Source organism: Leopardus geoffroyi, chromosome D2 (genome assembly GCF_018350155.1).
Source record: "Leopardus geoffroyi isolate Oge1 chromosome D2, O.geoffroyi_Oge1_pat1.0, whole genome shotgun sequence".
NCBI lineage: Eukaryota > Metazoa > Chordata > Mammalia > Carnivora > Felidae > Leopardus > Leopardus geoffroyi.
The window spans coordinates 18,906,007-18,978,095 of NC_059334.1; the positions used below are offsets into that span (position 1 = coordinate 18,906,007).

The following is a 72,089-nucleotide window of genomic DNA, read 5'->3' on the forward strand; positions in this document are numbered from 1 at the left end:
TGTGGGGGGGCAGACTGCGTTGAGCTGCCAGAAAAAGGTGAAAACTGCAAAGAAGATCACGCTTGGGTAAAATATATGAAGGCAAACCTGATCATCGAAAAGAGAAGTAGACAAATTTCTAGTTCTAGTTGGAGAGTTCGATGCTATCGGTAAGAGAACTAGACAGAAAATAAGCGAAGATGTTAGAAGAGCTAAACGACATCATTAATCAAATAACTGGCATTTGTAGAATGCTCTACCCAGCAACAGAAAAACATTTTTCAAGAGCACATGGAACATTCATCAAGACAGGCCATATCCGAGTTCATAAAATAAACATTGCCAAATGCAAAATAGTTGAAACCACGTAAAGTGTATTTCTGACTCTAATGGAATCAAACTGGAAATCAGTGAGAGGACGGTAACAGGAAAATCTCAGATCGGTTGGAAGTTAAACCATATACTCATAAAAATCCATCAAAGAGGTCTCAAAAGCAATTTAAAAATACTTCAAATGAGGTTGCCCCCGGGTGGCTCAGTTGGTTGGGCGACCGACATCCGCTCAGGTCATGATCTCACCGTCGGTGGGGTCGAGCCCCGAGTCGGGCTCCGTGCTGACAGCTCGGAGCCTGGAGCCTGCTTCGGATTCTGTGTCTTTCTCTCTCTCTCTGCCCCTCCACTGCTCATGCTCTCTCTCTCTCTCTCTCTCTCTCTCTCCCCCCCACAAAAATAAACATTAAAAAATTATAAAAAAACACTGACATGAAAGAAAAATGAAATTACAACATATTAGAATTTGTGGGCACAGCTAACAGCACAGTGCCTAGAAGGGAATTTAGAGCCTTGAGTACTAATATTAGGAAAGAAGATCTCAGATCAGTAACCTACGCTTCCAGTTGTTAAGCAACTGGAAAAGGATGAGCCAAATGAACCCACGTGAGTACAATGAAAGACAAAGAGTGGAAATCGATGAAATTGAAAACAAAAACAGAGAAAATAAATGGCAGGTTTTGCAAAAAGAATGAGAAAGTTGATGAACATCTAGCCAGACTGACAGAAAAGAACAAGTCATGTATTACCAGTATCAGGGATAAAATGAGGTTAATTTGCAGTTTACTTGATAAGAGTGAGGTTAGCATCTTTTCATGTTTATTAATCATCCATTTCTTTGATGAATATCCTGTTTATGCACTCTGCCCAGTGAAGAGCCCTTACTGATATAAAATGTCACATCGTATTTTTTCATAAATTGCCATGGATGCGTGAGGTTTCTAGATGCTTCCTCTTCTGTGGATCAATCTGTCTACATATGAGCGCCTGCCACTGGTTTAATTTAATTTTGCAGTATACTTTAGTATCTGGTGTTGCAAGCCTCTCTACGCCCATCTTGTTCTTTGCTTTTCTTGGCAATCTTCTTTTTTTTTTATACGAACATTGGGATGAACTTACCAATTCTAAAATTCCATATGGGAGGTTTAAAAAGACTTTTTTTTTTTTTTAACGTTTATTCATTTTTGAGACAGAGACAGAGTGAAAGCAGGGGAGGGGCAGAGAGAGGGAGAGACACACACACAGAATCCGAAGCAGGCTCCAGGCTCCGAGCTGTCAGCACAGAGCCGGCCGCGACGCTTGAACCCACGAACTGTGAGCTCATGACCTGAGCCGAAGTCAGATGCCCAATCACACCTGAGCCACCCAGGTGCCTCCATGTGGGAGTTTTATTAAGGCTGCGTTAAATTTGCTAATTTTGAAGGATTCATATCTTAATAATACTGGGTCTTTCTATCCCCAAATATAGTATGTCTCCATTTAAGTTAGTCTTCTTATATTTATTTCAAGAGTCTTCAGCAAAAATGTCTTGCACGTTTCTTGCTGGATCTCCCCCACCCCCTTCCAGCAAATTTTCTAAATGGTTCTTTCCTATATATAGGAAAGGGGTTAAAGTGAAAGGAACACTATTACTTTTTGGATAAATGAGGGAAGGAGAACGTAGGCGAGGACTGAGAAATTAACAATGCTGTCGAATTGGGTATTTTGGAATTACCTCCAAAGAACCAGGGAATTGGAAATGACCCAATTGCGTATCAGTTAGGAACTGGTTAAAGAAACATGGTCTATGCACACAAGGGAAGCTTTAGTGAGAAGAAAGCTCTCGGTGTTTAGGAGAAAGAGCTCCAGGATACAGTATAGATGGAGAGTAGGTCATACGTTACCTTTTATTTAAGAAAAAAAAAAAAAAAAGAATAAAAAAATATCTGTCTCTACATCAAGAAACTGGAAAGAGGCACGAACTAACAAGTGGTTACCTATAGAGGTGAGGGAAGGAATGGAGTGGTGGATGGGGAGAGAGGCCAATGTTTACGTTTCATACCGTTTTGATTTTTGAACGATAAGAACGTATTCGGTATTTAAAGAAGTCCTAGAGAGAACACAAACTAAATACCCCTCTCCAAAGACAGGTCCTCCCACTGAAGATTCGTCTTTGTTACATTTTAGTTTTTCCATAAATACTGTAGCAGTCACGAAGAAAGTATCCTTCCACTCCGCAAATAGCAGTCTATCCAGCAGCACTGTTACGAAGTATACACTGAGATTTAAAAAAAAAATTTTTTTTTTTTTTACATTTATTCATTTTTGAGACACAGAGAGCGACAGAGCATGAGCAGGGGAGAGGCAGAGAGAGAGGGAGACACAAAATCTGAAGCAGGCTCCAGGCTGTCAGCACAGAGCCCGACGCGGGGCTCGAACTCACAAACCACGAGATCATGACCTGAGCCGAAGTCGGACGCGTAACACACTGAGCCACCCAGGCGCCCCTACACTGGGATTTTTGAACAGTGAGATATAAATCCTGAATTTTCACTAAAAGGACTAACCTTTCCTAGGTTAATAATGACAAAATATAAACCTTGTTGTTGTTTTCTAAAGTGTGGATTTAAGATTGGGCCTCTGGCTCTAGGAGTGGGAGTGTAAATTGGTGTTAAGTTCACTGGAGGGCAATTTGGCCTTATCGGAACACATCTTTGACGTGGCAGGTCCACTCTTAAGCACTTCCTGGTATATCCCTGAGTGCAGGTGTGCTGGCCGAAGGAATTCACCAGGGTAGCACAGCGGGCAGACTGCCTGCCTCTCGCCATGAACTAGACCAAGGGGGAGGGGGGTGGTGCGGGGATGAAGAAAGGAAAGTGCCCAGCAGTCCTGAAGCATACAGGCTCCCTGCACCATTGCTAACTGCTCACAGATGTACGGGGTAGCCTGGGGCAGGAATCTTGCTATGTGTATATGGTTTCAGTTTGTGTTGAACTATGACAGTCTGACCCGGGCCAGAGTAACTACTTCTAACCATTGGCCTTGCCATTAAGTTATCTTTTAGTTTTTATGGCGTAGGTGTTGACTAATATCTGTGATGACGGCATCGGTTTCTCTCTCACATTCTTATGGCTTGAGGATTTCACAACTGGGGCGTTACCTTGTCTTTGTGCTGCCCTGCTATTGAGAGGAACCCTGGGAAGTTGGGATCAAACGCTTGCTTCCTGCCAAGAGCCTCCTCGAGTGGCTCACCACGCTCGGATGGCCACCTGCTTCTTGGGCGGGCCCCGCACGCCGGCTCAGCACCCGGGGCTTTTGCACCCTCTCAATGGTGCCTGATTCCTGCCGCCCTTCCTGCTTTCTACAACACCCGCTGGACTGGACTTTTACTTTACCCGCAGCCGAGGACTCTGCTGTGTCACCCAGTGACAGAACAGACCCGGCATGGGGGTAAAATCTCGCGCCAACGGGAGAGCCCTGTGAACAAATCCCAGACTTGGGCTACAGTTGAGGCCACTAGACGGGTCCCAAGATATGACTACCTTTGGTAAAAGTTTGAAGCAACAGGCTCGCACCTCCCGCCAAAATTACTTCCGGAAAGAAAAAGGGGAAAAGTAGAATAATCCGATAGGTATAGATTAAGTGAAATCCTAAGTAAGGCGGTTTCTCTTTTACTCTTGCTCGAAGACTAAGTGACATAAGTAGAGATGAGAAGCAGCAGAGGCTATGACTAGCCTGGGTCCAGAGTTTATTGCGCGTGCGCGCGCACACACACACACACACACACACACACACGGCGCAGGAATGTGGCCACAGGAAATACACGAAATGTTGCGGTGAGGGATGTTAAGCCCCAGGTATAAGGTAGAGGACACTCTCATGAGGGGGGCGACCGCCGTTAGCACAGGCCTCACAGGCACATTCTTACCTTTGCCAAAGAAATATTTAACTCGCAAACAACCTCAGGACTGGACAGCTTTAAGAGCCAACGAGAAGATTGTGACAAGCATTCTGAAAAGAGTTAGCATGCGCTTTTGGTCACGCACTTTTCACCTGCTAATATTTTCAACTCACTGGAGGCAGGGCCAAAAGGCAAGTTATCAAACTTGTAAGTTTTTTTGTTTTTTGTTTTTTTTGTAAATCCAAACATGGTGTCACAAGGATGACATCAATATCTTCCCCACCTCTAACGATTTGGCACTAAAGTTTTTTTTTTTTTTTTAATTTTTTAAATGTTTATTTTTTGAGAGAGAGAGAGGGAGAGGGCGCCTGAGGAGGAGGGCAGAGAGAGGGGGAGACACAGAATCCGAAACAGGCTCCAGGCTCTGAACTGTCAGCACAGAGCCTGACGCGGGGCTCGAACCCACGAACCGGGAGATCAGGACCTGACCCGAAGTTGGTCGCTTAACTGAGCCACCCAGGCGCCTCAAGTACTCAAGGTTATTATTCTTTTAATGTGTATTTATTTTTGAGAGGCAGAGTGCAAGTGGGGGAGGGATAGAGAGAGAGAGAGGGAGACAAAATCTAAAGCAGGCTCCAGGCTCCAAGCTGCCAGCACAGAGCCTGACACGGAGCTTGAACTCACGCACTGCGAGATCATGACCTGAGCCAAAGTCGGACACTTAACTAAGCCACCCAGGTGCCCCACTAAAGATTTTTTTTTTTTTTAATTTTTTTTTCAACGTTTATTTATTTTTGGGACAGAGAGAGACAGAGCATGAACGGGGGAGGGGCAGAGAGAGAGGGAGACACAGAATCGGAAACAGGCTCCAGGCTCCCAGCCATCAGCCCAGAGCCCGACGCGGGGCTCGAACTCACGGACCGCGAGATCGTGACCTGGCTGAAGTCGGACCCCCAACCGACTGCGCCACCCAGGCGCCCCTCAAGATTATTTTTAAAATAAAAAATTTTACTGTGTAAAATAAAAACTCTTTATAAGTTCTTAAAAACTCCAGTAAATGTGTGTTTGAAATGTTGAGGGAAGAAAGGATTCCAATCAACACAAATCTCAGTGCCTTTTCCGACTGCTGTGCGGTGGGGTCCACAGCCTGCACCCAGGGCCTCCCGTCACTTCCTCGGGGTGGCCGGCTGCTACCCTCTGCCCTTTGGGCCCTAACTGCAAAGGGCTGTGTTGAAGGCTAAATCAGGCGTTAATGTGAAAATACTTTTCCGCTGCAAAAAACCGCAGAGCTCTCTCCAGGGCTTAATGTTATGGGCATTTTAATTGACAGTATTAAAAATGAGCTTGCTGGGGCGCCTGGGTGGCGCAGTCGGTTAAGCATCCGACTTCAGCCAGGTCACGATCTCGCGGTCCGTGAGTTCGAGCCCCGTGTCGGGCTCTGGGCTGATGGCTCAGAGCCTGGAGCCTGTTTCCGATTCTGTGTCTCCCTCTCTCTCTGCCCCTCCCCCGTTCATGCTCTGTCTCTCTCTGTCTCAAAAATAAGTAAACGTTAAAAAAATAAAAATTAAAAAAATTAAAAAAAATGAGCTTGCTAAACTAAGTTTTCTGGTAATTTCACGCTTAAGTGTTTTTATTTTACCATTTTTTTTTTTTTTTTACAGATTTTAATCTCTACACCGAACGCGGGGCTTGAACTCACAACCCTCAGATCAAGAGTCACGCGCTCTACTAAGCCAGCCAGGTGCCCCAATAAACTCTTTTTTAAAGAATCAGTGGTCGCCACCACCACCACCTGTCCTGCCAGCCATCTGCGGTTTCAGTTACCTCTGGTCACTCTGGTCCAAAAATACCAAACGTAAAACTTCAGATATAAATAATTCATTAGTTTTAAATTAAGCTGCATGATGAAATCTTGTGCCAATCTGCTCTGTCCTACGCAAGAGGTGAATCATCCGTTTTCCCAGCATATCCGGGCTGTGCACGCTACGTGCCCATGAGTCACTTGGCTGACTTGATGATCAGATTGGCTGTTGTACCGTGGTTCTTGCGTCCAAGTACTATTTTATTTAATAATGGCCCCAAAGCACAAGGGTGGTGACGCTGGCAATTTGGACATTCTCTAACTGTGCCTAATTTATAAATTAAACCTCATCATAGCACAGGAGAAAACGCAGTATGTAGGGCTCAGCCCTATAGCTGCAGGTTCAGGCACCTACTTGGGGGGTCTTAGAAGGTACACCCGTGGATGATGGGGGGACGGCTGCACTTTGATCAGAGAGACCGTGAACGACCCAACGAGCGCTCGGCAACGGGAACTGGGTTTCTCCAAGTGCAAAAGTACAGTTCTCATCGCTCAGGGTGAAGGTGCGGAGAACCAGGCAAAAACCTGTATGAACAATTTAAGGAGAATGCAAAGTTTGAACGTTGCCATTCCTCTACCCCTTTGGCAAGGCTGCAGGTGCTGAGTTTTCAAGATCTGACTCTAGCCCTGGCTCCTCCAACACGGGGACTTGTCTGTTGTTAACAGGGTTATGTGATTAACAAAGTGGAGAGATTTGACACATTGCAGCCCCAAGCATTTAGGACCCAGCATACAATCCTTAGACAGCTGAGCATGCCTAGGCCTGAAAGCAGGGGCTTATGGGTGATCATAACGCTCGATGGCTTCCCACAGCCCTCAAGACTAAAGCTCGGTGACTGCAGCAGCAGGTTGGTGACAATCGTGCGCGGACCTTGGCCACCTGCTTGCCCAGGGGCTGTGCCGTGAGGTGCCAAGAGGCCAGCCAAGGGTACACAGAATGCTAGTCCAAACAACAAAACCTGCTGCCCCAGAGTCAAAGCTCTTGCCCCTAGAATTCAAAATAACTGGGTACCTATGTTCATTACCCAACTTTTGGAAAGGGTGTAGGCTGCACCAGGAGATACGATTCTAGACACTTTTATGTGCCTTAGAGAAGAAATTTTGGTGTGACTCATCAGCTTCACGAACTTGGATGTGCAAATGTCTCTCCAGGTTTGGGAAGTTCTCAGCCACTACTTTAAATAAGCGATTTCCCCCTCCCTCCTCCCTCCGTCTGGGACTCCAGTGACGCGTAGATTGTTTCTTAACGGTGTCCTGTAAGTCCCGTAGACTTTCTTCATCCCTTTTCATTCTCCCTTTGCTTCTCTGACTGGGTAATTTCACACCACTTGCCTCCAAGCTCATGGATTCTGTCTTCTGTTCAGCCCCGTCTGCTATTGAAGCTCTCTACTGAATTCTTTGGTGTAATAATTGTATTCTCTAGCTCCAAATTTTTTTTTTTTTTTTTTTTTTTGGTTTTGAGGTTTTCTCTTTGTTGGACTCATTTTGTTCCTATATTTTCCTGATTTTGTTACCGTTTGCGTCCTCTTGAGCATCTTTAGAACAACTGTTTTGAATTCTTTATCAGGCGACTCATAGATCTCCATTCCTTTGGGGTCAGTTGCTGGAAGTTTATGGTATTCCTCTGGTGGTGTTATGATCCCCCTATTCTTTGTGATCCCCGTTACCTTGTGTAGGCGTTTGAGGAAGCAGTCACCTCTTCCAGACTTTATGGACCGGCTTCAGTAAGGAAAGACCTTCACCTGCGAGTGGGGGCCGCTGGAGCAGGCTGTGTCTCCAAGGCTAGCAGCGCAGGGTGCAAGGCCCAAGTGCAAGGGCGTGTGGCAGCTCCAGGTCTGATGCTGCATTGGTTCGGGTTGCATTGCTACGAGGTCCGTAGCATCAAGCGCATGAGCCTCGGCGGACGCCGTGGGGGTTCCGCAGTGGCTTCCAGGGCTGTTTGGATCCTCAGTGCCGCCTCCAGGTTGAGAAGCTAGGGACCAGGGCAGGCAGTAGTGGTAGCCAGGCTAGTGGTGTGCACGCACTTGGCTGTGGAAGCCAGCTGCAGCTGCCCGTGTGGTGGCAGGGGCTGGGGCCGCAGCCAGCAGCAAGGGCTCGGGCCAACTGCGGGTCCATAAGCAAGCAGCTGGGGGTCCCTGGCTGTCGGTGTGCACTTCCACGGTGGTAGGATCGGCCAGTGATGAGAGGCTGGCAGTCTGCAAACGCACCGCTGGTGGGGCTAGCCACGATGGTGCGCAAGGCAGTGGGAGTCAGCTATGGCCGGGGGGCGGGGGGGGGGGGGGCGGAGGGGATCCGGGCTGGCATCTTGCACTCTTAGCCGCAGAGGCCTGGGCAGGCTGCCAGTGCAGATCCGGGGCTCTGGTGGGGGCACTGGGAAGGAGCAGAGCAGGACTCAGGCATCTGGCCCCGGGGCAAAAAAAGGACGAAATGTGTAGGGGCTCCATGCAGGTGGGAGGGCTGTTTACTTCTTCAGTGGCGAAAGCCGCTGGGGTTCTCCGGAAGAGCAGGTCACTGGCAACCGTGGTTACTCTTGCAGAGTGCTGCTACTATAGCCCTTGTCCCCCTTCCTCGTTCTTAGCCATGCCCGTAGGTCTCAGTGTTGCTAGTGTCTGGGGGCGGAGGGACCCGAAGTGGGTCCTTTGTGTGGTGCCCCAAAAGGCTGGGGAGTTCTCTCGGTGCTGAGCCAGTGCTGGAGGCACTCCTCCTTGGAGGATGAGAGGACAGAGGCAAAATGAAGTTCTTCCCTTTTTTTGTAGTTATTCTCAGGTTGTTTGTCCCACTATGCTGGCGTTTTTCCGTGGACTCCTGAGATCGCTTGGAATGGATTTTGTGGACAGTTGTCTAATGTTGTCTAAGTCGGTCTTTGTTGGGGGACAGAGGCTGGGGACTTCTACTGCACCGTCTCGGTGCTCTCATCTGGAAAGGCGAGCTAGGAGTTATGAAACTCCCTCCCAGACAGAAAGGAATTTAAGCAGGATCGTATGACCACCTTTTGGAGACTCTGAAAAAGGGTTTCTTGCAGTGGACAGACTGGACATCCAAGTACTTTAGAAAGCCTTGGGGGCAGACCTGACTCATCATGTGTCCTTCCCACAAGCACTCCTACGTGCCAGGCAGCGGGCGCACAAATGCAGCGCTGTCCCAGGGAGGTCTTAGCCCAGGAGAGAAGACAAATAAGGATAACATAGAGATAAATGAAAGGTTAGGACAGAAGAAAGGTTACGACAGAGAATGACAGGAGCAGAGCGTGTTTGCAGGTGTCCGGGGGTGGGAGGGGCTTAGAGAAAGCTCCCAGTGGAGAAGTTCTACGCTGCCCCCTATCGGGCAACAGGGCCACTACCTGACTTGGAGAGCCAGTGGGGTGCGTTCCAAGGGAGGGAGAACAGTCCATGCAAAGGCACCGCGGCAATGAGAAAGCAGGGGGCATTCAGAAAAACACGAGTGTCATATAAAAGCACCATTCTCCCCAGGAAATGGGCGTAACATGTACTATGGGGTATGTGATGCAGATTTATGGCCATGGAAACTACTACAATGACTTTTCTGGAAAAGAGAATAATGTGGGAGACTTACTCTGACTTACCAAAACAATTCAATGTAAAATGATTTGAGGGCCCTCCACCCAACATAAAGAAATCAGCATGTCACCTTCATACATTGTTAGCTGGTCCTTAAATATGAAGTGAACACAATTATTTCCATGTTTTGGATATTTTCCATATTCGGGGCTGCAAAATACTCAGAAACTTAGCAATCTGTGTGCTTCACACCAGCTTTCTTTAAAATGAAACTTACACATCACCCAGAAGTTACAGAAACGAATAGAGCAGAGGCTTATCTACACAGAAGTTTAGGGACGATGTCCTCTAACACAAAGAAGTTGACATTATTGCAAGTTTATGGTGTGGCTCAACCCACCTCATAGTTGGCTGGCATAAGTCGAAGTCAAATGCATTCTTCATAATGGGATATAAGCACATTAGGATGATTTCAATGAAGTATTTCTCATGCTACTGCACCGGCAGAGGGGATACTGGAAATACTTAACCAATACGGCAAGGTCACCAACCACTCCGATGCTATGCTGGCCGTGGGGAGCAGGCCCGCTGCCCTGCTGTCCCTGCTGAGGGACAGAGCTTCTGGTACAATCAGCCACATGCTCTGATAATACTGTATGAAAGACGTGCATTTTGCTTTTTCCACACATGGCAGAAAACTTTATGTAAGTGCAAGGTAACAATAAACATAACCACTCTTGGCTTTGTTATCGATATCTTTCAAGAAGTCCCCAATGTTCTGGTGTTATATAAAATCACAAACTCTTTTCAGAGATGCACACTCAACTATTTTTGGGTGAAATGACGGATGCCTTGGGTGTTTCCAAATGCTACAGCATTAAAATGTGGGGCAAAGGTCGATAAAACAAAGGTGATCCCCTGATCACACTGTTCTTTTCCAACAAGCAGTATTTTCTAACCTGAGAGGGCGATGGCCGTCACTTCCTCAGCCACGGGTCTTCCTGAGCCTGGTGAGTGTTCTCGGCTAAAAGTCTAAAAACAACTCCTTGAAGAATTTCATACAACTGGGAATTAACCAAGCAACGGCTAGCTGGGACAAATCGTGACTGTCCATGAACAGGCAGAATGATTAGTCTTTAAAGAGATTCACTCTACAAGTGGCACAGAAAAAAAATTATGAAAAAATTTACAGGTGTTTTAAAGTCCTTCTAATCCTCTCCTCAAAAAAACAAACAAAAAAAAAACAAACAAAAAAACCCCCAAAAAAACCAAAAACAGATAAATTTCACAGAAAATTAAGAACCCCCTACTGGCTTGCAGTGTGAACTGCTAATCATTTAAGTTTTTTTTTTTTTTTTTTTATTTTAACATCAGATTCTTCACTCTGAGTAATATCACTGTTCCTTAAGACTTCAAAGACTCTTTTATAAGTCCCAAAAAAATGTTTAAAAAAAAAAAAAACATTACAGATTCCCACCCTGGGATGCTCTCATTTTCACTAAATGCTGGGCTTGTAAAATAAACCATTTCAAGTCTAAATGGAGTTTAGAGTATTTTTCGAGGACGACTGAAAAAAACGCTCCTCTAGAAATGTGAATTGAGAGCATCCTGAAAACGCAGTGAGTTGTGGAAAGCGTACACATAACATTTACCGGCGTATGATATAACAACATGTATTTGGTTTTCATCCTTGATTCCCAGCACAGAGCTCCTAAAACCCTTGGAATTTCCACGATGGGGGTGTCTGCTGTTAATCACCAAGTGTCACTTTGGAGCACATTGGAGTTTATGCTAATGAGGTGACTTAGGGTGGGGTCCCCTGCGCCTCAGGATGGGACTGGTCACCAGAAAGACCAAACGATTAGAGGGGCTGGAACTTCCAGGCCCACCGCCTCAACTTGGGAAGGGTGGGGCGCAGGCTGGAGATTGAACTCTTGAACAACAAGATGTGATGAGGTTCCAGGTTGGGGAACAAGAACACATCCTTGTGCTAGTGGTATCTGAAGTGTGTGTGTGTGTGTGTGTGTTGGGGTGGGGCAGATGAAGCCCGTAACCTGCGGGATCTGATGCAATCTCTAGGTATAGATTATTGGAACTGAATTGTAGGCCGCCCCCCTCATACCTCTGGAGAATCAGAGAACTGGTTGAGGGCGCTGGAAAACACTCCACTGACCAATATACTAAATTATCTCCCTTCTTCATTTTTCCTGAAAGGCCTTTATTAAGAACCACCATGGTTTGGTTCTCCAGCAACTTTTATTGGTCAAACGATGTGGAATTCTATGCAGTACCTGTGGTTTAATTAATAGGCTCATTTGTAAACCAAGTTAACATCTTATTTTAAAAATTCTTGCTTTTGAATCAAGCGATGTGGCAGAACAGACATGCTCCTATCCCATGCAAAGAGCTGTTCAAAAGCGAGCAGCTTGCAGAACTATCATAAATGAGATGCCGAGTCGAACATTCTTCCAGCGAGGTCCATGTAGTAGTTCAGTCTGAAAACTTACTTCATTTGCTGACTTTTCAAAACAAAAATATTCCAGGCATTAAAAAAAAAAAAAAAAAGCAAAATTAAGACGCCTAACACAGATACATACTGATCTTTTTACCCAAGTCACCTCCCAGAGTTTCTAGTGCCACTGTGCTCTGTTGATTAAATCGAACAACAAAAGCAGCAGGCAGCTTCCAACTGAAAGGCAGTGAAATCCACCAATCAGTCTGCAGCGAAAAGTCACAGTGAAAGAACATATATAAGGTGAAGGATGCTTTTTAACCTTCTGGCCTTAAATAATACTGTATTTCAACTTTAAAGAAAAGTTCTATTATATGTTTTTTGCATCGACATTTTAAAATATTAGAACAAGTCTTTGTAATACAATATATATTACACTTCGATATACCTTATGTGAATTAAAAACATGTCAACTTGATAACCGTAGTAAGGCATTTAAGTATTCCGCAAAAGCTATACAGAAATTTCTTGATGAGTGGTATTCCTTTAATATCAACTTGATTTAGTGGGTTTCCTTAAAATGAACACAAAACAATAAAAGACTTAAAAAAGAGGCAGTGACGTCATACACCGAATCCTAGGAAAAGCACAGTAACGAACAGTGTTTTCCAGCAGGGAGACCAGACAGAGCAGCAAACGGGGAACAGGTGAGCGGCCCCAGTTGTACCGTCCGTCGCATTTACCAACAGCTGGAAGTAGAATCGATTTCCTGGTAAGTTTGGGTAAAGGTAACAGAATCCTTAGTGCTGATCACAGTGCCTAAAACACAGCAGGTACTCTGGCTACACTTCCTGAATCGATCTGGACGAAGGTGCTGTAAAATCAACAGAGTGCTGGAAAGCGTCAAGTTCATGGAAAAACTCCATTTTCCATTTTATTTCCGTGTCTGAGTAACTACTGGTCTAGTATTTCAAGTGTGGGTTACGTAAACACTTTGTGGACCGTGGCAAATGGGAAGTAAATAAGCCTCTCACTGGCCGTCAATGCCAGAGTCTTCGAATACCGGGTCATCAATATAACCAACTGTGCAATGTAGCTGACAGGATGATCAAAGTACACTCGCCATCGACAGGTTTTAGTTCAGACGATTAAGAAAAATAAAATTTTAGACTGCACTGGGAGCAACGTTCTATCAGATCCTACATCAGATACCATGCCGTGGAGACGTATTGAGTAAGAGTCTATATACAGCACACAGTGAGGATTTAAACCAAAGATGAAAGGGAAAATATGGAACAGAAAATTTTTACATACATGTATACCTCTAACGGTACTGTCCATTTAATGAGATTTATTATATGATTTGCTGTGCCACATCTACTAGCTTGCATATCACCCCAAATTATTCTTCTTCGCAGGAGTATCTACTTCTGTATAAAGTAGAAAAAGACGGTGGTAAAAAACTTCTTCAAGCTCCGACAACTGTGCCCCAAATAACACCTGAACACCTACAAAATATGAAGAACACTTTAGAAATCCGCATAACTATAAATGTGCAGACAAATACAGCTTAAAGTCCCCTAGGGACTTGGTGAACAGATCTTCCTACTCCACTTAAACGTCATGTACACCTGTTAGATGAGGTTGCAGGTACATAAAAAAGTCCACTGTGGCAAATGGGAAAAGGGAAGCTTTACAAAGCTACGATCTCTACTTGCCAATTTTATAAAAAAAAAGCCTATTTTAGCAACAGACACATTTAGACTTCAGTTAACCCAAAAAAGTCTCCGTATTGATACAAAGGCAGAAGAATCTCTATCTCAATTACTCCCCTCAACGACCACTCTTCCTTTCTTTCTAAGAGCCTAAAGTTTACATTCTTTTAAGGAGAACATCTTTTTTTTTTTAATTTGTAGAGTTTAATCTACCATTTCCTATTTGTTTTCTATTTGTCTGGTCTGTTCCTTACTCTCCCTTTCCTCTTTCTGCCTTCTTTTTGGTTATTTAGATGAATTATGTGTTTATTTCCTTCTCATTCCTATGTTGGTTAATGAGCCAAAACTCTTCGTCATGTTATTGTAGTGGTTGCTTTAGGACTTTCTTCTTACTAAGATTTTACTTTTTGGGAGCAGTTTGAGGTTCACGACAAAAGTGAGGGGGAAGTTCATAGATTTCCCAGTTTCCCAAATACCCGCTGCCCCTCATACATGCAGAGCCTCACCCGTGATCAGCATCCCAGACCAGAGTGGAACATTTGTTACCAGGGATGAAGCTGCACTGACACATCGTCAGCCCCCCGAGTCCATTATTTACACTATGGTTAACTCTTGATGCTGTACATTGTATGGGTTTGGACAAATATATAATGAAATGTATCCATCGTTACAGTATCATAGAGAGTATTTTCACTGCCCCAGATATCCTCTAGGCCCTGCCTATTCATCCCCCCCAACCACAACCCCTGATCTTTTAATTATCTTCTTAGTTTTGCCTTTTCCAGAATGTCATCTTGTTGGAAGCATACAGTATATGTAGCCTTTTCATGGTTTGAGAGTTTTTTTTGTTTTTTTGGGTTTTTTTTAAGCGCTGAATTGTCCATTGCCTGGATGTACCATACTTCAGTGATCCATTTGCTGAAGGACATCTTACTTGTTTCCAAGTTTTGGTAATTATGAATAAAGCTGCTTTAAACATTCACGTGCAGATTTTTGTGTTTTCAACTCCTCTGGGTAAATACCAAGAAGTGAGACTGCCGGATCACATTGTAGGACAATGTTTAGTCTTGTAAGAGCTGCCGTGCTGTCTTCCAAAGCGGCCGGACCATTCTGCATTCCCAGCAGGGACGTATGACAGTTCTCCTGCTCCACGTCCTTGCTAGCATCTGGTGTTGTGCGCGTCTTTTATTTTGGCCATTCTAGTAAGTATGCTGTGGTGGTACCTCATCGTTGTTTTAATTTGCATTTCCCTGATGACCTATGATGTGCAGGATCTTTTCGTATACTCACTGCCATCTATGGTATGTCTTCTTTGGTGAGGTGTCTGCTAAGGTCTTTGGCCCATTTATAAACTGGGTTGTTTTCTGTTAAGTTTTAAGGAGTTCTTTGTATTATTTGGATAACAATCCTTAACTAGATGTCTTTCAGAAATATTTTCTCCCGTCTGTGGCTTGTCTTCTCACTCTCTTGGTGTCTTTCCTAGAGCACAAGTTTTATAACGGAACCCAGCTTATTGACTGGTTCTTTCGTGGATGGTGCCTTTGGTGCTGTATCTAAAAAGTCATCATTACATTGAAGATCACCTAGGTTTTTTCCTACGTTATCCTGTAGGAGTTTTATAGTTTTATGTTTTACATTTAGGTTTGTAATCCATTTTGATTTAATCTTTGTGAAAAGGGGGGTAAGGGGTGTGGGGGTGTGTGTGTGTGTGTGTGTGTGTGTGTGTGTGGTGTCTAGAGTCTTATTTATTTATTTATTTATTTATTTTTTGCACGTGGCTAGCCACTTGTTCTCGCACCGTCTGTTGAAAGGACCATCTTTGCTCCTTCATCAAAGATCAGCTGGCTGTATTGACGTGGGTGTATTTCTGAGCTCTCTGCTCTGGTCCACTGATCTCTTTGTTCATGCTTTCATCAATACCAAACTGTCCGGGCGACCATAGCTGAATAGTGTCTTGAAGTCCAGGATATATGGTCGTCCAGCTTTGTTCTTCTCCTTCAATACAGTGCTGCTTGTTCTGGGTCTTCTGTCACTCCGCGTCAACTTTAGAATCACTTTGGTTTTTCCTAATATAGATCTTATAGGTATTTTGTTAGAATTAGACCCGAATATTTCCTTTTTTCGAATGCTGATATACACAGTATTGTGTTTTTAATTTCAAACTGTACTTGTTCATTGCTGGTAGATAGAGAAGTGATTGAGTTTTGTCTATTAACCTTGTATCTTACCATATAACCTTGCCGCATAACCGCTTGCACAGGAGTTTGTGGATTCTTTTGGATTTTCCACATAGATACCCATGTTATCTGTGGACAGAGACATTAATTTCTTCCTTCCCTATCTGTGTACTTTTTATTTCCTTTTTTGTCTTACTGCATGAGCTAGAACTTCCAGGATGATGCTGAAAAGGAGTGGTGAGCAGAGACATCCTTCCTTGTTTCTTGTTACGAATTGGAAAGCTTCAAGTTTAATGATGTTAGCAGTTTTCTATAGATACTCTTCCCCACGTTGAGGAAATTCCCCTCTATTCCTAGTTTACTGAGAATTTTCATCATGAATGGGTGTCGGGTTTTGTCAAATGATTTTTCTCTTGATGTGATCGGGTGATTTTTCTTCTTTAGCCCATGGATGTGATGGATTACATTAACTGATTTTGGAATGTCGAACCAGCCTGGCATACCTGGGATAAATCCCACTCGGAAGTGGCATAGAACTCTTTTTTGTACAGTGTTGGCTTTGATTTGCTAAAATTTTATTGAGGATTTTTGCATCTATATTCATGAGAGATACTGGTCTGTAGCTTTCTTGTCATGTCTTTGTCTGGTTTTGGAATTAGGGTAACGCTGGTCTCGTAGAACAAGTAGCAAGTATCCCATCTGCTTCTGTCCTGTGGAAGAGATTGTAGAGAAATGGTGTAATTTCTTCCTTAAAGGGTAGAACTCACCAGTGAACCCATCTGGGCCTGGTGCTTTCTATTTTCGAAGATTACTAATCATTGGTTCAGTTCCTTTAATAGATGTAGACTTAGTCAAATTGTCTATTTTTTTCTTGGGTTTTGGCAAATAGGTCTTTCAAGGAATTGGTCTGTTTCATCTGTATTATCAAACTTGTGGGCATAGTGTTCTTTTACTATCCTTTTCATGTTCATAGGATCTGTAGTGATTCCCCTCTTTCATCTCTGATATTAGTAATTTATGTCCCTCTTTTTTCTTAATTAGCCTGGCTACAAGGTTATTGATTGTATTGATCTTTTTCAATAAATCAGCTTTGATTTTGTTCATTTTCTCTATTGATTTCTTGGTTTTCATCTCATTGATTTCTGCTCTAGTTCTTATTATTTCTTCTGCCTACTTTGAATTTAATTTGCTCTTCTTTTTCCAGTTTCTGATGGTGGACACTTAGATGACTGATTTTTAGGTCTTTCTTCTTTTCTAATTATGCATTCAATGCTATAAATTTCCCTCTAACAATGCTTACACCACATTCCACATTTTGATAAGCTGTGTTTTGATTTTCATTTAATTCCAAATGTGTTTAAGGTCCTCTTGAGATTTCTTCCTTGACCCACGAGTTATTTAAAACTGTGTTGTTTAACCTCCACAGATTTTGGATTTTCCAGTTATCTCTCTGTTATTGATTTCTAGTTCAATTCCATTGTGGTCTAAGAGAAGACACTGTGTAATTTCTATTCTTTTAAATTTGTTAAGGTGTGTTTTATAGCTCCGAATGTTGTCTATCTTGGTGAATGTTCCATGTGAGCTTGAGAAGAATGTTTCAACGCTGTTGTTGAAAATGCCTGATTTTAATTATACAATCACCTCTCCATTTCAACGTAGCTGCCAAAAGCGACAGCAACCTTTACAGCTAAGCATGTATAGAACGCCCAAGTAACGAAGAGTACAAGGTTGTGTCAGCAAAGATGCTGCGATGTGAGCACCTACCTGTGCACTCCCGTGCTGCTTTTAACAACCACACTCCTGAGCACTTGGGGCCTGTGCGCGACGTGGTGACCTCAGCTGTCTCAAGGCAGCATCTCCGTACTGAATACCAGAGCCCATTCTTTCTGGGTCCAGCTCACCTGAGGACCAAGCAAGTCTTCTTTAAAAGAAGTTTTTATGTTTCTGTGGTGCCCCAAATATATTCAGTGAGAAAAGCAAAGTGCAGAACACTGTGTGTAAACAGTGTTTTGAGGCGGGTCTGGGTGGCTCAGTCAGTTGACCATCTGACTCTTGATTTTGGCTCCAGTCATGATCTCACGGTTTATGAGTCTGAGCCCTGCACCGGGCTCTGCACTGACAGTGTGGAGCCTGCTTGGGATTCTCACTCCCTCTCTCCCTGTCCCTCCACCATTCACACTCTCTCAAAATAAATAAATAAACATTAAAAAAAAAAAAACCCCAATGTTTTGAATAAAGGAGTAAAACCATATACACATTTCCTTGCATGGGCATAAAAATACCTTTGGAAGGATATATAAAGAAGTGATAATAACGGCTGGCTTTAAGAAGGAGTTTTAGGGGCGCCTGGGTGGCGCAGTCAGTTAAGTGTCCGACTTCAGCCAGGTCACGATCTCGCGGTCCGTGAGTTCAAGCCCCGCGTCGGGCTCTGGGCTGATGGCTCAGAGCCTGGAGCCTGTTTCCGATTCTGTGTCTCCCTCTCTCTCTGCCCCTCCTCCGTTCATGCTCTGTCTCTCTCTGTCCCCAAAAAAATAAACGTTGAAAAAAAAAATTTAAAAAAGAAGGAGTTTTAGGGGCGCTTGGGTGGCTCAGTCGGTTAAGCGGCCGACTTTGGTTCAGGTCATGATCTTGCGGTCCGTGAGTTCGAGCTCCACGTCGGGCTCTGTGCTGATGGCTCAGAGCCTGGAGCCTGTTTCCGATTCTGTGTCTCCCTCTCTCTGACCCTCCCCATCCATGCTTTGTCTCTCTCTGTCTCAAAAATAAATAAACGTTAAAAAAAAAAAAAAAAAAAAGAAGGAGTTTTAGATGGCTAGGGGCCGCGAGAGGGGTGTGGAGGGAGACTTTCACTGTATCCTCTTTTGTATTTTTTGAATTTGGAATTATGTGAACGTGGTATGTACACAAAACTAAATTAATTTCAAATTAAACTACAAGGAGACCACTGCCTACCTACCAGAATGGTACGAACCCAAGCGTGGTAATATCCCCCGTGGGCGTGGCTTTAGTGCAATAAGCACTTCTATTCATTCTAGTGGGGCTCCATTCCTCAAATATAGCAGGAATGTGACAGCCTCGACCTAATATCCACATGCTTATGTTCTTTGACCTGGCAATTCCACTCCTGGGAACTTATCCTACACACACACTCCACACATGCGAAACGAGAATGTAAAAGGTTATTTACTGCAGTATTATCTGTGACAACAAGATGTGGGCAATAATCCAAATGTCCAAAGTAGACTGGTTAAATACATTATGGCAACACAGACAACTGAATATTACATGTGCACACAAAATACGTACATGTGTACCTTAGCATATGTATGTATAGGGAAGTCTCTGTACGTTGATTTGTAATCATCCGTAGATCTAGTAAGTACAAAAAGCAAGATGCGGCAGAATTTATAGTATGCTAACTTTTGTGTAAAAAAAGAAAAAAAAAAAGAGGAGGAAATGATGGCTTTTGAACAGTATTTAAAAAATACTGCTGAAAAATTTTAACTAATATCTTTATATTCTTTCACCTAGACATAATTATGATTTTGAGGATCTCAGAAGAAATAGACCTTGGAAGTTTTATATGAGTCAACTTATGTGTACTATATTCATGGATGCAGTATTAAGGCGGCAAGGTAATTAAATAAAACCTCAGGCTGAGCTTGACAATACTCAACACCAAGTCAATTTTAATAACAACGTATGTTATAGAGTCTTTAAAAGTAACAGTGTTTGTGCCAAATTTCGTAAAGAAAAAACATTCTGTTTTCAGATCAAGAAAATCCAGAAGGATGAAGTGTCCCTCTCTTGTATCTGGGCCTTCGACCCTCTCTCCCACTACCTCACCCAGTGCTCTGCTTTCTCTGTCATGCCCTCTCCCTACCTCCTCTCCTTTACTTTCTACCTCGTTCTCTCTCTCAGCACTTAGAAATGCTAAAATGTCTTCCATCACCGAAACCTCTTTACTCCTTTGTACGCTGCCATACCAGTACCTTCTTCCTCAAGACAGGAACCAAAACTCACTCTGCTTTCTCACTTCCTCTTTGTTCCTCATTTGCTGTCTTCTGTTTTCATAATTCTGCTGGAGCTGTTCCTGATGAAGACGATCAGTGACTTCCTATTACCCACCCCCGTGGCTATTTCTTAGCTTAGTTCTTAGCTTATCAGACTGGTCTCCATCTCACTCGATCGCAAACAAGTCTTTGACTCGCTTAGTGTTTGGGCTGAAATGATACCCGCTTTCCCCTGGTTCTTTCCAGACATCTCTGACCATTTCCTTCTCTTTTGTAGGTTCCTCCTCTTCTCTCTCGGTCTCCAAGGCTCTGCTTTTGATCACTGCTTTTCTCACTCTCAACTGCTCTCGGATGATCACATTCCTTCCGTAGTTTCGACTACTCCAACGTACTGATGACTCCCAAATGGACACTGCCAGCCCAGACCTCTCCCCAGAGCGTGTAACTGCACGTGCTTGTTGTGCCAGCGGCACTGCAAAGGGAACCCGTCAGAAACGGACTCCCCTTCGTTCCCTTGAGCCCACTTATCCTCTGGCTTAATGACATCTCTTTACCGAGTTACCCAAGTGTGACATCTAGTTATCCTTGGCTCCTCATGCTTTCCTGACCCCACCGCCTCACCGCCCCCCTCACCCCAAAACCAACTGCCCTACTATTTAGCGCTGGAGTCACATGACGCTGCTACCAAAATATTTCTTAGATTCATCTCTATCTCCTTATCTTTACTTCCACATCCTCCTTAAAGCTTTAATCAGTCATATTTTACTTGGATTACTCAAAAATGCCTTAATTGCTCTCCTGGTCTCTAGTCCTGTTTTTTCACTCTGTCCTTGACGTGGCCGCCTACATGCATGATGTATGTCAGGTCCCGACCTGACCTTACCACTCGCTGCTCCCATCCCTGAATAGCTTCTCATCCCGTACAGCCGTGGTTCTCAATCCTGGAGGAGTGCTAGAGTCAATCACATACGAGGGCTTTTAGAAATGCTGATGCCCAGACTATGCTTCAGCCCAATTAATCAGCATCTCAAGAGGTGGGGCCTGGGATGTGAATTTTCGTGTCCCAGGTGACTCTAGTGGACAGCCAGAGGTGAGACTCAGTAACCCACAGGACAAAGTTCCAGATCCTTGATGAGAATCACTGGCCTGGTGGGTGCCTGTCTCCAACCTTCTCCTCTGCACCCCCCCCCCCCCAAGCTGTAGTCTCTCTGTTCTAGTGATTTCAACTTTGCGGTCATTTTCTGCCAGTCTCAACTCCTGCTGTCCCTTCTGCTGGACTACCCTCCTCTCCACTCCCTAGGCTGGCTCATTCCTACATTTTGAAAGACTGGGCTCGGTTATCACCTCCTCTTGGAGGGACACCACCTCCGTGACCTGGCTGGGCAGGTTCCCCTTCTCCGTGCGACCCCAGGATTCTATGCGCCTCCCAATTATTGTATCCTCCACACCATATTGTAATGATCTTTGGATGTGTCTCATGAAAGACAGTTTCTTGAGGGCAAGGGTTGTGATTAATTCGTTTTTGTATCCTAGCACCTGACAAAGAACCAACCTTCGGATATTTGAGTGAATCAATTAAAAAGTGAACGTCTGCATATAATTTCGGTATCTCAATAAAACTCAACTTTAATAATGACAACTACATACTATTTTGTCGGCTGCCTAAACTAGGGTTATTTTATTTTTTTATGTTTTTTTTTTAAACTGTTTATTTTTGAGAGAGAGAAAGAGAGAGAGTGTGTGCAAGTGGGCGAGGAGAGGGAGACAGAGGATCTGAAGCAGGCTCTTCACCGAGAGCAGAGAACGCAAGCAGGGCTCGAATTCACGAACCGTGAGACCATGACTTGAGCCAAAGTCGGACACTCAACTGGCAGAGCCACCCCGGAGCCCCAGGTTATTTTAAACTCATTTTTACTGAAGCGACAAATACAACAAAATAACGAGACGCGTTACTACCGAAGCATGCTCAGTTAGCTTCAGAAATAAATTATCCACGAGGTACAAGCTGCAAGTACCAACATCGTGCATGTACCCATAACTTCCTTAACCTCACGCAGGCGGTCCACCATCACGCCACATGACCGTGGCCCAGCAGGGCTAGTAAGCTGTTGTCAGAGAGCGAACAGAGCTCCAATCTTCCTCCTCGAAGCGACGGATCCCAAAAAGGCCGGGGTTCTGAAAGCCAACACCCACTGAGGCCCCGACTGCCCATCCTCTGTCACCAGTGGGCCATGGAAGCCACTATGAACAAGGGTGGGGTTTCACCTCAGCCATGTGCACAATGCCTTCAAAACCATAAGTGGCAATTTTAGGTTGGCGGATGTAGAGAGAATACTCCTGGACTAAATCACTCCTGGAAAACTAAAAGGCGATCCTACTGGGCTAGACAGTAAAATATGCTGAAGAAAAGTTTATTGATGGAAAACTTTTTACCTGATTCAATTTTGTTAAGTATTTTTCTTGCACATTGTACAAAGGCCTCCTCCACGTTCTCCCCCGTTAGTGCACTTGTTTCCAAGAACATCAGCTCTAAAAGTGACATCAAACAAAACACGAAGCCATGTTTAGAGGCCGATCACAATTCAATAACGGACAGCCTGTTCAGAATTCTCTTCGAACGGCAGGCAAAAAAAGCAATTTATTACTTACGAACCACATATCTCTGCAAATAAAATCAATAAATGTAAATACGGCTTTTTAAATGTCAGAAGACATCTACGCTTTCCTGAAAAGCGGGAGACACCTTGTGCTAGCACTTAAGTCTACTGGAGAGACCGTGCGAGCTCCAGCGTTTGGTAAGGAAGCAGGCTGCTAGAAAGGGCCCAGCTGTCGACGCGAGACGGAGATCCTCCAAATATTCTTCATGTCACCATGGATACAACCGAAAGGTGTTTCATTTCGGAGGGGACTACGCGGCAGCTTGTCATTCTGACGGCGAAGAGGCCTTCTATGAATTAATACTCTTCGTATCCACCAGGGCACTTACCACCCCAGTGGGGAGGCGGGCTCGCCTTGCTTCTGTATTTCTAAATGGTTTCTTTCCAAACTCACGATGGCTTAGGTTCTTCTCCCATGCTTATTTTCTTAGCACAACACCAATCTGTAAGAGTATAATTTGGTAGTCCTAGACTCCAAGGGACAATTGGCGCTAGGGTATTTTAGTTCTTGACTGGTTCTAAAAATTATTTAAAATGTCTAAATTCTGATCGTTTTGTGATCTATAAGCAACCATTAATTTTATGTGTCACTCTCTGGTGTTCTGTATGGAAAGTCATAGAGGTTTCAAAGGCATCTAGAACCAAATGACTTTAATTTAATGTAACTAAAATAAAGCCAATAAGCCTAGTATCTCTTCCACTGCTTCCTCTTCTATTTAGATCTAACATTTTACCAACTTAGCTCCAAATTACATTAGAGGTGGAAAAAGAAAAAAAAAAGGACAGGACATCACCTGATTAGGGCCTTTAAAAATTAATAGTATAAATTTCACTTTAGACCAAAGCCTGGGCTGTTCAAAGACCTTGGACTGAAAGGTCATTACACAGTATTAGCACATTTGCTTTTATCCTCATCGTAACCTGGCGGGCAGAATACAGTGAAAATAGGTTAAGTGAGTCTAAGTGTCCTAAAAAAACAACAGGAAATCTCACATTTCTTAAGTACGGCTTAATCCTAAAATTTCAGTAGATACGGTAAACCCAAAGCAATGTTGTTACCCCCAGATCCACCCATTTGAAAAGCGGTAGTATTAAGTGAGAGGTCACTTACCATTTTCTTGAGCAAATCTGGAGGCTTCTAAGAAAGTAACTTCACGATCTGCATCCAGGTCCTTCTTGTTCCCACAGAGGATGATCACAATGTTCTGACTCGCTAGCATTCTGGCATCTGTTAACCAATTAGTAAGCGCATTGTAGGTTTCTCGGCTGCATAATATAAGATTGTGAAAATAATACATGTTTTTTATAAAACTAGCAACTCTTTCCAATCATTCACACTACTCACACTGCTTTTAAACATGTCAGGGTAATGTCAACAACCTTTAAGGTTACTCAGGTAACCTGAATGCTCAATTACACACCACGCCATAGGGTTTGTTTGTTTTTCTTCCAGAAAAATGGAGAGAGCAAGTCAGATGTTTTGCTATTTGTTTTTGCCCAGTCGGTGCAAAAGGAAACAGAAGTTCCTTTATTCATTTTGCTAATATTTATTGAGCTCTTAGCTCTAGGCTCAGTTGTGTGCAACGTGGGGAAGCAAGTTCTAACAGGTAGCTGCTATCATGTAGCAGGTCTGTGCGGCATGCTCGTACTTTGTAGGAATTTATCACATTCTTTATAAAGACTCTGTGCATAAACTCCACCTCCCTTTTCCATGAGAAGCCTGAGGCCCGGAGAGATTAATTAAGTTGCCCAAAGTCACACGAGCAGCCAGTGGCGGAGCCAGGACTTGACTGGGTCCGTCGGACTCCAGGACCAGCTCCGCCATCTGCCGTCTTCTGTCCTGATACATTCAGGGACACGTCTGCCCTGCGGGCAGATTACTTGGCCTGATGACTTCACAGCTGGCAAGCTGAGCCTTCCGCTGCCTGAGCAAGTGTGGCAGGGCCGGGCCAGGAGCTGCCACCTCGTTGCCAGTGTGCCTCCCTCCGAACACACAGACTGGGTGTCACAGCAGCAAGGTGACACTCTTTGGGCAAGTTCCTACCGGAAAGAGCTGCCAGATGATAGCGTATAGATGACATTTTTAAGGTGGTGCCGGCACACACTGAGATCAGTGCTGTCTGATGGGACTTCTGCAAGGACAAGAATGTTCTATAATCCGTACCGTCCAGTTCAGCAGCCACCAGTCCCGTGAGGCTACTGAGCCCTCGAGATGGGGCAAGTGAGACCAAGGAACCAGATTTCTAATTTAATTCGTGATATGTGGGTGACAGTGCCCTCAGATCCTTATGATGTGCCAAGAGCCTTAACACCAACCGATTTAACCAGCTGCAAACCTCCCAAGTCTTACGCAATTATCAGCGCTCCCTGTAACGGACCAGGACATTGAAGTCCAGACGCCACGGCACCCTCCCCGAGGACCACCCAGCTAGCCGCCCAGAGCTGCATGTGAACCCGGGCGGTCAGAGCCCAGAGCCTGGGCCCTCACCTTTCGTCGATATCGATGACTTCTAATAATTTACCACACCGAAACGTTCACTTTGGGAACCTTGAGGAATGTGTCAAAGCATCAAGCTACAAAACATAATGAACCGCTGGGGATGCTTTATCTAAAACCTCACTGCTGCATTTCCTTACGTGGCAAAGGGGCGGCAGCGGCTGGCTCAGACACCTCTAAAGCCCCGGATGAAGGGGCCGAGGGGATTCCAGAATCCCAGGCACAAAGCACACACTGCACGCAGGTGCGCTTTGGCAAGACCAGGCTCCGGGGAGCAGGGCTGCCTCTTCCACCAGGGGTGGGGTTTGGGGGGGGGGGGGGTCACGTTACCTGGTGATGTCGTAGACGAGGAGTGCTCCCGCGGCACCTCTGTAATAACTTCTCGTCACAGACCTGAAAGAGTTACACTACTCTTACTTCCGGCCAATCAAGATCCTCTCCCACTGAACACTGTCACCTATTTTTGCTTTGCAGACCACCACGCAGGGACAGGTGTTGCATTCAAACAGAAATGATGCAGACATCTAAGCGAGCGCACGGGGGGGCTCGTCTGTCTGAAATCATGTCACGGAAACGCTGGGGAGGTGGGGGGACGTGCGGCTGAGACATCGATGACATTTCCTAACAGGTAGATGAAGCTCTCCCCCAGCACCCAAGATCAGCTCTGAACTTACAAGGAGGGGCAAAGTGTCTTAGGGAGCCATCAGAACCCCTAGGCGGGCGCTCAGCACCCAGCACTCCTGCCCTGCTTCCTCTGGGGAGTTTCAGGCCTTCTCCATGGCCCTGCGTAGCTGCCCCCCTCTTTTCCTGGGAAAAGGGAAGTCCTCGGGTGGGAAGCCACTGCCCCCACCGCCCCCGTACTCACCTTCTTTTCCCCTCCCCACTCCTAACAAGGAAAGGCCGCTTTGCCTATGCCAACTGAGTGCCTCTGACACATCTTATCCGTTCTCACGGTCCTCAGGATTATTTTCTCTCAGTAACACGCTTTCTCCCCAGCAGTATCAGTCTCTCCTTCTCTGTTAGATTCCACCCCCCATCAGCAACATAAAATGTGCTCCGCTACGTCCCATCTCGAACAGCAAGACGTGCGGCACAGTCCTTTCGGCTACCGTCCCGCTGTTTGTTCCTCTCTGCGCCCCAATTCCTCCAAAGCAGTTGTCCCCAGCAGCTGTTTCCTTCTCTTCACCACTGCTCTGGCGTCCGTGTCCGCTCCTCCGCGTCTCCGAGTCCGGCGGCATTTCTGGGTCCTCATCCCTCCACCCCGCCTCACCCCTCCCTGAACCAGCCGCCCCCCTCTCCTCCCTCACTGGCCGCTTCTCCTCCTCCAGCTCGGGGTCACACTCTCGCGAGCCAGCCTGCCCTGTTTGTCCCAGAGTTCCTCGGAGCTGGGGCTCAGTCCCGGGTTCTCTCTTCTAGTCACACCTTGACCCGAGAGTAATCTGCGGCTCGGGCTACTTCTGGAAGATCCGGCCGCTGCCCCAACGCCCCCTCGTGACTGCCTAATGAACATGTCACACTTAACATTTACAAGACAGGACGTCTTGGCTCCTACCCGCCACGTCCATTCTGGTTTGGGGGGTGGGGAACGCCACCGCCCCTCTGTTTATCAGCCAGAAAACTCTGCTTTTATCCTCAACCTTCTCCACACCGGACCCACCAGTCAGGTCTTGGCTCACTAGCTGACGTCTCCTGTGTCGTCCATGTTCTTCCAGCTTCACCAGGGCCATCCTAACCCAAACCACCGGTCTCCGCCTGGATCCCTGCAGTCACCCACTACCACGCGTGTCCCCACTGCCACTTGTGTCCCCTGGTCCATTTCCCCGAGCAACCAAATTCCTCGTCAGCACCTACAAGGCTTCCTGTGCTCAGACGCTGGAAATGGACCTCAACTGCCAACGGTCGATGATTGAATCAACTGTGTTCACCTACAGACACCTCCTTAAGAACCCCTAAATGATAGGGTTCAGACAGCTTCTGAGTTCATGATCACTTGCAGGGGCAGAGAGGGCAGAGCACCCGGAGAGGGCCTGGGAGCTCAGCACCCAATTCCCACATACACGGCCCAATGCATCTCTTGGCTGTTCCTGGGTTGTACCCTTTATAATAAACTGGTGACAGTGAATGCAGTCCTTTCCTAAGTTCTGTGAGCTGTTCTAGCAAATTACTGAACATGGGGGATGTGTTGTGGGAACCTGTGAATTTGTATTTTGCTGGGCAGAAGGGAGGATGGCCTGGGCACCTAATTTAGGACTAGTGTATGAAGTGGGAGCAGGTCTGTGGACCCCTTAGCCTGTGGGGTCGGATGCTAACTCCAGAGAGAGTCAGAATTGGAGTTGAATTGTTGCACATCGAGTTGGTATCGGAAAACTGGAGAAGAGGTGTGGAAAACCCCCCGTTTGGTGTCAGAAGATACACATCACAGAACAGTGCCTATCTTTAGGGCAAAAAGAAAACTGGGGAACTTATCAAAAACAAACAAGATGACTCATGATTAGTTTGATAGTTTGAAAAGGGCAGCTATTTTTAAATGTATTTTTCGGCTCTTAAACTCCAAAGGCACACAGATAGCTTGAGGCTTCTCCTTTCTACCTGTAGACCGTGCTCTGCAGGGCATATGCTTGGAGACCTGGCGGACAGGTGCAGCGTGGGAAGGGCCGCATTGTGAGTGCTTCCTGGGGCCGCCTCTCGGACTGGAGGGAGGCCTCTTCTCCACATACGCGGAGGCAACTCTTTTCTATTTTAGTTTCCAGAAACTAGCAGACATCTAGTTTCCAGAGAAAGGGGTAAGAGATTTCCTCAAGATAAACTAAATTATATCGGCTGCATCATTCACTTTAAACACGGTATTTTGACATGTGGTGTCTAACAAATTATTCAAGTATACAAATTTAAGCATTTAAGAGTACTTTTTTGAGGCAGTTAATGTTTCTCAAAAGTAATTTAAAACAGAGTAATATAGGTACATAGTTTGAAAAGGAAATACCGCTGACAGTCTCAACATGAAACTCCGCTGTCTCCCGCCTCACTCTTCCTGGGAGCCCCACTCCCAAGGCGAGTTCCTTCCCTTGACTTGACTTTTTTCCTAAATGAAGTCACTAACAGAATACATGTTGAACACCTACGTGCTATCTTCTCCCCAGGGCTTTGGAGAAGCAACAAAGAAACGCACAAACGTCCCTACTCTCATGGATCTTTGTTTCCTTTCTCCGGCATTTGCTTTCATCTTTCTGTAAAATGCTTATGAAACTATTCGACTTGTGAGTTTCAGGGCTTACTGCTTTCCTGCTTTGATAAGAATCTCGCACACTCATAACCTCCCACCCCCTTCCCTCCGTCTCCTCTTCCTGCCGGGGAGCACCCTTGCCTGCCACCGACCGGCCTGCGGTGTCTTCTCCCCAGCTGGGTGGATGGACTTCACCATCCTCTTTCAGGGTTTACTTCTTTGTATTGATGAAGCATACCCTCCCGAAGTCTCTAAGAAAGAGTGTGTGAAAGATAACCTTTGTTTCCCCTACTCTTGAATATCTGAAGGTCTTCTGACTTTATTATCTATCACACTTGATTGATAGTTTGGCTAAGTTTCGAAGGTCGGAAAGGGATTTTTCATGCTGAGTTGGCAAGGTGAGGCTTCAGTATCTTCTGGCTTCCGCATGCTGCTGTTGAATGGTGAAGTGCAATCCCCATTTCTGCTCCTTTAATGTGACTGTGTTTTTCTTCTGGGGATCTTTTTGTATCTCCACTGACTCTCTGTCCTCTGAAATTTCACACGACATGCACGCTAGTTGGGATTTTTTGCCCCATTCATTTGCATTTGGTCTAAGGCGGGCCCGATACATCTGGAATCTCATTTCTTCAGTAGAAAAATCACAGAGATTGGGCTATTTCATTGGGGACGCCAACATGTTAATATATTTAGGCCTTTCCTTTGGGGCTACTCATTCTTCTGCAGAGAAAAATTGTTTCTCCTGAATACGCGCCTGGCGGCCAGCAGCCAGGGAAGAGGTGGGAGAAGAGGGCGAGGCTTCGCAGACTTTCACCGATTTCCTTCTTTTCAGTCCTTCCCTCGTCCCTGTCCTCTGCTGCACCTTATGACTTCGCGTCTAGACCCTGCTTTAACTCAGAGACTGAACTTCTCATCGTGTGTGTGTGTGTGCGCACACATACAGAAACACTTTAAACCTCCCTCCTGTAGAACCTGAAGCTTCCAAATCCTGACCTTTCTTGGGACTCAGCAGGAGGACGTGGCCTCCAGCTCCCTGGCCTCCCCCATTATGGGCACTTAGATGTGGCTTTTAGTCAGTCACCATCCACTAATCACGTACCCTCCCTTTCTGGGTGTTTGCGAGTTAATGCCATTTCTGTTATTTTATAGTCATTCCGGTGAGGGTTTGGGGCTGAGAAAACACAAGTCTGCGTGTTTGATCAGTGGTTCCAGAAGAATGATCGTGATTAAAAATGGTTTCGATATTTCTGAAGCAAACAATTACTGAACATTTAAAATATAATATACTCCTGACTTTAATGAAATGAAATGCTTATAGTGAGAGTGAGTTTTACTTAACTGAATTTTAAGACCGTGAATATCTGTTCTGTTTTGACTTTGTGTATCTGTTCAAAAAACACACCTAAAATATCAATCTACTTTCTTGCTTTAGTAGTTACAGACTATTAAACACGTAACCTCCTATGCAGTGATCTGGGGTCGTAATTTCAAACATCAGTTATGACTATAGTGTAATAAAAATGTTCAGGAGAGAATATTTGGTGGAACGTATACCAGCCGTCAGATCGTGCTCTAGTTAATGTAAAACAAAGGAAAACCGCAAAAGAGGTTTTTAAAAATTCTCCTTTAAAAGTGGAAGAGAAGAAATTGTTGTGCTATTACTTTGCCTTAATTTTAATCTCAAAGTATACTGCAGAGTACACAATGTCACATCCTCCAAATGTACTCGCTAGCCCCAAAGAATAACTCAGCCTCTACATTAGGATGCGTTCGCTCAAAAGAGATTCTAACACGTTCTTTAGCAAGTCAATGCCACCTGGAGAAAACAGTCCTTTAAGACAAGAAGCTGCTCTTTAAGCTTCCAGAGGTGAAGGTTCTGAAATCTGTGTAGGGGAGAAGACAACTACACATATTAAAAAACTATAATTGGTTATTTCAAATCCAATTTTCAAATATTTTTATTAAGTTAGAGAGAAAGCTACCTGAATCGTTCTTGGCCTGCTGTATCCCATATCTGTAACTTTACATATTTACCACCAACATTTATTATCTTTGAACCAAACTCCACTCCTATTGTATGATTTGAGTCATCTTTGACTGAAAAAGAAAAAGAACAAGATATTTAATTTTAGAACATTAAGGAAACAGGCTTACAGATTTAAACAAGTGAAATCAAGGGTTAAAGTCAACGGAAATATAATTTACTGTAGCCTTTCATTTTTCCAACAGTCAGTTGATACGAAGCACTCACTGTTTTAAACAGAACACACACACACTTCCTCTTCTGAAGGAGGCGATAAGGCTCTTTTGCAAGACCCCCAAAATAAACCATACATTTTAAAGTCTAGGCTTGGAAATGGCCACACCACATGAGAACCACATCTACCCGTCCACGGGGAGGGTACTCACAAATGGTGACTGCATAAAATACCCGGGTGCCCCCCGAAAGGGCTTACGGCCCACTGCACCTCAGTCAGTAATGAAGAGGTGAGAATTCCCACTATTTGAATGGATAAATATTCCAAAGAAATCAAAGGGGAGGAAAAACACTGTAGCCCCCCAAAGAAACTTGATGGACACCAGAGATGAAGGGAAAAAGAGGAAAAGATAAAACAAAAACAAAAACAAACCAACCCCAAACCCAAAGCCTCTATGCGTATTATCGTGGATTTTAGTACTGTGTGGCAATAACTTGGAGTGAACTTGTTGGAGAAGTCAATACTCTGTGCCAGGAGGCGGGCAAAATAAGCAGCTTGCTAAGCCCACCCTGAGTAAGCGGTCTGTGAAGGAACACTGCTGTGGTGACGAACACCGAGGATGGCTCCACGGCCCATGACCGGCTTCCACTTTGTGGCTCCACGGCCTGTGACTGGCTTCCACTTTATAGCCATAGGGCCAAAGTCAGCGATGCCACGTGATGGGGTGCTGAGTTTCCTGGTGTGTGTGTGTGTGTGTGTGTGCACAAAACAGGTTCATACTGACCACACAAGCCTGTCCCAGACAGTGTGGAGCTAGTGTGGACGTTCTAGAATTCAAGCTACCGAGAAACCTCGGAGTAAAAGGCTCAAAGGGTGATGGCGAAGGTCGGAGGGCATCCTGATTACAACATGGCCATAAGAGGAACAAAGAGAAACCTTTCCCGTGATGCTCTAGACCACGTGGACTAACACCACACATGTACCGGTCTCTGTGGCGACGCCTTAGGGGAGGACGATCAAGGGAGAGCTCGCCACAGAGAGAGGACACGAGGATTAATAAGCAGGTGGCCACTGGGCCCAATGTCCTGGGGGCCTTCTCTTCTGAGATGCTACAATGCAGTCTTGGCAACCTGTGAGGGGACCTGGGCCCCCAGGGGGGGAATATGTGTTCCACTCGGTAAGGACTGGCTCTGTGACTAATCCATGCTGGGGCCGTGTCACTGGACAGAGGTTCCAACAAGTCCTTGGAGGTTGAAAATGGAAATAGCGGAATACACTTCTACAGTTCTACTCCTCAAAGCTCTTTGCCCGGATACCCTCTGCCGTCTCTTTGCCCATTTTACCCACCCCCACTTCAGCAAGGGCAGTTAATTCTGCTTCCGTGCCTTTACCCACCTGCCGCGAAACAGGTCTTTCCCCACCATTCTTTCCATGGCTCTAAGAGCACTGTTTATTTTCGGGGTCTCTAGGTCTAACCAAGTCTCTTACAATACCTCGGAGTAAAAAATCCAACCTCCCTTACCAAAAGAGCGCCAAGTCAATGGCAAAAAGATGGGTCTGTGGTCAAAAGGTCCGGGCTTGAGTCTAATCAACTACCCTCCCAAGGTGGTGGGATGACCGTCCCAAGAGCACACACCCACTTCTCTAAACCTGCGCCTTTTACCTGCGAAACGGAACTGAGGACAACAGCTGCCTTCACTGTAGTACAAGGCTGCCGAGGACCCCACATGACTGGCTTATCTACAATGTGCCGCTAGGGCTTTTTGGGCGGCTGGCTCCCTGTCAGGGAATGACATTCCTCCTTTGCCTTCCGCTTCACCATGTTGTATCTCAGTATCTGGAATGTATCTGAGTATGTGGGAAAATGGATGGTATGATAATATGCTGAATGATGAGCCATCATCAAACTGAAATAACTTGACGAAAACCACAGGCATGTTGCTGAAAGCTTAATAGGACATAAACTTTTAACGTTATTTTAACACATTTTAAACTATAACTTTTTGCTGAAATAATATTCACAAGTTTTACTACAAACAAATCCGAGCAAGGGAGCACTCTCAGAAAAAGACATGCACGAAACACTGACCATTTGATGTCACTTACATTTTTTTTCTATAAACTGATGAAGCAAGCAAGACTTGCCAGTTCCTGCATTTCCAATAACCAAGAACTTAAACAAAAAATCTGAAAAACAAAAAGAGACTATGAAAAAAACCTTTAAAACGTGCTATGTTTATTCTTAGACTATGATTTAAAAAAAAAAAGTAAGACCTGACTTGTTAACAGAAAAGAGAGGTAACTACCCTGTGAAAACAACAATACATGTGTCAACTTACCTTTTCACCTCTTGGATATTTGGCTTACATGCCAATTCAGTGGTTTCCCAAACTGTGCTCCTGGGACAACTTCCTTTCATGTTGGAAGTCTGGCGACTGTTCTTGTAATGTATAAAATTTGTCCCTTTGCGAGTCACTATTCTAAGAAATACACATAAGCAGTGACAAGAAAAAAACAGCCTAGAAATTTCAAGTGTTTCTGTACAAAAGGAAAACCCTGGGAAACTTCTAGGCTTTGAGAAGTTCACTCCTTTCCTTTTAAAAATAGGTATGCTTTCCAGGGGTGCCTGGGTGGCTCAGTCGGTGGGGCGTCCGACTTCGGCTCAGGTCGTGATCTCGCACTCTGTGGATTCGAGCCCCGTGTCGGGCTTTGCGCTGACAGCTCGGAGAGTGGAGCCTGCTTCGGATTCTGTCTCCTCCTCTCTCTGTCCCTCCCCGACTCGCACTCTGTCCCTCTCTCAAAAATAAAATAAAAACATTAAAAAAATTTTTTAAAAAGATAAAAAAAAAATAGGTACGCTTCCCCCCGCCCTTGCGGATTTTTGTGGTCTTGCTTCTATCCCCTTATCTGTAACTTGTGGGAAGGACAGCTTGAGCCAAGTTTGGGTCAGCATTCCAAGTGTGAAATTTGTCTCATTCAGCGTAGAAAGAATTTCTCATTTCTTCTTTACACAGAGTAATATGTTTAATTTGGGATAGTATTTTACATGAAATGGAAATGAAGACTGTCCAGTGCAATTTGTTATTTAATCAGCATGATGTAGCATCAGTAGCCCCACGATGTCTTAATAATCCATTTTGCTTCTGCTGTTAGCAAAGAACTTGAGTTATGCGGAGCCCAGGTGCTGCAGAGGACCCCTCCCACCCCGACCCCTCCCACTTTGATCAGAACCCATCGACCGCTAACCCCCATGCTGCTGGACTCATTGCGTGGCCCTGATGAGTCTGTACTGCAGGTTCCCTGGTTTGCACCTCTGAAAGTGTGCATCTTTTCCGAACCCAGATGTACATCTGAAAGTACATCTTTTCCGAACCCAGACCAAGCGCTCCAAGCCCTGGCTCCCTCTTTCCCCAAGCAAGCTCAAACAGCCCATTTCTTTGCTGAAGCTTAGCCTAGCCCTGTTTCTTAAGACCTATATTCATCATCACTCCCAGATTAAGCCGATTCAACCTCTCACGATTTCCACAAGGTTACAGGCAATGAGCTTAGTGGATAGTGCTATCAGGATTGTCGGCGCTTAAAAATAACAAGTTTTATGCTTCTCGTTGTGTGTTTTGAAAGCATGCACATTCAGGTTCACGGCAGCATTATTCAGAGTAGTCAAAAAGAAGCATCATTTATAAATAAATGGATAAACAAAATACGGTGCATACAAACAGCGGAATATTACTCAGGCTTGAAAGTGAGGAAATTCTGACACATGTCACAACACGGATGGACCTCAAAGACATTATGCTAAGGGAAACAATCCAGTCACGACAGGAGAAATACTGTATGATTCCATTTCTGTAATGTACCTAGAGTAATCAGACTCCGAGACAGAGAGCAGAACCGTGGCTGCCAGTGGCTGGGGAAGAGGGGAAATGAGGAGGTGTTGTTTAATGGAAACGAGCATCAGTTTGGAAAGATGAAAAAGTTCTGGAGACAGACTGTGGTAACGGTTGTACTCCAATGTGAATGTGCTAAATGCAAATGAACTGACTTAAAAATGGGGGGAATGGCAAATCTTACGTAATTCTACCACACACACACACACACACACACACACACACACACACACACACTAAAACATGCCAAATCTAATCATTTTCATCAAACAGCTTCTATAACCTAAGACGTCGAAGGGAAGATGGTTAAGATTGCCAGGTTAAAATGAAAACACTGGAATCTTTCAATCTTGTTCAATATCTTCTTCTACTTAAGATATAAAGCCCGATCATTGTGCAGTTGACCTTTGAACAACTGAGCGTGTCCACTTACGTGTGGATCTTTTTAACAGTACGGTACTGTAAACGTATTTTCTCTTCCTTGTGATATTCTCAGTAGCATTTTCTTTTCTCTAGCTTGCCTAATCATAAGAACGTGATATATAACACGTACAGTATAGAAAATACGTGTCAACTGGTATTTTATGTTATTAGTAAGGCTCCCCGTCAATAGGAGGTCATTAGTAGTTAAGTTTTTGAGTGGTCAAATTTATATGAAGGTTTTCAACTGTCCAGAGGGTTGGCACCCTTTGCCCCTGTGTTGTTCGAGAGTCAACCCTATAAGTTAGAAACAGAAAAGGGTGAGGGCTAAATAAAGATGCTGCCAATATGCAGGCAACAGTAAGTACTGAAAAAGAAAAGAATTTGTATACGCAAATTGAAATGTTTATGTGTTATGTCTACACAGAAAAATGAGGATCACAAATCTACGTGCTCCTGGAACAAAAACTCGGACAGCTAAACATAGACTTTGGCTTGACTCTTGTTCCACTGTTTTCTTCTCCTTTGGAAATTTTGCTAAATGTACTTTACTATGGTAACTGCTACCCGGATTGTCCCATAGCTCCAAAAGGCAAAAGGGTAACATATCCACTGAGCTGCACCTTGCTGGACAAAAGATACGTAGTTTCCAGATGTAAAAGCTCCTCCAAAAACTCTTTATACTCTGTCTTGTAGCTGAAACAGGTTAAGTATTCATGCTTTAGTGGAAAACCCTTTTGCTGGAAAACCCTTTTGTGTCACCATCTAGAAATGCTGGATAAAATAGATCACATTCCCACTCCCCCCCCAAAAAAAATGCACAGCGGAGTTTTCAGGAAAGAAAGGAAAATTCTAGACGCTTGGAACAGAGAAGAAACAGAAAAAAAGCAGTAGGGGCCCGATACGGGACTGTCAGGGAGAGCAAATCCACACTTAAACACCTCATTACCGTAGTGAAACTACAGACAAACACTATAAAGGCGATCAGAAAGAATGGAAAAACTCCCTATAAAGAAACTAAGTTCCTTACACCAAACATGAGAAGGCAATGAGATAATACCTTCCCAGTATTGAAGGAAGGAGCACAAAACCAAAAACTGTCTAATGTAGAATTCAATGCACGCAATATTATACTCAATGCCACGGTAGACTTTTGCTTCCAAGAGATAGAATAGGAGACTTTTCCCTATGCCTCCTGCTCAGTATAACTTAAAAGCCTGGAGCCTGCTTCACATTCTGTGTCTCCCTCTCTCTCTGCTCCTCCCCTGTTCACGCTCTGCCTCTCTCTCTCTCTCAAAAATAAACATGAAATAAAAAACATAAACAAAAGTCAGCTCTCTCTGGCCATAGGACTAGGCAAGGGCAACCTAGCAAGAGAGAAAACTTTTACACATTAACTGCTCTTTAAACAAATGAAAAACAAATCTTCAGCAAAAAGAAGGTCTTATCAAAGAAATAAAACATATAAGGAAGAACCATCAGATAGAAATTTTAGAATTGAAAAATACAGTAACTGAAATACATAGTTCAGCAGATGGGCCTAACAGCAAAATGGAAAGGGGCAGGGAAACAATTGGTGAACTGGACAACAAAATGATAGAAAATATCCAATTCTGAACAACAAAGAGAAAATAGACTGAAATTATATAAGTAGAGCCTCACAGACCTTTGAGACTATAAAAAAAAAAGCTCTAATATTTGTGTCACTGGAGTCAGAAAAGGAGAGGAAAAAGACAACAAGGTTGCAGAGATACTCAACGAATCAATGGCTGAAAACTTTCTCAATCTGGCAAGGGACATAAACCCAGATTTGAAAAGGTGAGTAAATCACAGAGAAGATGAATCCAAATAAATCCATGCCAATGTACATCATAACTAAACTTCTGAAAGCTAAAGACAAAGAAAAAAAATCTTGAAAGCAGCCAGAGAAAAATGACAGGCCAGAGAAAATCACAGCTTACCTAACAGGGAAAAAAGTAATCCAAATGATAGCAGAGTTTTCATCAAAAACCAGAGAGGCCAGAAAGAAGTGGCACAATATTTTTCAAGGGCTGGAACAGAAGAACTCTCTACCCAGAATCTTATATATAGTGAAAGTGACCTTCTGGAATGAAGGGGGGAATCGAGATGTTCTTGGGGAGGGGGGCAGGAACACTACAGAATTTGTCAGCAACAGACCTATCCTCAAAGGAAGGACCATGGGACACAAAACCATGGATAACTACAATAGGCTTTTTCTTCTTGTCCTGTTGAGTTTTCTAAATTATGTCTGGCTATTTAAGCAACAATGATTAACACTGTCCAACGTGATTCTAAATATGAGTGCAGAAAACATTTCAGACAATTTTGTTACAGGTGGGTTGCTGTAAAGGGATGTCAAAGAAGGTAAGGTTTTTATATTTCCCTCAAATGCATACAGTGGTGACCAGTAGACTGAGATGTATATACAATGTAATACTTAGAGTGACCGCTAAACAAGCTATACAAAGAGAGATGCTCAAAAATAGTATACATAAATAAAAAAGAATTCTTAAAAATGTTCACATAAACCACAGGAACACTGGAAAGAGAAATGAAAAACAGAATAAAAAATGGCAAAAATAAGTCCTAATATATCAGTAATTACAATAATTGGGTAATGTATACATGTAGCAATTAAGAGACAAAAATTGGCAGATTAGATTAAAAATATGCCATAACTATTGGCTGTCTACAAGAAACTCACTTTGATTATAATGACCTAGGCAGGCTGAAGGTGAAAGGATAGAAAAAGCCGTATCATGCAAACATTAATCAAAGGAAAGCAATATTATTATCAGGTAAAACAGACTTCATAGCAAAGAAACTGCCTACGACCAAAAGGGTTATTATATAATGATAAAAGGATAAATCGACCAGTAAGACACAGGAATCCACACCTTCAACTAATGCAATGCTATGTCATTTATATCTCAAAAAAAAAAAAAAAAAAAAAAAAAAAAGACTAGGAATCCTAAATGTGTATATAACAGAGCTAAAAAGCTTATCAAGCAAAAACTGAGAGAACTTAAAGGAAAAACAGAGAAACCCACAATTATGGTTGGAGACTTCAACACCACTGAGAGTTCTTCACAACCAAGAGAACGAGACAGAAAATCAGCAAGCATAACAACAAAAACACAGTAAACCAACCGGACCCAGCTGACATTTATAGAATATGCCACCCAACAGGAGCACACACATTCTTTTCAGGGACCCATCAAGTTAGACTATATCCTGGGCCGTAAAACAAACCTCAACACATTTAAACGAACTGAAATCATATACAATGTGTTCTACAACCACAATGTAATCAAACTAGAAATCAATAAAATGAAGACGGTAGGAATATTTCCAAATACTTGGATACTTATAAATAATCCACTTCTTTTAAAATTTTTTTTAACATTTATTTAATTTTTATTTGAGAGAAGGAGAGAATTCGAGTGGGGAAGAGGGACAGAGAAAGAAAAAAGAAAGAGAGAGAGGCAGAGAGACAGAGAGAGAATCTTAAGCAGGCTCCATGCTGAGCACAGAGCCTGACGTGGAGCTCAATCCCCACAACTCCGGGATCATGACCAGAGCCAAAATCAAGAGTTGGACGCTCAACCCACTGAGCTACCCAGGTGCTCCTAAATAATTCACTTCTAAATAATCTATGATTTATTTTTTATTTTTTATTTTTTTAAATTTTTTTTTTTCAACGTTTATTTATTTTTGGGACAGAGAGAGACAGAGCATGAACGGGGGAGGGGCAGAGAGAGAGGCAGACACAGAATCGGAAACAGGCTCCAGGCTCTGAGCCATCATCAGCCCAGAGCCCGACGCGGGGCTCGAACTCACGGACCGCGAGATCGTGACCTGGCTGAAGTCGGACGCTTAACCGACTGCGCCACCCAGGCGCCCCTAAATAATCTATGATTTAAAGCAGCCTCGCGGGAAATCAAAAAAGTATATTGGGCCGAATGGAAAAAAAACACATCCTATCAAACTTTGTGGGATACAGCAAAAGCAGTGCCGAGAGGTGAACTTGGAGCGCTAAATGCATACATTAGGAGAAAAAGAAAAGTCACAAGCAATTATCTACGTTCCTAACTCAAGAACCGAGAAAAAGAAGAGCAAAATAAAGCAAGCAGGAGGAAGGAAATAATAAAGAGCGGAAATCAATGAAACTGAAAATAGGAGAACAAGAGAGAAAACCCATGAACAAAAGCTGGCTCCTTGAAAAGATCAATAAAATTGATAAGCTTCTGGCAAAACCGTAATGAGTTCAAGGAATTAAGGTCTGACCAAGGAAAAAGACAAGACTGTGAGGTGGCACAATAAACTTTTTTGGGCACACATGGACAGGCTGCATCGGAGGGGATATCCCTCTCAGCAGGAGAACTTCCAGACAAGATGCCCAGAAGGGGAATAGGGCAAGGGGACTTTTGGGGGAGAAGGGATTTGAGAGGGGATTTATGTGTCTAGATGGTGTCGCCAGCAGTCTGGTGGGGCAGCTAGCAGCTTGAGATCCTTCATAGCCCTTGAGTTTGTCAAAGGTTAGCAGATGGTGCATGTAATTTCACAGGGTATGCAAAGCAGGAAGTCTCTAAATGGCTAAAAATATGCTTATTTGGGCTGAATTTTAAGCAACTGAGTGTGTAAGAATTTGAGGTTAGTGCTGGTAGACTCTGAACTGATGTCCCAGCTTGCCAGGAGAAAGAAAACAACAGAGGGACCAATATACAGGGCCATCTTTAATCCATTTCTATAACAAGGAAAAAAAGACGACACAAATAGTCAATCTCAGGGATGATACAGGGCATGTCACCAGAGACCCTGCAGACATCAAAAAGATAACAAAGGAATAACACGAACAACTCTATACACATTAATTCGACAGCTTAGATGAGATGGACCAATTCCTTGAGAACACAAAGTACCACAACTCACCTGACATAAAATAGACAACTTGAATAGCCCTCCAGTGACTAACGAAATTGAATCTGTGATTTTAAAACTCACAAAAAAGGAATATTCAGGTTGAGATGCTTTCACTAGAGAATTCTACCAAATATTTAAAAAAGAACACAATTCCATATAACCTCTTGGAGAAAATAGAAGAGGGAACCCTTCCCAAGTCATTTTATGAAGCTGATATTTATTATTACCTGATTTATTATACATTTTTATTTAAATATTTTAATGTTATATATTTAATGTTATATATTAAATATGTTATGTTTTATATACATATACATATTTTAAGCTTAAAAATATATTAAGTATGTATTATTAAATACATAATTGCATGTTATAAAAATATTAAAAATTTTTATTTACATATATTACAGTGACACCAAAACCGGAAGAAGGCAGTATTAAAACAAAACATACTACAGAACAATATCTCTCACAAATCCTTAACAAAATACTAGGAAACTGAATTCGGTAATGTTTACATTTATAAATTTAAATAAAATTATATACTATGACCAAGTAGGCTTTATTTCAGGGATAAAAGGATGGTTCAATATTTGAAAATCAATGTCGCTACTCTATTTAGGCTAAAAAGAAGTCAGCCAGCCGATTATGCCAATTGGTGCAGAAAAAGCATGTCACAAGAGTCAATGCTCACTTGGGATAAAACCCTCAAAAAAATAAATATAGAACTTCCTCAAATTGATCAAGAACATTTCAAAAATTGTACAGCTAACCTTATACTCAATGATGAAAGATTACTTCCCCCCCCCCCCCAAGATGAGGAACACAGTAAGGATATCTGCTCCCACCACTATTATTCAGTATCATTCAGGAAGTTCCAGCCAGGGCAATAAGACATGAAAGGGAAATGAAGCCACACAGATCAAAAAGAAATAAAACTGTTCCTATTGGCAGACGATATGGTGGTATACATAGAAAATCCAAGGACTCTCAAACAAAACAACCTCCTACAATCAATAAGTGAATTCATCAAGGTGAAGATTAGAGAATATAAAAATCAACTGTATTTCTAATACTAAAGGCACACACGTGGGCATCAAAATTAAAAATATAATGCCACTCACAATCACTCAAAAAATATACTTAGGTCTCAATATAAGAAAACATGTAAAGGACTTCTATACTGACAAGTATACAATGATAATGGAAAAAAACCCAAAATAAATCTAAATAAAGGGAGAGATATACCATGTTCATGGATTAGAAGACTGGACACAGTAAAGATGTCGATTCTCCCTAAATTGATACATGTGTTTAATAAAGTTTCTACTAGAAATCTAGCAAGACTTTTCGGTACATACAGACAAGCTTATTCTAGAATTTATATGGAAAGACAAAGGAACTAGAATAGATGAAACACCTTTGAAAAAGAAGAATAAAGTGGAAGGAACCACTGTACCTGATTTGAAAATTTATTATGTAGCTACAGTAATCATGACTGAATGGTATTGACATGAGGAGACACATATCAATGGAACAGAATCAAGAAACCAGAAATAGACGTACACGAAGTCATCCAACTGATGTTAAAACTGCAAAAGTAATTCAGTGCCAGAAAGTTAGCCTTTTCAACACATAGTGCTGTGGCAACTGGGCATCTATAAGGGGAAAAAATGACACTTGACTTAAGTCTCATGCCTTATGCAAAATTAACTCAAAACAGATCACAGACTTAAAGGTAAAACATCATACTATAAAACTTTTAGGAAAAATTAGGAGAAAATTCTTCATGATCTATGGAAAAAGCAAAGAGTTTTTAGACTTGACTCGGAAAAAAAAACAAAAAACAAAAACAACAACAAAAAAAAACCAAAACAAGCCAGAGAAGGAAAAATTGATCAAATGGCCTTCCTCAAGACTGAAAACTTTTGCTTTGTAGAAAGTTTTGTTGGGAGAATGAAAAGATAAGCTACAGGATGGAAGAAAAGATTGCAAAACATATATCCAACAAAGGACTAGCATCTAGGTTATATGCGTTAAACAAACAAACAAACAAACAACAACTCTCAAAACTCCACAAAAACTCAAATAATCCAATTAGAAAATGCACATAATACGAAGAGATATTTCACTGAAAAGATAGAGAAATGGCAAATAAGCATGTGAAAATATGTCTCTCATCATTAACCATTCATCAGGGAAATGCAAATTAAAACCAGTAGTGAGGTATTGTTACACACCTATCAGAATGGCTAAAATAAAAAAGAGTGATAGCACCAAATGCTGGCAAGAATGCTCGGAACCCAGATCACTCACACACTGCTGGTGGAAATATAAAATGGTGTAGCTGCTTTGGAAAATAGCAGTTTTTAAAAAACTACACGTGCAACTACCGTATCACTCAGCAATTGCACTCCTAGGCATCTATCCCAGAAAAATTAAGGTTTATGTTCACACAAAACCCTGCACATGAATGTTTATAGCAGTTTTATTTGTAATAGCCCCAAGCTGGAAACACTCCGATGCTCTTTAACAGGTGAACAAACTCTAGTACGTTCATACCAGGGAATCCTACTGGGCAGTAAAAAGGAATGAACCGTTGGCATATGCAGTCATCTGGAGGAATCGCCAGAGAAATACACTGAATGAAAAAGTCAATCCCAAGACATTACGCAATGCATGCATGATTCCACTTATATAGCATCGTTGAAGTGACAAGATTATAGAAATAAAGAACAGATTAGTAGTTGCCAGGGCCTCCAGAGGGGGTGGGGGCAGGAAGGAAGAGTGTGTGCCTATAAAGGGCAAAAGATCTTTGTGCTGATAGGAGTGTTTTGTACCTGCAGCTGTGGCCACATCAATATCCTGGTTGTGGTGTCTTACAAGTTTTTTGAGATGTTACCACCAAGGAAAAACACAAAGGGGCCATGAGATCTCTGTAATTTTGCTTAAAACTGCATGTGAATCTATAATTATCTCAAGATGAAAAGCTTTATAAAAAATAAAACAATAGGGACGCCTGAGTGGCTCAGTTGGTTAAGCATCTGACTCTTGATTTTGGCTTGGGTCACGATCTTGTGTTTGGGGGGATCGAGCCCCATGTCAGGCTGTGTGCTGACTGCAGGGGGCCTGCTTGGGATTCTCTCTCTCTCCCTCTCTCTCTGCCCCTCCCCTGTGCTTGCATGTGCTCCCTCTCTGTCTCCTTCTCTCAAAATAAATAGAAATTAAAAATTAAAAAAAAAAAGAATAGGTAACATATCAAATAATGATTCTGTAAGTTTACTACGCACAGTCCTAAACCGGAAGAGCTACCAACGGATGTGCTTCAAGAAGGAAATGGTACCCAGAAGGAAGGAGGGCAGCTACAAAGCCAAGCGGTCCAGTCAGTATGTTATTTTCTGCCTGGAGATATAGGTGTTTGGCTAACACAGATAAAACCAAGCACCACAATGGGTAATGAGTTATTCTTTGTAGGTGAGAAGAATCCAACTCTGTGAGGAGTTTCAGTTAATGCCCCTCCTGTTTACAAGGGGATCTGGATTTCACACACCTCCTCGTAACTGAGCGCCAGGAGACGGGAGCCCCGTGTGCTCATGTTCCACCCCGGGGTCAGGAGTACAGCCTGATGTTCCCTCTTCAGAGAGGTAGTATTTGAGGTCTGATGGCCTCATGCCCCCATGTCCATGGGTAGGGTAGAATTTGAATTGATTTTACTGACTTACTTTGTTTTTATCACCGTGGGGTTTTACTTTCTTTTTCTCTTTTCTTTGAAACTGAAGGACATATACATCAAATATAAAGTACATATACGTTTTATATGCCAAGCGAACGGTGCTTAATGGTTACAAAAGGCTTTAATTAGGAGCAGGTAACTAACCATATTACAGAGTAATTAAGGAAGGAAAAATGCCCAGGTGGGTTGTATAAGATAACCTAAAGAGAACTTGTTAAATAATTAGGTTTACTTCAAGCAGACCTGATATAGTTTTATTATAATGGTTGCTAACTTGGGGGCTCAAAATCACAAAGAAGTTTTCTGCATCGAATCTATGACAATTACATTCACCTGATGAGGGCTTCCTTGGCATGAATTAAGCCTAGAAGTGGGGGAAAGACCATATCCCAAAGTAGAAAATCTAAAATGAATATATGCTACCAATGTACTTTTAATTTTTCACAAGAAATTTAAATGTGGTAATAGGAAAGGTATCACATAAATAAAAATCAGTTCCTATTTAAAAGTCAGCAATTCAGGAACACGGACAAAGTACAGATCAGGAACAAATGGCCTCCATGCCAAGTGAAATAGCTAACAGAGAGCCAAAGGATTAACTCTATGGGAGAAACCTCACTCATTGGGGACTTGCTGACTTGTCTTTACATTCCTTTCAAGAACCTCTAACTTCTCAGACCAGAGCAGGTTAGAAGCATATATACTAAGTAGGACTGTGAACTTCAGGTACAAGGACAATCAAGTGCTCACAGCAAAGGCAACCACGGACCAGGAAATGAGCCAGGAAGTGACTCTAAGAGCACAGCACACTTATTCAGCAATTGATTGCCAACGATGACCTTGAATCTTCCAGAAAATTAAGTCATAGTGAGCAGACAAGATGGCCTTTGCCTTCCTAGTTTCTCCCATGAGCAATGGTTTGGCATTTAAGATTTCCAAAGGTCAGAAAGGAGGCAAGGGCTGGTGGCCCGGGCCACACGACTGGTTCCACGTTTCACTTCCGGGCAGAAGAAATGTGGCGTGCTGGGACAGTGGGGCCACCTGAGAGGATTCCTTGGTTTCTGGCTTCGGCAACCAGCTGGTGTGGGACACCAACACCTGTGATAAGAGATACTGAAGGTTTGGAAGAGGAATCCATTTCGTGGCAAAATAATGAGTGCAAATACAGAGAGGTGAAACTTAAAATACAGGTGAGCCGACACAGTGGAGATGTGGGGGGAGCGGTGCTCCCAAGGGAGGAGGCCCCAGCACCCCAGGTGAATTCATCCTCGCCTGAGACGGGGCAAAGTCAGTCGGCTGAAGATTTAGAGGTGGGACGCTGTGGATGAAAAGTACTGACAGCCTCACAAGGAACCTGGGCGTCCGGGGGGATTGCAGAGTGTAGGGCGAACAAAGTGGAACTTCCAGGGTGATCGGTGGCGCGAGTCTGAAGACTCGAGGGGTGAGTCCAAGGTGGGAGGGAGGGCTTGGTCGCAGACAGGAAGAGAGACCTCCCTTCTTCCAAGACTGCAAGAGAAGGGTAGAGGACGAGCGAGCGTGGAGGTAAGTCACTTCACGGGTTGGAGAAGGGCAGGGGAGGAGAGGTGGTTTCCTGGGCGTGGCACGTTCTTCCCTGTCTTCTACTGGACAGGAGACAAGGGGTCTAGCGAAGGTGGGGACAAAGGGCAAGATGGCCAGGATGAGAGGGGATCGCCAAGTACTACCGAGAGCCCCTTCGAAGCAGACCACAAATCCGCAGTGAGCTTAATCTAAAGAGCGCTCTGTCTGCACGGTGGCAGGTCACGCGGATTGGGAAGCCAGCCAGGGCTGGGGATCTGCATGGTTGAAGGACCAAGAAGGGACGGGTGGAAGGAAAGGCGACGGCATCACAGCATCACGTGTGGAGAGCGAGCAGCTCATCACCTGACAGAAGGGGAGCAGGTGCCATGCGACTGTGTCCAATGAGCAGCCGGGGAAGTGAGTACCTGAGTGGGGGGAGGCGGGGAAGAGAAGGTGCCTAGAGACGAAGTGACGAAATGGACACTAAGCTGCGGACTGACCCCTCTGCACGGACGCTGCAGTCACCCAGGAGCGGTGAGGCGCGGGGGCGGGGCATGAGACCCTACACCAGGGGACCTCGTAGAATGAGGCATAGCCCCGAGGTCATCACGTCACAGCGATGAGCAGGATCGAGTAGGGCACAGAACGCAAGATGGCACGAGCTTCAAAGAGAAAAACGTTCTGGTAACGCTGGTCAGGCAGGAATTAAGCTGCAAAAGCTTGAAGTGTTGGCTTGGGAGAAAGAGATGGTTTGGGCGGTGGAAGAACACGTGACCTGTGAAGGGCAGGTAAAAATAAGGCAAGGGAGGTGGGAAAGAAGGCAAAGCCTAAAGCCCGACTCTGGTACTCTGAGTTAAATGCCAGCAGAGAGGAACCGTGACGTCTGTGGATTTAACACTTGCACCACAGACTCTGATGGTTGCTCAAGGTCCGGTGACGGGCTCTGTGATTTTGCCGAAGACCTCATTTGGATCAAATCCGCTGTGGGGCCCGGGGGTGTGGATGCAAGGTAGTTAGCAGGTGAATGAGCCTGGTCAGCCACCAGCACTGAAGCTGTGAGTTCCTAGTTGCTTTCTACGTGATGTAATAACATAAAAACAGAAAGAATTCTCCCAACGTGCAAAACTGTCCCAAAAAGGAAATCAGTGACCAGTGTGGTGCCCAGAGACAAAGAGACCTAATAAAAACAATCATCTTTAAGCAGGGAACAAGTTTTGGATACTTCAAGCATTTTTTTTTTTCATTTGTTTTACAGAGACCATGCACAAGTGGGGGAGGGGTGGGGGAGTGACCGAGGGAAGGACGGGGTGGGGGGAAAGGGGGAAGGGGGGGGGGGAAGAGGGGGAGACAGAGAGAGACAGAGAGAGAGAGAGAGAGAGAATGAATCTTAAGTAGGCTCCACACTCAGCACGGAGCTGACAAGGGACTCAGTCCCATGACCCTGGGATCATGACCTGAGCTGAAATCAAGAGTCGGAAGCTCAACCAACTGAGCCACCCAGGTGCCCAGTTTTGGATACTTCCAAGAGTAGGATGTTCCATTTGATTCTGATACACGAGAAGATAAAATCATATTAAGAAGTAAGGGCAAGTCGTTTGTCAAATATTTCAGAGAACACTCCAACTGGTGTAATTAAAAAAGAGAATGTGAACAGTTAATTTTTTATTGGAGGATACATACACAAAATGTTGTCTCTCTGACTTGCGACTTTGGAGCAAACCTGAATACCGTTAACAATATTTGCACATTTACAAAGATCTGTGAAAGCATCCCTTGTGAATGTTAAAGGTCTTCCGCGTTGGTCTGGAAGGCATAAGCTTTGGTCCCCGTTACCCTCCACCCCCCGGTTTTACCCTGAGTTCAGAGATAGATTTTGACTCATGTTAAATGTCCATGTTTGTTTAGAACATGCAGGGGAGCAATGACATCCAGTGGCAATGTTTAATCTGGGTCACCACTGAGCGGAGATTTTATGGAAGAGATTTCTGTACGAGATATATGCAGAATAAAAACCTAACTACCCCTGAGAATGTGACACAAGGCAAATTTGAGCCCAAATTCTGGCTCTACAACTCCCAGCTCTGAGACTCAGGCAGAGCACCGAACCTCTCAGTTTCCTCACCTGTAAGTGGGACATAGTGTTTACCTTTACACTGTTGTTGTAAGGATCAGAGACACTGGACACAAAGTCCAGTAGATTATTCTGCATAGATTTTTAGAACTTCATCTTTTTTTTTTTAAACAATGTCTACACTCAACGTGGAGCTTCAACTTACAACCTTGAGATCAAGAGGTGCATCCTCGGGGCGCCTAGGTGGCTCAGTCGGTTGGGCGTCCGACTTCGGCTCAGGTCACGATCTTGCGGTCCGTGAGTTCGAGCCCCGCATCAGGCTCTGGGCTGACGGCTCGGAGCCTGGAGCCTGTTTCGGATTCTGTGTCTCCCTCTCTCTCTGACCCTCCCCTGCTCGTGCTCTGTCTCTCTCTGTCTCAAAAATAAATAAAACGTTAAAAAAAAAAAAAAAAAAAAAAGAGGTGCATCGTCTACCACTGAACCAACCACGTGCCCTAACTTCATCTTTATCCAGAGGTAAGAGTTATAATTTAGGCTCGGCACACCATCGGTTTTTCAGTAAGGAAAAATTTCCTGTACAACCATGGAAACAGAGCAACACGTTAATACCAGAAGAATCTTCAATCGGTACATATTCAGAGATACTGACCTAAAAGCTTCTTTGGTCATGCAATAGCTAGAAATAACACTGTTCTTGGCAAAATGTAATAGGGAAAATTATTATTGTATAATAGGTCCCAGAGGAAATACAGAGATGGGTCACTTCTAACTCACAATGTTTTTATACTTGTAAACGTTTAAAGGAACTTGTTTACATAGTAACAAAAGACATTTCAAAATCAATTTTACCAATAAAGTTTTACCAGTCAATGTCTAGACTTATGGAGGTCTCCATGAAATTGAAAAAAGGATAATCTAAAATATAGACTTCATTCTCCTTTTTTTAATGTTTATTTATTTTTGAGAGAGAGACAGAGCGTGAGCGAGGTGGAGTGGGGGGGGCAGGGGGGGAGGGAGACACAGAATCTGAAGCAGGCTCCAGGCTCCGAGCCATCAGCACAGAGCCCAACGCGGGGCTTGAACTCACAAACTGTGAGATCATGACCTGAGCCGAAGTCAGACACTCAATCGACTGAGCCACCCAGGAGCCCCTGGACTTCATTCTTATATAGTATCCTAGATTATATACATATTTATGACAAAATTATTCAAGGTGCTAATGTACGACAAGTGGGAAAATAGCGATGGCCACCAGATAGCAACTTCCATTTCCCCCCGAGATCTTACCACGGTCAAAGTGACTCTGAAGAGGGACGTTAGTCTTCAAAACACCAAATATTTTTAGCGCATCCACAAAGACCGTAAGAACTAAGAGCGAGTGCGAGTGTATCCCGTTTGCAAAACGACAGGAGAAATGTCTTGTTTTCTAAGAAGACAAGGGATTCTAACGTGTGTGCATACGGCCAGTGTGGAAGCCCACGCTCTTTCTACTACTGTGCTGCTTTCACGGACTGCTTCCTCACCGGAGGAGGGGAGGCGTGAAGGAACGTTTAAGCCCATCATCTTCTTCGGGAAGATCCTTACTTGGAACAAACAGTTGAAAGGGAACTGCAGCTTACATGTTTTGGAGGCTGCGGTAGATGCTGTCGTAGCAGGTAACTGCCTAACAGCTACTCCCCAAGGAGCCAAAGGAACAGGTGAATGTGACCCCAAAGCTGGAGACAGGCATTGGTTGTTTTAAGCCAATTATGGCCATTCCCAGCCCCCTCCTCCCTGCCAGACTGGATTAGAAAAACATTCAGCCTTGGGGCGCCTGGGTGGCCCAGTTGGTTAACGTCAGACTCTTGGATTCGGCTCAGGTCATCATCTTGAGGTTCATGAGTTTGAGCCCCACACTGGGCTCTGTGCTGACAGTGCAGAGCCTGCTTGGGATTCTCTCTCTCCCTCTCTCTCTGCCCCTCACCTGCTCGCTCTCCCTCTCTCTCTCTCTCAAAATAAACTTAAAAAAATTTTAAAAAGAAAAATATACAGCCTTAAGCTAATCAGCGCAAAGTGTTATTACCCTGGCCACATAATGGGTCCAGGGACAGGGACTTGACCCAATGTGGCTCAACCGGGTGGAGAGTAAGAACTTTTACTCCATCAATGCAGGGAAGAGCTCCTCTTTCCTACGGACGTAACAAGAAAGTGACCGAAGGGCGCCTGGGTGGTTCAGTCAGTTAAGCATCTGACGCTTGACTTCGGCTAAGGTCATGATCTCAGTTCCTGCTTGAGATTCTCTTTCTCTCTCTATCTCTGCCCCTCCCCCGCTTGCACTCTCTCTGTCTCTCTCTAAATAAATAAATAAACAGAAAGAAAGGAAGAAAGAAGGAAAGAAAGAAAGAAAAAACAAAGAAAGAGAGAAAGAGAGATAGAGAGAAAGAAAGAAAGAAAGAAAGAAAGAAAGAAAGAAAGAAAGAAAGAAAGAAGGAAGGAAGGAAAGAAAGAAGCTCGGATTACAAAGAGTAGTCATTTTATGGCTCTGCAGGGGTGAGGATGACAGTGCTACAGGTCCTTGCCCACACAGCTGAGCTCCCGAATCAGCCAACCCTGAACACCCTCCTCACTGACAGTTACTTGAAAAAATACATTTCCATATTACCTCCAGCATTTTGAGTTGGGTTTTCTGCCCCTGCAGTTGGAAGCATTCCGCCTGATGAAACGACCCAAAGGGCTCATCACCTATTATCGACTAAACAGAAACTGTGTTACGCACAATTTCAAAAATTCTTTTATTTTTGGTCATATGGTATCGGTTTAAAATCAAAAGGCGGTCAAGTAAGCCGGGATTTAGGACTAGGGGAGTTCACCCAACCACTGGCTACTTGGTAACTACCAAATGCCAGGCATCTGAATGCTTATTAGGAACCACACATTCAGATCATCTGAGACATCTGCCATCACAACAGGGTTATGTCTGCCCCCAAGTGCCCCCGGGCTACTGAGCGGGGTGCCAGTCTCCCCCTGAAGTGTCTGATGGATACACCAAAGCCTGCCCTCAAGGCTCGTTCACCTCCACGGTTGACCAACTTCCTTCCACTCGATCAACCTGTTCTCTCCCTAGGTACATTCACCACTGGGCAGCCGTGAGGCCCTGAAGCTCCAGAAAGCCGTGAAAGCACCTCCACAACTCTCTGCCCGCCCCGTGCACTGTGAACTGGTATCAGATCCGAGTTCTCAGAAGGGAAATCTATTTTTTAAAGGATGCCCTGTGTGACCTCTTAAGTCAAGCAAACGTGGTCTGTGGAAGCCGTTTTAATTAGTGTTGCGTTTATATTACAACAATGTAAAGACTGCTTGGTTTCTACCATAAAGAACAAAAACTATGCCTTAAAGTCGGTTTTCCTATTAACCTGGCCTTTTGTTTCATACTCTGTAACTCAGAAGAAAAACGCCACCTCTCAAACGGAATCAAATCAAAGGTGCTTTTAGCAGTCCCAGAAGGCTGTGTCCAGGAGCACCAGGGACACAGAGACGTCTCAGCAGACCCCTGCTTTCAAAGAGCTCATGGTCTCATCTTGAAAGAAACATTCTCTTTGTTGCAACTGAGATTTGAGCAAATTATAAAAGAGATATGCAAAGTCCTGGGGCACCTGGCAGGCTCAGTCAGTAGAGCATGCAACTCTTGACCTTGGGCTTGTGGATTCGAGTCCCACGCTGGGTGTAGAGATTGGTTAAAAAATAAAATCTTTAAAAAAAAAAAAAAAAGATATGCAGGGTGCCTGGGTGGCTCAGTCAGATAAGCCTCCGACTTCGGCTCAGGTCATGATCTTGCAGTTTTTGAGTTCAAGCCCCGCGTTGGGCTCTGTGCTGACACTTCAGAGCCTGGAGCCTGCTTCGGATTCTGGGTCTCCCTCTCTCTCTCTGCCCCTCCCCCGCTCATGCTCTGCTCTGTCTCTCTCTCTCTCAAAAATAAACATAGAAAAAAAAAAGACATGCAAAGTCCAGTGCAAAGATAGTATATATTGTATGAGGACTTCTGCAATAACAGGGCATAAGCAAATGAACAAGAGAAACAGTCTTATAACTAAGGGAGCACACCACATACAGTAACATTTTAAATGATAACAAAAGAGAGAGATACTTTGTTTTTAAGTTCCACATTTTTTCTGCATGCTTAAAAATTCATATTTGAAAAATTACAAGCCTCCCTCTAACATACGTCCACTCGCCCATAATTTATTAGCCCTTGATGAACGGTGTGCCCTACCCTGCACCCCTAAATATCGTTAGCTGCTTTTTTAAGGACTTAGATGCCAAAGACACAGCACAGAAGAGAGACAGAAAGAAACAAAGACTAAGATAACTACGCGTTGTCATATAGGAGTCTGCCATTCTGAGTAGTGCAGGAATGCACTTGGCTGTGGCAGAGTACAAAGCAGTCTTTCTCCAGGTGTCACAGCCATCATTATCAGGGACTTCTTGGTATTGGCCAAATCTCTCCACATTAATTTACTTTGGTTTGGGGAGCTCAGAGGGGGATTACAAAGGGAGAAAACTTGTAGTTACACGGCGTTTATCTGATTCATGTGTTACAGTGCTATTTATTCTTCACATTTACCCGACTTTATTCACCCTTTAAGCAACAGTACCCTGCATGTCATTTTAGCTTTTAAATTACATTCACAGCTACAGAGAAGCACAAAAGTATTCTTCAAGCATACAGAGCATGGTCCATTACTAAGATCAGACTGGTGGAGAAAGCAGCGATATTCAGAGAACACAGAGCACAGAGGATTCAAAGGTTTTTCTCTCAAACTGTTTTCACTGGCATGTATCCTAACGGAGTTTTCAGGAAAGGGGAAAAAAGAAAATCTATTCCATTAGCCTAACCGATCTCTAGAGGATGGATTATGAGAAGACGTTCAAGAAACAACATCAGCTTTCTCCTCATTCCAAAGAAATATTCAGAGCAAAACGCTTGCCTGATTAGATATGCTAAAAGTGGAAAGAATCCTGTTATGGCTAATTCCATGCCTCGGGGCCCAAAGTGTGAGATACTTTTCAAAAACACACTGGTGACGTGGTTCTTAACAGAAGAGGCATTACTATTATTACTAAGTTAAGAAGGAAAGTTCACATTTTAGGCTTACGTGGAATTAGTTTTCAAGGAGCACAAGAAGCTTTGGAAACACCATTTACTTAAATCATGATGATATTCCCGTGAAGCTGTGGCCTAAGTTGCCAGTAGTCTGGGTCCCCGGATAGATTTTACCAGGACCCCTTCTAACTTACCCCTCCCGGAACCCACCTCACCCTTGCCCAGGCGGTCGGTTTCCCTTCCTGCATGCGGGAGCTACAGAGGTTGCTTTGCCGCCAGTTACAAGGACGCCATACCACCAGCAGCAAACGACTGGTCCAACTACTCAGGTTGCTGTGCCTGGAGACAGGCATTGTCTTATAATCCACTAATCTTGCTTTATAATCCACTAATCTGGCCCCCCCCCCGCTAACCTTCCCTTGCCTCCTCTAGGGTTAACAGTAACTTGAACTACACTAAGGGGTCTATTTAAAAGACAGAAACCAACTGGACTCAGGAGATGGGATGATGAAGAATTAAAGATTCCAACTTTCTCTCAGGCAGACGGGTACCAGGGACAAATAGAAGGCTGGGGAGTAGGAATGGGTTGGTTGGGTTTGGGATGCAGTGTGTTAGGATACCCCAGGCCATCCAAATGGAATAGTTAGGTATGGAGTTCAAAACAGGCTCTTAAGCCTGAGGGACTGATATGACTGGAAACGGAGATTCAGGAGTGGCAGAAGTCACAGGCAAGGATTGGGAGGGAATGCTTTATAGTTCAAGTGACTATGAAAATCATCGTCCACTTTTGCTTTTCTAAAGAACAAGGTTTCCTCCCGAAATCACTGTTGCATCAGATGCTAACCAACTTGGATATAAATTGGAAAATAAATTAATTAAATAAAAAAAAATAAAGGGCAGCCTTGATCTCAAGAGTGCCCCCACACAAACAAACAAACACACACACCACCAAAAAGCGAACAAACAAGTTTTCAAAGGTCTGGGCACGGGAGCCATTATACAGCGTAGGATCTCGACCTTCTCTCAGGTCCCCGGACCAACAACACCTGCGTGGGCTGCGAGCTGATCAGCCGTGGAGCCGCCATCCACCCCCCATCTACTGAATCCGAACTGCAACTTTACGCACCAGGGGACTCGGGGGCCCAGCAGTTTGAGGGCCTCTGGTGTAGTGTTCCCCACACTCTAGTTCTTTAAATGCTCGCCCGTTTTCAGTACATGAGGAAAGGAAAACACAAACATTAGAAATGATAAATAGATTCGATTTGGAGAAAGGTCCTTTATGCCGCTGTTATACGCTTCCCTGACTGACGTTTATGTCTTTTATGAAATTCAGGTAATGGTTATTTTGGTGATTTCTCTAACAGTAAGTTATTTTATACTTTACTGGCACCACATACATACCTTTGAAGATGTTACTTCCTTTACCCCAAATATCCTTACTCTACTTCCCCTATTAAGCCCAAATTTCTCCATGAGTCATATTCTGACTACCAAGGCCTATGTTTTAGTGTCACAGGGCTGCCATACCAAAATGCCACGGGCCGGATGGCTTAAAACTAGAGAAATTTATTGTCCAACAGTTCTAGAGGCTAGACGTCTGAAATCAGATGTGAGGAGGGCCATGCTTTCACTGAAGGCTCTAGGGAAGGACCCATCCCTGCCTCTTGCTAGCTTCTGGTGGGTGCCCACCCCCTTTGTGGTCCTTGGCCACTGCCGTCTCAGCCTGCCCTTCGTATCACATTCTCCCTGCACGTGTCTATACCCAAATCTCTCCCCTCTTATTCGGGTAGCAGTCACTGGATTAGGGCCTCCCCGAATCCAACAGGACTTCATCTTAACCTGATTACATCATTCCTGTTTCCAAATAAAGTCACAATTCGCAGGTACCTGGGGTTCGGACCTGAACGTATCTTTTGGGGGATCCAATTCAACCCGCAACGGCTTACAATGAAGTATTTCTAAAAGAAAACATCTTGATAATTCTCCAAGTGATGTGGTAAATACTATAATAGTGTGCTTTCCAAATAAGGCACAAAATAAAAATATGAAGACTATATTGTAATAAACTCAGCACACGACTAACAATTTGCGTTCTTGTTTCATTAAACCGTGTTCGTTGTAGAAAGCATAAAGTCCAAAGTGTAGAGACTGATCTTAGATTTTTTTTCCTCAGTCTTAGCCTGCTTTAGTCCTTACTTTTTTTCCCCTAGCATTTTCTGCACCACTTATATTTTTTAGCCCCTTTTTGGCCATCGTTGCTTGGGACTACCTAATCCACTTGTTAATTTTGTCTCGCAAATCTTGGTGTCAGGAATTACTTAAGGCCAATTTGTGTCACCTCCCAAGTCTCAGATGGCTGGAGTTCTTTAGCCATACTAACTGGCTTTAAGAATGCTCTGAAATCTACACTGGGGAAACACTGTTTCAGTTTAGATATACTTAGACAAGGGTTTCAAGCGGAAACAGATCTGTTTTAGATTTTAACTCTGTGTTACAATCTTACATACAGTATTCATGTGGTTATTAGTTTCAGGGCGGGCAAAATGTTTACTACTCAGTCTATGGAAGAAGACATATTGCCTTAATTTGCTAAAAAGCATTAAAGGCAGATATAGCTCATCACTAGTACTTTATAAGCACTGGCTCTTTATTTTTCACCCTACTGCTGTTAAGCTACACAGAGCCTCCTTTTCTGGAAGAGAAAATAAGTATAGAGCACAAAGGAGTTTAAAGGTTAGGCAAACATTCCTTTACCAGCTAGCCAAGAGGCACACGTCTGGAAGGTGGAACCTGATTGTTTTACTTTTGGGGAACAATGCTGTGCAAATATGGTCAATGATAAATGAAGGTGACAGCTTACGACTTTTGGCTAGCAGTTTTCAACTGCCACATTTGCTGTTTCTAAAACCAACTTTCTTTTTCTTTTCTTTTTTTTTTTTTTTAACGTTTATTTATTATTGAGAGACAGAGGCAGAGCATGAGCATGGGAGGGACAGAGAGAGAGGAGAAGACACAGAATCCGAAGCAGGCTCCAGGCTCCAAGCTGTTAGCACAGAGCCCAACGCGGGGCTCGAACTCACAAACCGCGAGATCGTGACCTGAGCCGAAGTCCGATGCTGAACCAACTGAAGCCACACAGGTGCCCCTAAAAACCAATTTTCTATTCCATTAGTTTCTTCTAACTTTCTCTATTAGAGAAAAAGATTAAATTGTGAGTAAAAACATATTTGGATGGAATCATGACAAAAGAATACTGTTGCTTAAAGCCTTATGATATTTATTTATTACATTCTTTTAACATTTATTCATTTTTGAGAGAGAGAGAGAGCGAGCGTGAGCAGGGCAGTACAGAGAGAGAGGGGACACAGAATCCGAAGCAGGCTCCAGGCTCTGAGCTGTCAGCACAGAGCCCGATGTGGGGCTCGAACCCACGAACTGTAAGAGCATAACCTAAGCTGAAGTCGGACGCCCAAACAACTGAGCCACCCAGGCGCCCCCTTATGATCATAATTTAATCAGTTAATCTGTGATGCTCAAAAGTTCAATTAACTGCATCTAAAGTGTAGTAGAGATATGCCATATTTTATGAAGGTTAGTTCATATAACACAAAATGAAATGTAAAAGCTCCGTCTCCCGAACTCTTCCAGTCCTTTCTTCCTCATTCATAATCCCCACCTGGTTTTCTTATTCAGACTTTCCACCCCTCCCTAACGCTCCTATCCAGGTCAGAGAAAAAAAGTGGGGTAAGGAGCACTCGAAAATAAAGAAAAGCACAAGGACAACCAAAAATCGCTAGAGAAGCGTATTTTCTTTGCAAAATCTCCCGACTGTGGTTCTGTACAGGGAGGACCCGACCCCATGGATGAACGGGACCATTTGTGGCTCTGACAACACTTCAAAAGCCATCGGGTTCCTGGAGGATGTCCTAAGCCTTCTAGGAATGGGTGTAATGCCCCACGGGGCACCAAGAACAGGGCAATCACAAGCCACAGGAGAGGCTGAAGGTGAAGCAAATGCACTGTGACCTCACCCCTCTTAGGAGAAAGACGGAACCTTCCATGGGCTCTCTCCACCTCGCCCTCACCTCTGTACCACTGTTTAGGCTCCCCTTACTGGAACTTCATTTCTCTCCAGTCCTGGGCATCTGCCATTCTGCCGCCCTGACCAGTTACTACCTCCTAGGCTCCCCACTCTGGGCCACGGTTCCTTCTGCCATACTTTCCGAAGGCACAATCCTCCAGAACTCCTGCCCGGAGTTTTAACTACTCATTCGTTAGTGTCCTGATGGCATTAACCCTGTATCCGCCACTAGACTGCATGCTCCACGAGACCAGAACCACGCCTGTCGCGTGGCCTGCGGTATTTGCAGCACCCTGCTGGCTCCACCCTGCCATGCCACGCGTGTCTGTTGAAGGAGCAGCGGGCCACCACAAGTGATCTGAGTCCGGGTACATACTTTTGAACTTGAACCTCTCCCTGGGATTGTAAAACTCCCAATCAAAGTCTTAATCTGAGAACGCACAATTCCGAACAAGTAATCAGAGACTGGTAAACATCTCGAGCCTGATGCAAAGGAGACGTGTACGATATTAGTTATTTTTACCACGCAGGACTAAAACAAAGCACAACAACACAGTATATGAATTGGGAAGGCTTTCGATTACTCAAAAAAAAATGATTCCCTTATAGCATCCAGGTGTGGGTGCTACAGGGGCAGCAAAGATTAAGCAGATAGGGCTCTGCTTCCAGGGTGTTTAGGATTTTAAAAAGGCACATTTATAAACAGCCATAATGCAACCCAGAAAGGACTAAACACCCGAGAGACGGAGAAAGGGAGAAATAAATGAGGCAAGAGGTCTCGGCACGAAGACACGGGTTAGTCTATCGATTACTTCTCACTGTTATCCCAGGGCAAAGAAAGGAATTCCAACCCAGGAAAGGTCATGCTGGAATATTCGAAGAACACACTGAAATACAGGCGTCGCCCTAAGTCCTTCACAGCCCCTCGCCGGGGACAACATCGCAGAGGAAAGTCTTCAACTGGCTTTCCAGACCCGGAGCTACTGAAAATTGGAAAACCCTCCGCGTGTGAGCGCGTAGAAAAGGCCGGAGGAAACTTGAGAAAGCAGAGCACGTAAACGGGCGGCGCACGGCCGGGCCCGCGCCCCGGCGCCCCCGCCGCCCCCGACCTCCCGCGGCCCGGACGCGCCCCCGAGACCCGCGGCCCCGCGCGCACCCGCCCGCCTCGCCCGGCCGCCTCGTACCGTAGGTTTCGGACATGGCCGTCTGCGACATCTTGGGAGCGGCACCGCCTCTCGCCGGGTCACCGGCTGCAGCTCCGGCCGGGCCGGCGGGCGTGGGGGGCCGGGGTCGTCCTCCGCGCCTCGGTGGGAACGGCGAGCGGCAGGGGAGCGGAGGAGGGAGGGGCCCGCGGTCCCCACGGCAACGGCCGGCCACCCCGCGGCTGCGGCCCTGCCGGACTGCGGGCTCCGCGCAGGCGCACGGCCTCCGCCCCCCGCCGGGCCCGGACGGGGACTGGGAGGAGGAGGAGGAGAAGGAGGACGAAGAGGAGGAGGAGGAAAGGGGGCGCGAGGCCCGGCCCTTCCGTGGTCGCGCGTGCGCACGCAGACCGCGGCGGGGGCGGGGGGCAGCTGGCGCGGGGAGGCCGGAGCCCGGGCCAGGGGCGGGGCCGGGGAGCGCCGGGAGGCGGGGGCGGGGGGCGCCCGGCGCGGGGAGGCGGGGGCTGGAGTGGGAGCACGGGGGTGGGGCAGGGCGCGGACGGAGGGTTGCGGCTGGCCGAGGTCGGGTTGCAGGGGTGGGGAGGGGCCTGCGATCCGCAGGCTTGTGGGGTGACCGAGTGTTGGGGACAGTGGGGTCTAGCTCCTGGGCAGGGACGGCAAAATGCCTGCAGTGGGAAGACAGTCCTGCCGGATTGGCCCTCCGCGGTAAAGGCTTTGTCGTCGTCGTCGTTAGCGGCTCTCAGGCAGGAAAAGACTTCTTTAAACTATTATGGTCAACCGGGGAACGTGGTTAATGGGTAACGAGGAGGCGGTAGCCCCAGTCGTCCAGCTAGAAGACCAGCCCCTGTGGCCGAAGAGGCTGGCTTAGCCGGGAAACTGAGCTTTACGCAGACCTGCCAGGCCCTCTCCTGTAGGGCTAAGCTGGTGTCTGGAGAAAACGGTCAGAACTTAAGGTACCCTGGTGCTGGAGAGAGTCCCCAGAAGACTGTAGACATTGGCCCTTCTGCGTCCCATGTTAGGGGAATCTGGCTTACGGGCAGGAAGCATCTCCCGGACCTCGGCTTAAGTTAGGATTCGGGGGCTGCGTCTTCTGATTTAAGGCGCAAAGCTGAATTCAGAATCCCCTTCTGCTGGAAGTGCAGAGGTAAATGTTTATTAGGAAGAGAATTTTGGCTGGGAGTTTGCTTCGACTGAGCATGACCAGAGTCACATCCTAAGTCCTAAGACCCAACCTTATTCAAAAGGTATAGTAGTATACTAAACTATGCCTTGGCTAAGCTCGCAAGTAACGTGCACTGTGGGGAAAAGGCTGGTAAATACGTTTTTTTCGAGTCCGTTTGGCTCCATCCTCCTCATTAATTGGCATCAGACTTTGACTGAGAGCTTCCCCTCTTCCCCAATGGCCATTTGGCTCTACAGTTTACTCTTCTCTCTGATCTTAATAGCAAATAGATATCCTCGCTTCTAAATCACAGAGACGCCCCATGCTGAAATATTGTGAGGACTATAATCTAGAATTATTTTGCATATATTTCTTGTTCGGTGGCTGAGATACTTTGTTGCTTTCTTAATTTGGTTTTCTGCATGTTAATTCGGATTTACACTCGTGAGTATAGCAGGCTAATCTGATGGAAACTATTTCCCACGAAAGACAGGGATCCCATTCTTTACATCTAAGATTTCTGCCTGCCAGAAGCTTTTGTGGATAAGAAAGAAAGCTTTTGTGGATAAGCAGTGATTGCTTGGGTTATTGATTAAAACTGGACCTCGAGATCTCTGAAACCTGGACAGAGTGGTAGACATAAAAAAATTAAGCTGCTGTTTCAAAGCTGAGAGAAGTTATCTATTCTGTGGACCACGAAGACTTAGACCTTTGGGGAAAACTCTTTGTTTTGGAAAAACTACCCAAAGAAATCTAGTTTGCAAATACAAAGGCACATATCACAATTAGCAAAGGAAATACGCAAGAGCTGAGGCTTGAAGGAGCCACATTTTTGGAATAGCAGTGTGGAAGATTCTTTGCATCTCAGTAACTGTGGATCTTTGAGAGAAACCAAATTTCTCCTAAAATCTCTTCGAGACCACCTTTGATTTTGAGGTGCTGTTGATTGTGGAAGGAAAACTTATTGCAAAATTAGTGTTTTCTCCAGTTGTTTTCTCCTTTCTTTTCGGGGGGGGGGGGGTTGTGATGGAGTGAAAGTCAGTTTCCAAAAGCCTCAGCACACTTGGGGATATGTCCACAGGACATGAAGGGAGAAGGATTTCTTCCGGAAGATCCACTCCTCCAATGCCTCCTTTACTTTCCTTCTTGTTCCCTGGCAATGCTTCACGTGAAATGAGCAATTGGGAATCTCAGGGGGCTGCCGGCCTCACAAGGATTCATGTTCTCCAGGACCAGCAGAGGACCGCAGGGGTAGGGACAGTGGTCTCTGTAGGGAACAGTGAGCACAGATGGACAATGACTGAAGGGGCCTTTTAGACTCCTAGGCAAGGGTTGGACCGAGACCAGTGGTCCAGTCCCATGGGGTGGAGCCCTAAAAAGGCTTAGGAATGAGAATCCAGCATAGCCTTGATGGCCCAGAAAGTAATGGCATTGGGAATGAAAAGAAATGGCATCCTTGGTGGAGCTAGGCTTGGCGGAGAGCATTGGTTACAGCCTATGTGGTTTGGTGACTTTACTTGATGGCTGGAGTTGAAGAACACGAGCCAACTTATGTCTGGGTCCTTGCGGACTCAGAAATATCTTGGTGTTACTTTAAGAAGGGCACCTGGGTGGCTTAGTCGGTTAAGCGTCTGACTCTTGATTTTGGCTCAAGTCATGGTCTCATGGTCGTGAGATCGAGCCCCTTGTCAGGCTCCGTGGTGAGCGTGGAGCCTGCTTAAGATTCTCTCTCTCTTTCCCTCTGCCCTCTCCCCTGCCTCCCCTGCTTGCATGCTCTCTCAAATAAAATTAAAGAACAACAACAACAAAAAGAAGGACCCAGGTTCTGCCCAGGTAGGTAGAGGCTTGAAAAGGTGGCCTCAGTTAAACACCCAGGCTGGTGACATCTGTGACCTATAACTCTTCAGGTTGAAAGAGACCTCAGAGGCCCCTAGACCAGTTTGCTCTCCAGGGCCGAACAAGACTACCACATCTCTCATTGGACACGCCTGTTGTTCGGGAATATGCAGTCAGGATGGGCTGAATTATCTGCAGTAACAAAGATCTCCCAACATGCCTATGACTGACCCAATGGCGTTCATCTCTCAGACCACCTGCCCCACTCATGGTGGCAGAGACTCAGCTCCGTGTGAGCACTCATAGACCCAGGCTGACCCAAGTCTCGTATAAACACACGCTCCCACCATTACCCAGGCAGGAGAAGGAACCAGCACCGATTGTGCATCCGCTCATGAAGATTCCATCGGGAATGGATAGAATCGTTTCCATTTATATTTCATGGGCCAGAGCAAGTGACGTGCCCACACCTGATTTCGAAGAGGGTGGGGAGTACCACATTGTATGTCCCAGAAGGAAAGGAGAAGAGGGTGTATTTGGAAAGATGTGATGACCACCACAGGGCTTTGTACCTGTCGAGGCAGCTCAGTCTGCCTCGGTTTGAAACAACTTTGTTGAAGTGCATTTGAAGTACACAAGTGATGATTTTTGGCATAGGTGTCTCCCTATGCTTGTGCCACTGGGATGTCACTACTGTGGGCCTTTTCAGTGGAGACATTTTCTACGATTCCATTTTATCTTCTTTGTTGCTGATTAGGAATACCTTCTTGGAAGGTTATCTTAGTGGCTGTTTTAGGGTTCATGGTACAGGTTTTTCACTTGTCACAGTCCACCTTCGAGTGCCATGCCATTTTATGCAGAGTATAAGAACCTGGTACCGCGTATGAATGGAGTCAAACAGTATCTGTCCTTTTGTGACTGGTTTCTTTCACTTAACATAATGTCCTTAGGGTTCATCTATGTTGTACCCGTGTCAGAATTTCCTTCCTTTTCAAGAATGAATAATGTTCCTGGGGCGCCTGGGTGGCGCAGTCGGTTAAGCGTCCGACTTCAGCCAGGTCACGATCTCGTGGTCCGTGAGTTCGAGCCCCGCGTCGGGCTCTGGGCTGATGGCTCAGAGCCTGGAGCCTGTTTCCGATTCTGTGTCTCCCTCTCTCTCTGCCCCTCCCCCGTTCATGCTCTGTCTCTCTCTGTCCCAAAAATAAATAAACGTTGAAAAAAAAAAATTTTAAAAAAAAGAATGAATAATGTTCCTGTGTGTGCGCGCGTGTGTGTGTGCATTGCATGTGTGTGTATGAGATCTATAAAACACGCATACACATATATACCATAGTTTCCAGAAAATTCTGTCCTCAATCGATTTAAATAAATATTTCAATGTATCCACCTAGTTACTATGTGTAGCACTCTTCCATCCCTTGTGTGGATTCAGATTCCATGTGGTATCATTTCCTTTCTGCTGGAAGTAATTCTCTTTGCAGATCCTGAAGGGCAGGTCTGCTGGGGATGAATTCTTTCTGCTTTCATATATCTAAAAATATCTTTATTTCACTTCTATTTTGAGTGATGTTTTTCTTAAGTTTAGATTTCTCAGAAGTTTTTTTTTTTTTTCCTTCTAACTGTTTTCTGGCTTATATTGTTTCTAATAAGTCTATGGCCATTCTTTATTCCTTTGTATGCATTGGGTTTTTTTTTTTTTTTTTTAAATCTCTGCCTTTTTGAAAGATGCTTTTTTTTTTTTTTTAATTTTTAACATTTATTTCTTATTGAGAGACAGAAAGAGACAGACCCTGAGCAGGGGAGGCACAGAAGGAGAGGGAGACACAGAATCGGAAGCAGGCTCCAGGCTCTGAGCTGTCAGCACAGAGCCTGACGCGGGGCTCCACCTCATGGACTGTGAGATCGCGACCTGAGCCGAAGTCGGACGCTTAACCGACAGAGCCACCCAGGCGCCCCTAAAGATGCTATCTTTATTACCAGTGTATGCATCTTTGTATGGGGTGCTCCAATGTGATTTCATGTGGTTTTCTTCCTAGTTCTTGTCCTCACGTTCCATTAAGCTCCTTTGGTCTGTGAATTTATAGTTTTTATCAGAGTTGGTTTGTTTTTTTTCAGCCATTATTTCTTCAAATGTCTCTTCTGCCCCTCCCTCTCTTCTCTTTTGGTGATTCCATCGTACATATACCGGGCCATGTGAATTTGTCCCACAGGTGACTGATGCTCTGTTCATTTTTTTGCCAACCTTTTCTCTTTCTCTGTGTCATTTTAGATCACTTCCATTGCCATGTCTTTAAGTCCGCTAATCTTTTCTGCGATATTTACTCTGTTAATCCTATCCAGTGGGTTTTCCCTTTCAGACATTGTAATTTCATTTTTAGAAGTTCCATTTGCATATATGCCTATCATGATCAGTACTTATTTTCTCCTTTAGCTTCTTGAGCGTATAGAATGTGTTATAATAATGCTCTTAACGTCATTTTTTACTAATGTTATCATCTGAGGAATTTCTGACACAGTTCCCCTTGATTGTTGTAGGTGGTGTCTTCCTGCTTTACGTGCCAGGTAATTTTTGATTAGATGCCAGACATTGAGGAGCTTACTTTGTTTAATTGTATGTATAATATATAAGGATTAGGAATTCTTCTGGGCTTTGTGTGTGTGCTGGGGATTGATGTAAAAATTAGAAGGGATCCTTTTTTTTTTTTTAATCTTTATTTATTTTGAGAGAGAGAGAAAGAAAGAAAGAAAGAAAGAAAGAAAGAAAGAACAAGCAAGTGCAGGAGGGGCAGAGAGAGAGAGAGAGAGAATCTCAAGCAGATCCTGTACTGTTAGCCCAGAGCCCCACCTCACAGACCGCTAGATCATGACCTGAGCTGAAATCAAGAGTCAGACACTTACCCAACTGAGCCACCCAGGCGCCCCTAGAGGTGATTCTACCTGGCCCTGGGTACTTCCCCCAGGTGCCTGCACCCATCAGTAGGTGAGGGCTGGAAGGGAACCCTTTCAAATCTCTGGTGCTGTGCCTCTGCACAGCTCCCTCCTTCCCTTACTGGGCCCTGAGGACCCTAGCTACCTCTCAGCTTCCACCGCCTCCCAGCACCGTCTCCCGAGCTCAGGGAGTTGCTACCTTCTCCTCCCGTGTCCAATTCACTTACTCATTAGTGGATCTCATCCAGCTGCAAAGGCCTTAAATACCATCTAAAGTTGATGCTTCCTGAAGTTATCTCTTGCCTGGGCTCCTACATACAGTTGTTCATTTGCTACCTTCACTCGAACGTTTGTTAGGCTTCTTCACGCTAAAAGAATAAAAAGCAAACATCCAAATTCCCCAACCGAACTTGTGCAATCTTTCCTATCTCAGTTAAGTGGCAGTTTGTGCCGGACAAAATCTCGATTTCCTCCTCGACTCCTCACTGTCACTAATGCCTACGTTTGGTCCATTAGCAAGTTTTCTGCCTTCAAGACATCCAGAACCCGGCCGCTTTACCCCTGTGTCGTTCCCTCTTGGTCCAAGCCTGCGTCACCTCTCTCTGCATTATGCTCCTAACTGGCCTTCCTGCTTCTGTCCTTGTCTCCTGGCAGTCGGTCCTCTACACAGCTGCCAGAGCGATCCTAGTGAATGTAAGTAAACAAAAAACAAAAGCAAGAAGAACAATACCGCTTTAAAGGCAGCCAGGGTTGGGGGCAGGTGGGTGGGTGGAGAAGGAGGGAAGGGAAATGTAAGTTCCATCCTGCCACTCTGCTCAAAACCCTTCATCTTACCTACCCTGGCTTGAAAGATCGTCTATGGTCTCCCAACTTCTCTCCTTCCACTCTCACACTTACTCTCTTACCTCTGATCACATAGGCCTTCTTGTGTTTTGAACCCATCAAGAAGATTTTGGCCTCAGGGCCTTTGCACGTGCCCTTTCCTTTGCCTGGAACGCTCTTGTCCCACATCTCTACATGGCTTGTGCCCCCGTGGCCTTTATGTTTTCTGCTTATATGGCACTTCATCAGTGAGGCCTTCCCTTTCAGATATAAAACAGTGATCCCTCTTCCCCTGACACCCCCCCCCCCCCCGCGCAGCATTTCATACACTCCTTACTTCGGGTGCCCCTCATAGCATTTACCACCACCTAACACATGTATCATTTATTAGTATGTTGTCTACTCTACCTCTAGATGGCACGGTCTATAAGAGAAGGGGTTGTATCTCTCTCATTCTCAGGTCTGTCCTCGTGCCTAAAATAGCATTTGGCGGGGCACCTGAGTATCTCAGCTGGTTAAGCACCCAACTCTTGATTTCAGCTCCGGTCACCATCTCACAGTTTCGTGAGTTCAAGCCCCACGTTGGATTCTGTGCTGACAGCACGGAGCCTGCTTGAGATTCTCCTGCTTCACCTGTATTATTGCAAAACCTGCTTCTTACTACAGACTCATGAGATGTTATCCTATTTTGTAGATGAGGAAACAAAGGTCCGGGTGCATTATATAGTTGGCCCCAATTCTCAGGGCTAATGTGTGTCAATGTTTGGATTTTTCTCTAAACCCACACTAAACTAGACGCCTCTCCTTTTCATCGATAGTGTGTAACAGGGAAGAAAATGCAGTATAAAAGCATCCCAAACAAGCGTGACTTCACAAGGCATCAAACTGTTCAATGGAAGGGAACCTATGGAAAATAGTGCCCTTGGGTCTTGCTCTGTACTGGATGCTTTATGTAACTTCCCTGACCGTCTCCTGACAAGGTGGTTTTCCTCACCCTCCTTGTATAGTCGAGGATGGCTCCAGGCCAGGTTTTTGTTTTGTTTTGTTTTGTTTTTACTGCACTATGATGCTAAATAAAGACGGAGACAGGAGTGGGAAAGTGTTTCCTGGAGAAAAAAATTCCCTGAGCACCTCTATAAATGAAGCATAAGCTCAAGCTAGCTCTAAGCTAGAACATGAACCCTGAAGGTCACATCCAATTCTCCAGTGCTCCACTCAAGTCTCTGAACCTGTTTCTAAAGGCAAACAGACTTGTGTTTACCCAACAAGAATATACTGCAAATGTTCCGTGTAACAGTATGAAGGGTAGAGGCTGGAGCTGTGGGCACAGTGCTTAGTTCGGTGACGTAATAGTCCCTCACCTTCACCTTTTAATTTGAAAGTTACCAGCAAATCTTCTTAGTTCTAATGGGAATGCTTCTCTGCTTATTTCTGCATTTAACAACATTGATACTCAGAGATTTTTTTTTCTGAGTCCTTTTGATTTTTGTTCTGCATTCAGTAAAGAGGGTTTTCTGGTTCTTCTTTTCTTTTAATCATATTTTAAAACTTTTTTAAATGTTTATTTGTTTTTAACACACACACACACACACACACACACACACACACAGAGAGCACATGAGCAGGGGAGGGGCAGAGAGAGGGAGACACAGAATAGGAAGTAGGCTCCAGGCTCTGAGCTGCCAGCACAGAGCCCGAAGCAGGACTGGAACTCACGGAATGTGAGATCATGACCTGAGCCAAAGTCGGACTCTCAACCGACTTGAGCCACCCAGGCACCCCTCTTTTTTTTTTTTTTTTTTTTAATTTTTTTAATTTATTTTTGAGACAGAGAGAGAGACAGAGCATGAACGGGGGAGGGTCAGAGAGAGGGAGACACGGAATCGGAAACAGGCTCCGGGCTCTGAGCTGTCAGCACAGGGGCCCGATGCGGGGCTCGAACTCACAGACCACGAGATCATGACCTGAGCCGAAGTCGGCGCTCAACCGACTGAGCTACCCAGGCGCCCCCCAGGCACCCCTCTTTTAATCATGTTTTAGAGCTCAGATTAACTATCTGACTGAGGATACTAGAATACATGTGTTTTCTTCCCATCTTCTGTTAAAACTACAATTATCTTTGTTTTATTTTTCCATTTCTTTTCTAAATCTTTAGATCTAAACTTTTCTACACATTTTGAATCAACTGGCCTATTTCCAGTCTGGTTTCTTGTTAAAATGATTGTAGGGGCGTCTGAGTGGCCCAGTCAGTTAAGCATCTGACTTCGGCTCAGGTCATGATCTCGTGGGCCGTGAGTTCAAGCCCCACGTTGGGCTCTATGCTGACAGCTCAGAGCCTGGAGCCTGCTTCAGATTCTGTGGCCCCCCCACCCCCTCTCCTCCCCCACCCATGCTCTGTTTCACTCTGTCTCTCAAAAAGAAAGAAATGTTAAAAATTTTTTTTTCAAAAAAAGATTGCAAAATGAGTGGTTTTTGTTTTTGGATTTTCCTCCTGATTACCAAACACGTTTAGCCAGAATTTTATGTTATGAATTGATTTGTTTACTTTAATCAGCTTTATTGAGGTATAATTTATATACACTAAAATTCAACAATTTTAACTATACAATTCCGTAAGTTTTGACAAATTATACGTAGTTGTGTGACAAAAGACAACACAATCTTGATATAGAACCTTTATTTATTTATTTAAAAAAAAATTTTTTTAACGTTTTTTATTTATTCTTGAGACAGAGAGAGACAGAGCATGAACGGGGGAGGGGCAGAGAGAGAGGGAGACACAGAATCGGAAGCAGGCTCCAGGCTCTGAGCCATCAGCCCAGAGCCCGACGTGGGGCTCGAACTCACGGACCGCGAGATCGTGACCAGAGCCGAAGTCGGCCGCTTAACCGACTGAGCCACCCAGGCGCCCCTTGGTATAGAACCTTTATATCACCCGCAAACTTCTTCCACGTCCCTTTGCAATGCCTTCTGGGCTGACGTAGGAAGCTTTGATAGAGGATTACTGGCTGTCACATGAGAAAATATGTCCTATGAGATTGGGTAGGGATTTCCCATTGCAGAGACTAACCACTGTTTCCCCTGACTGCAGACACCTTGACAGACTGTCCTTCTCCCTCTTTTAATCTCCTTTGTGTTTGCCCCTCTCTGAGCCCAAACAGCAGTCAATACCATTTCCATCCAACAGCTGGGTGAAGTGTGCTGCTGCTTCTTTTTTTAAAAAAATTAAAAAAAAATGTTTATTCCTTCCTGAGAGAGAGACAGAGACAGAGCATGAGTGGGGGGAAGGGCAGAGAGAGAGAGGGAGACACAGAATCTGAAGCAGGCTCCAGGCTCTGAGCTGGCAGCATAGAGCCCGACGCAGGGCTCGAACTCACGGACCGTGAGATCGTGACCCGAGCCAAGATCAACAGTTGGACACTTTACCGACTGATCCTTCCTAAGGAGGATCTTGACTCAAAGACTTACCCTCGATCCTCTGTTGAGATGGTGAATCTCCTTAAGAGCACAATCTGGTTTCTTTCTTTCTTTTCCTCTGCTTGCCCCCATAATTTAGCAAGAGTTCCGGATTCACCAGGCAAGGCGTTTGCCTCTGACACTAGAATGTAAACTCTCCGAGTGCAGAGACTTGACCTTCATTGTTCTCACTCTTTTCCCCCCTCTAGCACCTGCCCTAGTGCCAGGCACATTTTGGGTGCCTCAAAGTATTTGTGGAATTGAATGAATGAATGAATGAATGAATGAACAAATGAATGCTGTTACCACCTGTAAACAGCAGAGCTGACTGTGGAGACTATATGGAGCCTTTAAACCATTTCAGACGAGTCCGTGTTAAGGCTGTGTGGAGGCTAAGTGCCAGAGTACCAAGCAACCGGTGAATCACTTAGGGGTAGAGATTGTTTTTACTGAGGCTCTTCCTATGGGTTTTCCTTCCAGCCTCCTTTGTTTGCTCAGCCTAGAAGGCTTCACACTGTGTTTGAGTCAAGAGGCGTCTTTCCTCACTACTGAGCTTGAAGGAATGGAAATTTTGTTTGCAGGAGAAGTGGTTTCGGAACTTGAGGGGCTCTGTGGGAACAAATGTGCAATGGGGGTGTGGGAACAAGGTGGCTGGAGTGTGTGTCTGCATGGAAGAAGGGGTGGAGTGATGGGGTCCACAAGGAAGTGGTGGCCTAATGCAGACTTTTCTTGGACAGATTTGCTTAGCATTGAAAATTAGCTCAGAGATGCAAGGTTGGTCCATCCCTGGAAGGGTGGCCATCATACTCTTCAACTTAGTTTTTCACGAGTGATTTCACCTGAATCTTGGATTCAGTGGGAGATTCTTGCCCCTCTAACTGAGCTTTTCTGGAATCCCCAGAGGGTGCCCCGTGGCAAGGACCCTGAGGAGCTACTTCTCTCTTCCTGAAAAATCTACCAGCACAGGGCAGATCCACTGCTACACGACGGGAACAGTGAGTTTTGAAGCTACTTGGAAATCATCGTTGGGAAATCAGGAAATCTTTGAATCTCTCTGGGCTGTCCTATTTGAAGATCCTGATCTAAGGAACAGAATTAAGATGGGGCGCCTGGGTGGCTCAGTCGGTTGAGCGTCCAACTCTTGATTTCGGCTCGCGTCATAATCTGGTGGCGGGCTCCGTGTTGATGGCAGGTCCTGCTTGGGATTTCCTCCCCGCCTCCACCTCTCTGCCCTTTCCCCGCTCATGCACACACTCTCAAAATAAATAAACTTAGGAAACAAAAAAAAAGTTGAGGAACAAATTCAGCGAGGGATTTAATAAGAGTGCAGGTATTTTTGTTACTTTCTTGGTCAAGTGGTGCCCCCTTGTGGGTACTTCGATGTACTCTCCAGGAACCTTGGCTCTGGCAACGCAAGACCTTAGCCCCAAGGATTACTTCTGGTCTAGGCCCAGTCTGATGGTTCTCTGTGGATTGTCTATTAGGCAAGAATGTAATTCGTGAAAGTGGTGTGGGCTAATTTGTGACCTCCCCAGAAAAGATATGTTGAAGTCCTAACCCCTGATACCTGTGGACGTGAGCTTATTTGAAAATAGGGTCTTTGCGCGTATAATTAAGAAGTAAGTTAAGATCAGGCCAGTAGAGTGGGCTCTTAAATCCAATATGGCTGCTGTCCTTCTATAAGAGGAGAGGGACACAGGGGAGGAGAAGGCTACGTGAGAAGGGAGGCAGAGACTGAAGTGACGCAGCTCTGAGCCAAGGAACACGCAGGATTGTCAGCCTCACCAGAAGCTCGGGCAGGGACAAGGAACAGATCTCCCTCAGAGCTTCCGGAAGGAGCCAATTGGGTGGACACTTTGATTGCGCCTCTAGAGCTGTGAGAGAGTAAGCGTCTGCCCGGTTGACATTTATTTGTGCTTCGTTGTTATGACGGCCTCAGCGAGCTAACGCAGGGAGAGTCTGGGATTCTGGGTCAGGACCCCAGCTACCACTTACAACTTGTGTGACCATGGACAAATCACTTCAGTGTCTCTGAGCCTCCATTTTATCAATCGCCAATGGAAACATGCAAAAGTAAGAGTTCCCCTACCCCAAGGTTCCTGTGAGGGTGAAGGGTGATCGTGTATGTAAGCACATTTTGTTCACGGTAGAGCACTGTGAAAATGTGATGTTATTATGTAGGGAGAGGTAGTATAGTGCAGTGGCTGCGATCTAGGCCCTGCAGTTCGTTTTCCTGGGTCCACATGTAGAATATCAAGAAGGATGACTCCTTTTTTTTTTTTTTTTTTCAACGTTTATTTATTTTTGGGACAGAGAGAGACAGAGCATGAACGGGGGAGGGGCAGAGAGAGAGGGAGACACAGAATCGGAAACAGGCTCCAGGCTCTGAGCCATCAGCCCAGAGCCCGACGCGGGGCTCGAACTCCCGGACCGCGAGATCGTGACCTGGCTGAAGTCGGACGCTCAACCGACTGCGCCACCCAGGCGCCCCAAGAAGGATGACTCTTAAATACAGAGAACAAACTGAGGGTGGGTGGGGAGAGAGGGGAAAATGGGCGATGGGCATTGAGAAGGGCACTTGTTGGAATGAGCACCGTGTGTTGTATGCAAGCCAATCTGACAATAAATTATATATATATTATATATATATATATATATTATTTTATTTATTTATTTTTTTAATTTTTTTTTCAATGTTTATTTATTTTTGGGACAGAGAGAGACAGAGCATGAATGGGGGAGGGGCAGAGAGAGAGGGAGACACAGAATCCGAAACAGGCTCCAGGCTCTGAGCCATCAGCCCAGAGCCTGACGCGGGGCTCGAACTCATGGACCGTGAGATCGTGACCTGGCTGAAGTCGGACGCTTAACCGACTGCGCCACCCAGGCGCCCCTATATATATATATTTTAAAAGAGAATATTAGGAAAGAGAATATCATGATAACTTGATTCTCAAATGAGCCAAAGGCAGTGATGCCCAGGAATGGAGCTGGAATGCATTAGAGGGATCAGAAAATGGTTAGTCTGTAACAAATTACCCCAAAGTGTACTGTCTCCAAACAACGGACGTTTATTATTTCACACAGTGTCTGTGGGTCAAGAATCTGGAGCAATTTAACTGGGTGCTTCTGGTTTGGGGTTTTTTATGAAGATGCACTCAAGAAGCTGGCTGGGACCGGGGGTGGAGGGGACCCACTTCCAAGATGGCGCTCTCATCTGGCTGTTGGCAGGAGGCCTCAGTCCTAACTTACCATGCGGTCCTCTCCATGGGTCACCTCGAGTATTTTCATGATATTCCATCTCCTCATTCCTCCAACCCCCGCCCCCGCCTGCTCCCCTCACCACGTTCTTCCCTTCAGCAGTGGTCCTTGGCCCTTTTTTGTGCCTCAGACCCCCTGAGCTCTCAAGAGGACTAGGGGACCCTCCTCCAGTAAAGCACACATACAATTACACAGACTACTATCCGAGATCGAATTTCAAGAGGTTCTAAGGTCATGGTCCACAGAGATCTTTGTAAAACACAAATATAATTATGTAGCTCCCTGTTTAAGATCTTTCCGTGACCCCTATTGCCTGCTGGATCAAACATTGGTTACAGGGTGGCAATCTGACTCCAGCTGACTTTTAGTAACAGTGACCACAACATTAGCATATTGAGTGTCTCCTGGGTGGTAGGCACTTTACGTACTCTTTCTAATCCTTAGAAGAACCCTGCAAGGAGTGAGTTTTATCCTTCACATTTTGGAGATAAGAAAGGTCTCAGAGATGAGATGTAGAGGGTCCAAGACCCCACCGAGTTTCTTGTGATTCTAAAGCAGGTGTCCCTCCGTCAGGCTCACTGCCCCCCTCTGCGTCCCATCTGTGGCTGGACACACTTCACACTCCTTACTCTGGTGCTTCCGAATGACTGGTAATTTCCAGACATGCTGTGGGTTTCTGCACGGGGTAGTTTTCCCTTCCTCAGAGTTCTTTCCTCTCCTGTCACTGTCTGTCTTCTCCAAACCTCCTCCATCATCATTGTGCTCTGGTACCCTGTTCTTTCTTTAAGACTCAGGGTGTCGCTTCTTTCGTGAAGTTTTCTGTGGACGTCCCAGTCAACGCCGGCAGTCCAGCCATCCCTTCCTAGTGGCCCTTGACACATTCCACAATGATCACTGGGCCGGGCTGTGATTTCTAATCTCTTTGCCTCTCTGCTATCACCAGACCAATTCCTTGGTGGGTATCAGGCATCTCTCTAACCTTTTTCTCTCTCCCCAGCACTTGGCACAGAATGGCTGCTTGATGGGCATTCGTTGAGGGAGAGAAGGAATGAATGAGTGAGTGGATAATGAATGGCATTTTCCGCAAGGAAACGTAAATCAGCATGTAAATCACCTGGCTTTTGAACACACGTGGCAGGAACTTCGGCAGTCCCTGGGGCGTCAGCAGTTTCTGGAATGTCTCCAGTAAGCCAGGGGTGGCAGGGAGATGCT

General features: G+C 44.9%; 1 protein-coding gene across 2 annotated transcripts; it reads right to left on the reverse strand.

Annotated features, from left to right (window-relative positions):
* Positions 1-11,805: 11,805 nt before the first annotated feature.
* Positions 11,806-57,768, reverse strand: RAB4A (RAB4A, member RAS oncogene family). 2 transcript variants are annotated; one of them, XM_045437434.1, is made up of 8 exons: positions 57,437-57,763; positions 32,604-32,684; positions 30,282-30,396; positions 25,407-25,469; positions 23,691-23,845; positions 22,356-22,451; positions 17,677-17,813; positions 11,806-13,528 (listed from the first exon to the last, which is right to left on the reverse strand). In XM_045437434.1, the coding sequence occupies exons 1-7, from the start codon at positions 57,465-57,467 to the stop codon at positions 17,698-17,700; spliced, it is 657 nt and encodes a 218-aa protein (XP_045293390.1). In that variant the 5' UTR covers positions 57,468-57,763; the 3' UTR covers positions 11,806-13,528; positions 17,677-17,697. The 2 variants fall into 2 exon arrangements, with proteins under 2 accessions (XP_045293390.1, XP_045293391.1); XM_045437435.1 differs by lacking the exon at positions 11,806-13,528 and adding an exon at positions 15,440-16,622 and having other exon boundaries at positions 57,437-57,768.
* Positions 57,769-72,089: the final 14,321 nt, after the last annotated feature.

Excerpts from the sequence above, each read along its gene's own strand:
- RAB4A (XM_045437434.1), bottom strand. The coding sequence starts at position 57,467 with ATGTCGCAGACGGCCATGTCCGAAACCTACG. Across the intron at positions 32,685-57,436 it reads GGCCATGTCCGAAACCTACG|ATTTTTTGTTTAAGTTCTTG; the intron begins GTACGAGGCGGC and ends TTTGTTTTTCAG. Across the intron at positions 17,814-22,355 it reads ACTTAACAAAATTGAATCAG|GTGAGCTGGACCCAGAAAGA; the intron begins GTAAAAAGTTTT and ends CTTGGTCCTCAG.